This window comes from Lycium barbarum, chromosome 2 (assembly GCF_019175385.1).
Source record: "Lycium barbarum isolate Lr01 chromosome 2, ASM1917538v2, whole genome shotgun sequence".
NCBI lineage: Eukaryota > Viridiplantae > Streptophyta > Magnoliopsida > Solanales > Solanaceae > Lycium > Lycium barbarum.
Genome location: NC_083338.1, coordinates 60,180,193 through 60,252,281, shown reverse-complemented (window position 1 = coordinate 60,252,281; position 72,089 = coordinate 60,180,193).

The window sequence follows — 72,089 nt, the reverse complement described above, 5'->3', positions numbered from 1 at the left end:
CGACAAGGCTATATTCCAAATTTAGATAATTTCCAGAAAAATTTCGACAGAGTTTCCTTTGTTTTACAGACTATCCAAAATAACCCTGCGCACAGAAAATACCAACAAAGGCCACACCGGCCAACAAGGCAACATGTAAACATATGCGGACCGGCCGCCGCGGCGAATGGGATCGCCCAAACACATCATATACACACATCCGAATAGAAAGACCCAACCCACAAACATGTCCACAGACCTCTAGACAGACCGACAGAATCATATGACGGGACAGGGCCCCGCCGTACCCAAATAGTCAGATATACAGAAATATATATACATAACAAAAGATGTATGTACCAAAAGTGGACTCCGGATTAAAAGGGAGTACCCCGAAATAGCAGAAAGTGGAGCCTACAGTGGTGGATCACCTGTGTCTGTACCTGCGGGCATGAAACGCAGCCCCCGAAGAAAGGGGGTCAGTACGAAAGATGTACTGAGTATGTAAAGCATAGAGTACAGAAATATGAGCCACAACTGAAAGTAACAGGATACAAAAGGGGGAATACTGAACAGTATATCAAAATCTATATCAAAATCACATATACATAATGCAAACAAAATCATGCAAATCTCAGGAACGTGGTCACCACTCCGACACTGGTGCCACACACAACATAACACCAGAAGGTTCAAATCTCCGTACATCCCCGAGCACACATATCATCATAACATATCACCAGCCATATCACAGCATAACACCAAACGGAACCCGGCCCTATGGCGAGGTCTCGGGAACCGTAACACAGCATACGACCGAATTTATCATAGTGCGCACGAATCATAACCGGCCCGGGAACCGGTGAACGAAGTCATAATAAGGGCACGAGCGGAGTCGTGAGCAAACAATGCAATTTATAAGTCAAAACATCTTTTGAAACTTGATAATATCATATGCTAATTCATTAATCAACTAGTTCGAATAGTTAGTCAATACGGGGTTCGTTTAACAAAATATTTCCAACATAGTATTTATGGTTCAAAATATAATCTAGAATACTGTGGCAGTCAAAACATTATTCTATGATAGCCAAATTCATAAACAAAAGTGTTTTGCTGACTTTATACAAAAATGAGAATAATAGAGTCAACAAGGAAGTCTCGATGCTAGCGGGCCACCGCGGATCAAGTCGAGGTGACGAACATGAATCACGAACATTTAGGGTCTATGGAATCATACATGGAAGATCCGAAGCGATTTGATTACATTTGCATAAGTTTCGGACATTTAATTACGTTGCAAGCAAAAGAAGGACTTTAAGGTTCAATTCAATTGAATGAATAGTGCTCGATTTCAAATTCGGATTTCAAGGAACAGAATTGCCCCCGGGGCTCCGATATCAACCTAGGATACTTAAGACATGCCAAAAGAAGGAATAGGGTAGCCTTACATACCTTATAAGCGTCTTACGCTTGCCCAAAACTCAAGTCCCGTTTCGCTCAGAATCTGCAAATGGTCAAAGTTACCAATTAGGGATTTTAAGGCTTAAGAGTTTCCTTTACTTTATTTTTGTCTACCGAAATTTCGGCAGCATCTCCCTTATATATATAACACCCCCGAGACTTAGCTCGGCTCAATAAACATCAACCACAACAACCCACAATATCACAACACCATAAATCATAACAAAATCATTCTAACGCCGACATTCTTCCTTCCTACATAAATCGACAACTTTCATTCAAACTCCACAATATCAAACCAATATCAACATTATCATATTCATTTACTCATTGAAGATTATTCAAACACAATCCAATAATATCCCAAGCGATTTATATGAATTCGAGTAGTCCGCCACTTTCCATATTCTATCCAAAACTTCTACGAATGCACAAAACTTTCCAAATCACATTGTTTCCTTCCAAATTCATCAACAACAACATTAGTTCCCATTCTAGCATCTTACTTCATAATTATACCAAACTATATAAAAGTCGCCTAATTTCCCATAACGACACACAACCATTTTCAATACCGATTCAACTCGTTAAACATTCATTTACGTCATAAATGCCACAACGACACAACTAACAAACTAAACAAAATCAAATTCACTACTCCTCCCACACCAATATGGCTCACGGCCAAACACACCCTTCACACACACACACGGCCATGCTCAACACAACACAATTCCATAATCTTCATGCAACTTTAATCACTACCACATATATACCCATTTCATAATATAAAAACATAGAAATCATACCTTATTCTTGAAATTCCGATTTGCCGCAAACGTCGCTCTTTCGCCAAACTAATTGTATCACGTCGGAGAGCGTCTCGAACTTACTACTAATACAAAAAGAACAAGGTTTTTAGGATCAAATCAAGGCTAGGAAAATTATTTTTTGAGGGATAAGGGGTTCGGCCGAAGGGGGTGTTTTTGCTCCCAAAGGTTTGTTTGATTTTTTTCTTGAAGATTCTAAAGGTGAACAATGATATATATCTTGATTAATGGTCACATGTAATTCACATGACCATTTAAAATGGGGCTTGGGCCTTGGCCTTTGGCCGGCCACCCCTAACACTTGGGCCTCAATTTTTATTCAATTTTTCTTGGCCCAATTCGTAAAAATCTCGTTTTGTAATTCCCGAAACTAATTTCTGAAATTCCAAATTTTGCCCTTGGACTTCCTCGACGTCTTTGCACCAACACTTCCATGAATGACATCAACATATTAACTAAAATCAAAATATTGCCTTATAACATACAAGTCTTAATTATTTTCAAGATTTCTAATTATGCGAAAACACGGGACATAACAATCACAAGGAATCATATTGACGACATGTTAACTTCTACGACAGTCCACAACAACTTGAACTCCAATTTTGAACCATGCAATATCCCTACTCCTATTTATAGAAATTGTAACAATCACAATCAATATTCAAGATAAGTTAGTCCCTCCTTTTTACCAAAACAGTCCATGGTTTGGACTGTTTTCCCTTCATCAACACATACCAATTCTTTTTACATCTCAACCTCATGTTTAACTACATCCTAACACAACACAAGGACTTCAAGTAAATCAACATATCAATTCCATTCAACACACCTACACGGTCTCAACGCAACCACACAAAAACTTCTTACAATCTTTGTTCCTTTTCACAGGTTGATACACATTCAACTCATCTACAATATATGCAAAATAAAACCAAGCATGGCTTCACCTAAGCTCACGACTCATCTCAACTTCAACCACAACAACAATCCAACAACAATCGAACACAACTCTACATTCAAATCATCATACAATACATGAAAAATGATCATTCTTACCTTACAATTTACTCTTCAACCTTGGCCGAATTTCAACATTATTGCCATGCCACACCTCCTTGTTTCTTTCCAACAACTACTACACGTTGTTATGCACTTGGTAAGGAGTTGAATTGATGGATAATTTTTTTTTGATCAAACCTTGGTGTTCATTCTCGGCCAGCCATGGCCGAGAGCTTCTCTCTCTATCTCTTGATTTCTCTCAACTTGTGAAGGTGAAATAGTTAGCTAGTTGAACCATGAATCAACATTTTCACTTATATATGCATTCCACAAGTTGGACATGTGTCCCACCCAAGCTTTTAGCCAATAATATTTGGCCAACTCATGGGTGGGGCCCACACGGCCACTTAGGCTTCCTTAATGATGTGATTAGGTTTTTAATCTCACTTAATCATCCAATATTGGTTAATCTAATCCCAATTTTTCATTAATACTTCTATACCAAACGAAATTTTATGGGCAACTTGTGACTTGAAACGAAATCGGAAGTTAAAGTCTCTACTTCGTACCTTAAAATAGTCTTGTCTTTAACTTATCGCGTTTAGCTTAAAATGTCCCAATGTATAAAAATATGGGATATAACATTCTGCCCCCCTTTAGAACATTCGTCCTCGAATGTTAAATTAATCCCGTCGGGTTTTATAAAAGTCTTGGGAAAGGTTTGCTTTATTTACCAACATACAGATTGATCAGACAATTAACACAACCAAGCAAGGGGGTTTAGGTTACCTGTAGGCGTGGGAAACAAGTGAGGATATTTCTCTTTCATCTCCTCTTCAGCATCCCAAGTCATCTCCTCCCTGTTATTGTTCCGCCATAACACTTTAACCGAAGCCACGTCTTTGGTTCGCAACCTCCTGATTTGTCGATCAAGTATGGCTATAGGCTGCTCTTCGTATGATAGCTTCTCTGTTACCTGGATATCATCTGCAGGAAACACCCTGGAAAGATCGCCTATATACTTCCGAAGCATTGACACATGGAAAACCGGATGTACTGCTTCTAAATCAGCTGGTAGGGTCTAACTCGTATGCAACTTGGCCTACCTTACGAATGATCTGATGAGGTCCAATGTATCTCGGGCTCAACTTCCCTTTCCTGCCGAATCTCATAACACCCTTCATGGGTGACACCTTCAAGAACACCCAGTCGCCAACCTGAAATTCCAAGTGTCGATGTCGATTATCTGCATATGACTTCTGCCGACTCTAGGCTGCTAGTAATCTCTCCTGAATAAGCTTCACCTTATCGACAGCTTGCTGAACCATATCTTGGCCTATCAACTTAGTCTCACCAACGTCAAACCAACCTATAGGTGATCTGCACTTTCTGCCATATAAAGCCTCGTACGGTGCCATCTGGATGCTAGAATGGTAGCTGTTATTATAAGCAAACTCGATAAGCGGCAAGTGATCATCCCAGCTACCTCTAAAATCAATAATACAGGCCCGTAACATGTCTTGTAATGTCTGGATGGTTCGCTCGGCCTGTCCGTCAGTCTGAGGATGAAACGCTATGCTGAGACTCACTTGTGTCCCAAGTCCCTCCTGGAAGGATCTCCAGAAGTTAGCTGTAAACTGGGCTCCTCTATCAGAGATGATAGCTGTGGGAACTCCATGAAGTCTCACTATCTCCTTAAGTTAAAACCTGGCATAATCTTCAGCTGAATATGTAGTCCTGACTGGAAGGAAGTGGGCTGATTTCGTCAATCTATCAACGATGACCCACACAGAATCATATTTCCGTGGAGTGCGAGGTAGACCTGTGACGAAGTCCATATTGATTACCTCCCATTTCTAAGTCGGAATCTCCATCTCCTGCAATAGTCCCCCAGGCTTCTGGTGCTCGACCTTAACCTGCTGACAATTCGGACACTGGGCAACAAATTCTGCTATATCTTTCTTCATGCCATCCCATTAATACATGCATCTGAGGTCATGGTACATCTTTGTTGACCCTGGATGAACAGAATAACCAGCATAGTGTGCCTCCCCCATAACCTGTTGTCGTAATCCTGCAACCTCAGGTACACATAATCTGCCTCTGTATCGTAGTAACCCGTCAGATGAAATCTTGAATAGGGTCTCGACCTTCTGTAGTGCTGTATCTTTATAATGTACAAGAATAGGATCCTCATATTGGCGTCTCTTTACCTCTTCCACAATAGATGACTTAGCAACACCTCGCACAAAAATGCTACCATTATCAGAATCAGTCAAACGAACTCCCAGACTAGCTAACTGACAAACCTCATGGACTATGTCTCTCTGCCCTGGTGGTACAGCTGCCAAACTACCCATAGATTTACGGCTGAGTGCGTCTGCTACCACATTGGCCTTTCCTGGGTGATATAGAATATCAACATCATAATCTTTTAGCAACTCTAGCCATCTCCTTTGCCGCAAATTCAGCTCCTTCTGCTTAAAGATATATTGGAGACTCTTATGGTCTGTATAAATATCAACATGTACGCCATATAGATAATGTATCCATATCTTCAAAGCATGAATCACCGCTACCAACTCCAAATCATGGGTAGGATAATTTCTTTCGTGCTTCCTGAGTTGCCGGGAGGCATAGGCTATAACTCTGCCATGCTGCATTAATACACAACCTAGCCCAACACCTGAAGCGTCACAATAAATAACATAGGCATATGGCCCCTTAGGAAGAGTTAGAACTGGAGCTGTAGTTAACGTTTCCTTCAGCAACTGGAAGCTCCGTTCACAAGCATCGGTCCATTGGAATTTGGCTACCTTCTGTGTCAGCCTTGTTAAAGGCGCTGAAATCGAAGCAAACTTTTCTACGAATCTCCTGTAATATCCTGCTAGCCCCAGAAAACTACGTACCTCAGTAGGTGTCGTAGGTCTCGGCCAAGTCTTGACAGCTTCAATCTTCTGTGTGTCTACTCGGATACCATCACCTCCAATAATATGCCCCAAGAACGCTACTGACGTTAACCAGAATTCACATTTAGAAAATTTAGCATATAGCTTCTGGTGCTGGAGTATCCTAAGTACCGTCCTCAAATGATCTGCATGTTCCCCTTCTGATCGCGAATAAACCAGAATATCATCAATAAATACAATCACAAATAGATCAAGAAACGGCTTGAATACTCGGTTCATTAAATCCATGAACACTGCTGGAGCATTGGTCAGCCCAAAAGACATCACCCTAAACTCATAGTGCCCGTATCGGGTCCTGAATGCAGTCTTTGGAATATCCGCCTCTCTTACCCGCACCTGATGATAACCTGACCGCAGGTCTATCTTCGAAAAACACCTAGCGCCCTGCAGCTTGTCAAATAAATCATCGATCCTGGGGAGAGGATACCTGTTCTTTATTGTCTTTAGCTGCCTATAATCAATACACATCCGCAACGACCTATCTTTCTTTCTTACAAATAATACCGGCGCTCCCCACGGTGATGTGCTGGGCCTAATGAAGCCCTTCTCTAATAAATCTCTTAGTTGATCCTTCAATTCTTTCAATTCTGCAGGTGCCATTCTGTAAGGAGGGACAAATATGGGCTGAGTGTCTGGCAATACATCTATAGTGAACTCTATCTCACGCTCAGGAGGAAGACCTGGAAGTTCATCTGGGAATACATCTGGAAATTCATTAACCACTGGGACTGACTGAAGAGTCGGTACTTCTGCTTTCAAGTCATGCACACGAACCAGATGATAAATATAGCCCTTCCTAACCATTTTCCTTGCCTTGAGGTATGAAATAAACTTACCCCTCGGCGATGCTGTATTCCCTTTCCATTCTATAATTGGCTCCCCCGGGAACTGAAACCGAACTACTTTACCTCTGCAATCAACGTTAGCATAACAGGAAGCTAACCAGTCCATCCCCATAATAACATCGAACTCAGTCATATCTAGCTCTATTAAATCTGCCTTGGTGCAACGATCGCATAGGACCACCGAACAGTTTCTATACACTTGTTTTGCTATAACAAAATCCCCTACTGGTGTAGCTACCTCGAATGGTTCTATAAATTCAGATTTTATCCCAATTTTACTAGCAACAAGGGGAGAAATATATGATAACGTGGAGCCTGGGTCTATCAATGCATATACATCTCGGGAGAAAATCGATAGTATACCTGTTACCACATTTGGCGAGGCCTCCTGATCATGTCTGCTAGGTAAAGCATATATGCGGTTCGAAGGACCGCTAGAACTGGAAAATTTACCACGGCCTCTGCCACGGCCTGCTGGTGTCGGAATACCTTGCCCCATAGGGCGCATAGCTACCGAAGAGGATGAACCCGAAACTGATCCAGTAGGCTGAGCTGCGCCACCTGCACTACCCCCAAATCGACACTCCCTTATAGTATGGCCTTGACGGCCACAAGAGAAACAAGCACCAGTAATGCGACGGCATTCCCCCGGATGGCGCCTGCCACATCGAGGACACTGAGGTATAGATGGCCTCGTCTGGCCTGAATCCCTGTGCATCTAGAAACCTGAAGTCATGAAGCTTTTACCAGCTCCTGAATGCCCCGTGCTGTCAAACCTCCTACCAGTGAATCGTGGCGGTGCACTCCGTGCCGGCTGAGAAGGATATCTACTATGCTGCTGCTGAGGCTGCCCGCCTCGAAACTCACCAGAATACCCAGCTGATCTAACTCTCTTGTGCTGACCCCTATCATGCTCTCTATCAGTTCGACGCCCTCTACGTCGGTCCTCAACTCCCTGCGCATATGCCTGCACTCGAACAATGTCCATACCGGGCTGGGAAGCCATTGCCATACAACTATCAATCAAGTAATTGTCCAGCCCCATCACGTAACGATGTACCCTATCAGCCATGTCAGCTACAATAGTGGGCGCGTACCTCTCCAGCGAATCAAATTCGAGACTATAATCTCGAACACTTCTGCCATCCTGTCTCAGGTGTAAAAATCTATCCACTCTGGCCCGCCTCATCTCCGGAGGCAGAAAATGGCCCAGAAAGGCCTCCACGAACTCGTCCCATACTGCTGGAGGGGCATCCTTACCCCTAGACAACTCCCATGACTCATACCAATTAACCGCTACATCACGCAACCGATATGAAGCCAATTCAACCGACTCAGTCTCAGAAGCTTTAATTATTCGCAACGTACGCAACATCTGTCGAATAAAATCCTATGGATCCTCTGCTGGCTTTGACCCCATAGAACTCTGGGGGGTTATAAGTCAAGAAATCACGGACCCTCAAACTATCATGTCTGTCCGCATAATCACCTCCCAATCCGTGTCTGCGGGCCTGCCCCGACACTAACCTGGTCAATAACTGGACTGCGTCTCTCATAGCCCTGTCCTCCGCCCCTGGCTGGGGAGCTGGAGGCTCGGGTGCTGGAACCTCAGAAGCTAGCGGTGGAGCCGTCCCCTGATCTGCAGCTGCTGCTGCCCTAGGCTCCGCTGGTAATGGCGGGGTAGCGGAGCTCGCTGACTGGAGTCTAATCTCAGGCCCAGATTGGGCATAAGCCCTAGTAATCCTCCGGGTCTGGCTGGTCTCTCCAGTTATGGCCTTTCCCTTCTGGGCGGCTGTCGCCCTCTTTGGAGGCATCACTGTAAACATAACAATCCGTTAGGGAGGAATTATCCTGATAATACGGCTCTATCGCACGATCTAGAATAAGAAAGAAAGATGACACCCTAAATGCCCTGTAGCTTCCTGTTTATAAATGTGGTGCACAACACATCGATAAACAAGACTCTACTAGACACGGTCTGTAGACACTCCGAGGATGAACCGCTCTGATACCACTTTTGTAACGACCCAACCCCGTAGGCCGTGACTAGTGCCCGAGTTGGACACTCATATCACCTGTTAACTATAATCATCTACAACTAGCATACCGAGAACTTATTTGTATAAAAAGGCAAGACGTTATTTTAAAGCTGTCACTTATATGCATGTCATAGCCACCTGTCTCCTGAGGAGTAACAATTTCCAACAACAAACATATATATATCTACGCAAGCCGACAAGGCTGCCACTACACGCAACATCCCAAACATATATATATATATATATATGCAAGCCGACAAGGCTGCCACTACGAATGGGTACGCCCCAAACATAAGTCATATCCATACTACGAAACAACAACTATATACAGACCCACACAAATGTCCACAGACCTCTATGAGTAATGACAGAATCATATGACGGGACAGGGCCCCGCCGTACCCCGAACAAACTCATATATATACAACAAAAGGGATCTATACCCCAAGCTAGGCTCCGGAACAAAGGAGCAATCCCAAGTAGCTGAATAGATATCCTAGGCTGGCGGATCTCCGAAACGAGCGTCTGTACCTGCGGGCATGAACGCAGCCCCCCGAAGAAAGGGGGGTCAGTACGGAATATGTACTGAGCATGTAAAGCGTGGAATATAGTAAATAGAATCATACTGAGACAAGGAGTGTAGGATCTAATGCAACAAACAGAAATCCATAAAACTTACCTTTGAACATAATTCATATTTATCAACCTCATACCAATATTAATATAGAGTTTAGTAGTCAAAGCTGAATAATCATTCTGTACATAACATATATAACGTGTCCCGACCCTCTAGTGAGGGGCTCGGTAATTAAAATCATAGCATTATAAACATGTACATATACGTGTCCCGACCCTCTAGTGAGGGACTCGGTGAAATAATGATCATATGCCATCCTGGCCGCCATCCCCATATCATCATGTATATATATAACGTGTCTTGTCCCTCTAGTGAGGGACTCGGTGAGTAATGTAGTAAATATGCGCACGAAAACGTGTCCTGGCCCGGGACTCAGTGAAGGATATAACGGTAAGCACGAGCAGAATAATAAGCAACCACATACATGCAAAACATCTTTGGAGGCTCAATAGATAAGTAACTAATCAACTTTCAAGTGTCAGGATAATCATCATATTCAGTTCTTTCTAAATCTTATTACAAACCATAGCAAGGAACGTTTCAGGATTCATATACATGTATCAATTTAACATGATATAGCTTTTGAAGGTCAAGTATCACTCTAATTATGCAATTCTTTAAGAGTAGGAATTTCCATACATCATTTGTTAGGCAATCATATAGTAGGCTCGTGACAATAACATTAAGGAATGAATAGAATCATAAGTCATGCTTGGAACTTGAGAGTAGAGTTTACCCCAAGGCTCATATCATTTCTTACTTACGTCTAGGACATGCCAAAAGAAGGAAGGATTAGGCTTTACATACCTTTAGCGTTTAGTCGTTACGCAATTTGTACAAGCAGCTCAGTAGTACTCTTATCCTATATTAAGATATAAAACTACGATTAGGTCACGAGGGAATTCCGGACAGCCTATACATTACTCAAAAACAGCCCGACCAATACACTATACAACTCGAAATTTTCCAATTTCACCCAACCAACAACAACACGTCTAGCAACAATGTTCATATAATCACAAGGAATCATATTGACGACATGTTAACTTCTACGACAGTCCACAACAACTTGAACTCCAATTTTGAACCATGAAATATCCCTACTCCTATTTATAGAAATTATAACAATCACAATCAATATTCAAGATAAGTTAGTCCCTCCTTTTTACCAAAACAGTCCATGGTTTGGACTGTTTTCCCTTCATCAACACATACCAATTCTTTTTACATCTCAACCTCATGTTTAACTACATCCTAACACAACACAAGGACTTCAAGTAAATCAACATATCAATTCCATTCAACACACCTACACGGTCTCAACACAACCACACAAAAACTTCTTACAATCTTTGTTCCTTTTCACAGGTTGATACACATTCAACTCATCTACAATATATGCAAAATAAAACCAAGCATGGCTTCACCTAAGCTCACGGCTCATCTCAACTTCAACCACAACAACAATCCAACAACAATCGAACAACAACATGCACAAAATCTACATTCAAATCATCATACAATACATGAAAAATGATCATTCTTACCTTACAATTTACTCTTCAACCTTGGCCGAATTTCAACATTATTGCCATGCCACACCTCCTTGTTTCTTTCCAACAACTACTACACGTTCTTATGCACTTGGTAAGGAGTTGAATTGATGGATAATTTTTTTTTTGATCAAACCTTGGAGTTCATTCTCGGCTAGCCATGGCCGAGAGCTTCTCTCTCTATCTCTTGATTTCTCTCAACTTGTGAAGGTGAAATGGTTAGCTAGTTGAACCATGAATCAGCATTTTCACTTATATATGCAGTCCACAAGTTGGACATGTGTCCCACCCAAGCTTTTAGCCAATAATATTTGGCCAACTCATGGGTGGGGCCCACACGACCACTTAGGCTTCCTTAATGATGTGATTAGGTTTTTAATCTCACTTAATCATCCAATCTTGGTTTATTTAATCCCAATTTTCCATTAATACTTCTATACCAAATGAAATTTTATGGGCAACTTGTGACTTGAAACGAAATCGGAAGTTAAAGTCTCTACTTCGTACCTTAAAATAGTCTTGTCTTTAACTTGTCACGTTTAGCTTAAAATGTCCCAATGTATAAAAATACGGGATATAACAGTCTGTGTCTGTGGAGCTGTGTCTACTGGAGTCGTCCTTGTGCAGCCTGATCACCTGCATGATCGAAAGACTACCAGGACATTGATAGGTGTTTCTCATTCTTCTTGATTCTAGATTGTGTTATAGAGCTTACTTCCTTTAGGGTCATTTTGACGTGTTTGTTACTCGTGCTTGATAGAGATGACTTTAACTCGTGTTGCAAATGTTAACCAAGTGAATAATTGTGTTATGGAGTGCACATTGTTCTGTGTGTAATTTGATGGATGTTTCTGAATCGCTGAAATTGTACTGTAGGTGTTTGGTATACATGGTTGATGTATGGTTTGGTTGTTGATAAATTGAGACATTATAGAAACAAAAGTAGTCCTTGTTACAGGGAGAACTCTGCTGAAATCTTTTTAGGCTGAAAGGAATAACTAAGGCGTGATATGTTTCAAGTACTAGAGGTTAGGGTGAAGGGAACAATTGAGGGTCTATTGTAGTGAATTAAGAATTATCGTACATTGAGGTTACATTTCTTATTGGGTTAAAAGATCTGTACTATTTTGATGTTTAGTGGAAGAACTCTATTTTAGGTTTGAAACTCGAAAACAACCGCTTGTGGAATAATGATTTAAGAAGATGATATAGTTGATTTAGGCTTTAATTTGTTATTTTCAGTTTTGGCATGAGGTAAGTTAACCTTGAACCATGTGTTATTGAATTAGCCTCCTTGCCGGAGTATATTGTCTAGATTGACATATTGTGCGCTTCTTTGTCAAAGCATATATGTGTTGAACCTTTCGATTGTGTATTCCCTGTGAAAGTTTAGATTAGAGGTATGAATGCCTCATGCATGTGTTTAGGCTTGAATGATATATCAATTATGTGGTTAGTCGTATGTCATCTCTGAGAATCATCCTCGTTACTAAAGAACTCTAGAAATTCTGAAATTTGAGGTTTAGTGAAAAATCTTAAGTCATGACTTTCATTCGGAGACGAATAATCTTAAGGGGGGGATAATGTAACATCTCATAAATCCGAGTTTGGTGTGAATTTGTAAAAATATAGTGTTAAGATGATATTCTACGTATTTGAATCCATTCTTGATGAATTCAGGTAGAAGATGGTGGTTTTGAAGTCAAACCAACAATTGAAGTTCTTAAGGGCTCTTAAATTCGCCTAAGTTTTGGTAGGTCTGTATTCTGGGCGATTTTCATGAAAATATGTTGCGAATTTGGAAAATCTTCCTTGATGAAAGTTGTAGATCTTTGAAATAGATTTCCAAAGGTAGGTCGCCCAGCCCAAAAAAATTTATGTACAAAAAGTTATGATCGTTTTACTGAGCGAATGTCAATTATCGGAAAAAATGTACTGGGCCCGCGTGGCTGACCCAGTACGGAAGAATTCAGCTGCAGACCAAAATAAAAACACGATCAGGTGTTGAACCCGCGACACGGACTCAGCACGGATCGGGGAATATTTTCTGGTTCCGAATTTTCTTTAAGTCCTACTTCGTTGTGTTATTTCCCACTTCGTTTCAAATCAATATTTCTGAGGAAAAGAACCCTAGAAAAGTCTCTCTAACCTTAAGGTGAGTTCTCACTCAATATTGATCATTCCCACCACATATCCATCCCCTTTTGATAGCAAATCATCTCTCTAAAACCCTAAGCTCTTGAATTCTCAAGAAGAAGAAGATAGGGGCGTGTGGAATTCATCTAAGAGGTAAAGTTTCTGAATTTTCCTAGTATTAATAAAGTAATGGGTTAGAGTAGAAGTTCTACAAGGTTGTTGTTACACCCCTCGTGTTCGTAGTGGTAGAACCTATTGTTTTCTAGTCGGGTATGCCCTTGGAATAGAGACCCGAGCCTGAGTTTGGTGATAAAAAATGTCTTACCCCGCGTACAAGGGTACCAGCAGATTTTCCTGGAAATATATAGAGTTATAGTTGAGCGAATCAAGTCGACACGATCGGAACTGAACCAGCAAAACCTGTAGGACACCAGTCATCGTCGACGGGTCGTCGACATGTTCGATGGACCGTCGACATGCGGTGTCGATGGGATCCCGCAGCCATGAATCTGCAGGCCCAGGTCGACGGGCCGTCGACCAGCTCGTCGAACCGGACCGCTGTAGCCTTTTTTGCTTCCAAGTATAAATAAGAGGTCCACAACCCTATTTCATATTTTCGTCCTTCCAAAAATCAGACCCTAATATATTCTCTCCCAATATTTTCCATCATATTAGTGAAGATTTGACAAGGCCCGGACCTCGTAAACCCGAGATGGTGAAAAAAAAGGTTGCTTCTAGGGTTTCTTCAAATTGTGGAGTTTAGGGAGTTGAAGTTGAAGTGATTCTTGGGATTCTTGACCCCTCAAGGTATGTAAATGATTTCTACCCTTATATTTAAGTTGGTTATCTGGAGTTTAGTGATGATAAGTGAAGAGAAGGTAATTGTGGAAGTGTTAAGTTGATGAAGGGCAATGTAGTGATATAGGGTTGTTTTAGGAGATGATTGGAAACGGGTTTACGTATATATTATATATGTGTGTGTGTGTGTGTGTGTGTGTGTGTCTGTGTCTGTGTGTTGTCATTGTTGATGTGAGTACTGTCATTGATGTGGGATCGAATGAGAAGTTGGAGAGTTGTAAGTTTACATGGAAATTATTGTTTATAGTTTGTTGAGCTTTATACGCATTTGAGGATGGCTAGTAAGCGAAGTAAATAGCCTAATTAAGCCCTATGTTATTTTAATTTTAGACTTGCAGGTTTGAGAGGTAGAAGTTGGGTGATTGCATAAACTTCAAGGTTTGATAAGACTAACCTTTCCTTCTTTTGGCATGATCCTATGATATGATCCAACAAGCGAGCAAGCGAGATTTCATACTACTCTACTCTTAGAAGTATTAGGAGTACTTCAGTCTTTGATGTTGATGTACCCCATTTATGAGTGATCCTTCTGTTCAAGGGTCCAGTCTTATATAGCCAGTCCTGTTCATATAGTTATCCATGCATTACATTCGTTATATATTTATGTACATTGACCCGTGACTAGAAGGCGTTATATACGCATTACTACTATGATGATGATATTGATTATGGCCACAGATGAGCTAATATGATATGACGAGATGCCATAGAGGCTTACAGGCGTTATATACGCACATACATCAGACGCTATATACGCACACATATCAGGCGTTATATACACACTTATATAGATGCACGGTCATCATTGATAGGTATGAGCATGCATATTAAGTGCCCACAGAGGCATTATCAGTTACGCAGATTTATGTAGATTTAGGCAGATACTAGTTCATACAAGTACATTCAGTCAGTCATTTCAGTTTATGAGTTCAGATCTTATCCATGATTCTCATGTATATTTATGTATATGTTGTTCTTATGCCTTACATACTGGGTACATTATCCGTACTGACTCCCCGTTGCTCGAGAGGCTACGTTCATGCCCGCAGGTACAGGGAGACAGACAGGTGGTCCAGCTCAGTAGGACCTCTCGATCTAGCAGTGGTCTGTACGCTCCATTCGATCCGGACCTACAGTTAGTTTTGGTATGCCCCTTTTGAGATGTGTATGCGTATGTGTATGACGAGGCCCTATCCCGTCCTTTCTACAGCTTTCATTCCAGTAGAAGTCTGTAGACAGTTGTATGTAGTAGTCAGATGATGTAGCCTTGTCGGCTTCTATTCTTTTGTGTACAGTATATGTAGCATCCTAGCTAGCTTGCACTGTTATTCCGCATGATGTGTATATATATGTAGATTGTACAGGGTTCTGATGTTTCCTCTTTATGAGATTAGTTTGTGCCATTTATGGGCCTTGATGTTCAGTATGTCTTAGATAAGTATTTAGCGGTGTTTGGTAGCTAGAGGTCAGACTCCCGTCATGGCTTAGCGGTTTGGGTCGTGACAGAAGTGGTATCAGAGCAGTTTCATCCTAGGGTTGTCCACAGACCGTGTCTAGTAGAGTCTTGTTTATGGGCGTGTTGTGCACCACACTCATAAACAGGAGGCTACATGACATTTGGGATGATGTCATTCTTTCTCTCTTAGATTGTGCGATAGAGCCTTGTGTTAAGCGTTCGCTTCTGATGAATTGTTCTGATTTCAGCGATGCCCCGCAAGAAAGCTACATCCCTCTGGAAGGGCAAGAGAGAGGCCGGTGAGGCTACTAGTCATACTCGACAAGCCACAAGGGCCCAGGATAAGATTCAGAGTGAGGGCCCATCTGAGACGTCACATACCCCGCCTCCAGCACCAGCCCCAGTTCCTCAACCGGATGCAGAGGCCCAGGACGTACGGGATGCTATATGGTTGTTGACCATATTAGTAGCCGCTCAGGCACAGTGGCAGGGAGTTGGTATTGACCCAGCAGACAGGGCTAGTAGTTCGAGGGTTAAGACCTTTCTTGGGTTAGGTCCTCCTGAGGTTTCGGTGGTAAAACAAAATATGGACCCCCAGGATTTCATATAGACTCCGGGATATTTCGATACAGTGGTATCAGGCATGGGAGTTGTCAAGGGGAGAAAATGTCCCTCCAGCTGTGTGGCGAGAGTTCTCAGATGCTTTTCTTCGCCATTACTTACCTCCAAAGGTTCGACGGGCCCGAGCAGATAGGTTCCTACGTATTGAGCAGGGCAGTATTAATGTGCAAGAGTATTGTGTACACTTTGATTCCTTGGCTAGGTATGCCCGATCTATGGTGGCTGAGATGGAGGATAGATTTCATCGCTTTATGGATGGGCTAGGGCCAAACTTGATAGATTGCTGTATTATAGCTAGGCATGGATATCTCCCGTATATAGGCGTATGCACAGAATTTGGAGGATCGTAAACGCCAGCGCCGAATAGAGCGCGAGCTCGACCGGAGCCATGGTAAGAGGGCTAGATCTTTCGATATGGTTCGTGAGTTTGGGGAAGGACAGAGACAGCAGCATCCCAGGTATTCTTATCAGCCGGCAGGGAGTGCACCTCCGCGATTTCCAGGTCCAAGGTTTGACTGGTCTTTTTATTCCGCAGCGGGCCAGAGTTCTAGGGTGTCAGGTTCTCAGTACCGGCCAGAGTCAGGCCAGATGAGGCCCCCTTTGCCACGAAGTACCCAGTGTGGCAAGTTACATGCAGGTCAGTGTCGGTTGGGCTCAGATGGTTGCTATACTTATGGGCAGTCAGGCCATAGGATGAAGGAGTGCCCGATGGGTGTTGGTACAGGTATGGTCCGGCCTATAGGGTCTGTAGCTGGATCTTCTTCTGCCGTGCGCCCTCCAGGGCAGGTTTTTCAGACGCTAGCAGGGCGAGGTAGGGGGAAGAGTGGAGCATCCAGCTCGAGCGATCATCAGCACCGCGTGTATGTATTGGCTGGTAGGCAAGACCGCGGGACGTCTCCTGATGTTGTTACAGGTATATTATCAGTTTCCTCCCACGATGTTTATGCACTGATTGACCTAGGTTCCACTTTATCATATGTTACGCCCTTTGTTGCCAGAAAGTTTGGGGTAGAGCCCGAGTTGATTAGACCTTTTGAGGTGTCTACGCCAGTTGGTGATACGGTTATAGTTAGGCTGGCATACCGAGACTGTGTTGTTATAGTTTGTGATCGCCATACCGTAGCAGATCTAATTGAATTAGATATGATTGATTTTGATATTATTTTGGGCATGGATTGGTTAGCTTCTTGTTATGCTAATGTTGATTGTAGAGCAAAGATGGTTCGATTTCAGTTTCTAGGCGAGCCAGTCTTAGTGTGGAAGGGCAATGTTTCTTCATCTAGAGGTAGGTTTATTTCCTACCATAAGGCAGAGAAGATGATCAGAAAAGGGTATATTTTTCATCTAGTTCGAGTTCAAGATGTGCAAGCAGAGTCGCCGAATCTTCAGTCTGTTCCCGTGGTTAATGAGTTCCCAGAAGTGTTTCTAGATGAGCTTCCAGGCATTCCCCCAGAGAGGGAGATTGATTTTGCTATTGACCTATTGCCAGACACTCAGCCAATATCTATCCCTCCTTATAGGATGGCGCCTGCGGAGTTGAAGGAGTTGAAGGAACAGTTGAAAGATTTGCTCGAGAAGGGCTTTATCAGGCCTAGTACATCACCATGGGGAGCGCCGGTGTTATTTGTGAGAAAGAAGGATGACTCTTTGCGAATGTGTATAAATTATAGGCAATTGAATAAAGTGACTGTAAAGAATAAGTTTCGCTCCCGAGGATCGATGATTTGTTCGATCAGTTGTAAGGCGCTAAATCTTTCTGGAAGATAGATTTGAGGTTAGGATATCACCAGGTCAGGGTCAAGGAAAAGGACATTCCGAAGACGGCATTCCAAACTAGATATGGCCACTATGAGTTTCGTGTTATGTCATTCGGGCTAACTAAGGCCCCGGCTGAATTCATGGATTTGATGAATCGTGTATTCAGGACCTTTCTAGATTTGTTCGTGATTGTGTTCATAGATGATATTTTGGTTTATTCGCCGTCAGAGGCCGATTATGCAGAACATTTGCGGACAGTGCTTGGAATTCTTCGAGGTAAAGAGTGGTATGTCAAGTTTTCTAGGTATGAGTTCTGGTTGAACTCTGTGGCTTTTCTGGGTCACATTATTTTAGTAGAAGGCATTAAAGTGGATGCCCAAAAGATTGAGGCTGTGAAGAATTGGCCAAAGGCCCACGACACCAACGGAGATACGTAGTTTATTGGGCTTGGTAGGTTATTATAAAAGGTTTGTAGAAGGATTTTCCTCTCTTTCAGCCCCATTGACCAAATTGACTCAGAAATCAGCTAAGTTCCAATGGACAGGTTCTTGTGAGCAAAATTTTTAGACGTTGAAGGATAAGGTAACTTCAGCGCCAGTTTTGACTCTTCCAGAGGGAGCAGATGGCTATGTGGTATATTGTGATGCTTCAGGTGTTGGATTGAGCTGTGTGTTGATGCAGCACGGTAAAATTGTTGCTTATACTTCTAGACAGTTGAAGAAGCACGAGAAGAATTATCCAACCCATGACCTTGAGTTAGCGGCAGTGATTCATGCTTTGAAGCTATGGTGGCACTACTTATACGGTGTCCATGTTGATATCTATGCTGATCATAAGAGTCTCCAGTACATCTTTAAGCATAAGGACTTGAACTTGCGTCAGAGGCGATGGTTGGAGAGGTTAAAAGACTATGATATGGATATTCTGTACCATCCCGAGAAGGCTAATGTGGTAGCCGATGTCCTCAGTCAAATATCTATGGGTAGCTTGTCACACGTGTCGCTAGAGAGAATAGAAATGATTCGTCAGGTTCACCGATTGGCTAGCCTCGGAGTTCAAATGATAGATTCAGGTGATGCAGGAGTTACTGTTCAAGGCACAACAGTATCATCCTTGGTAGTAGAGATAAAAGAGCATCAGTATGAGGATCCTGTTTTAGTTCATTACCAAGATACAATACCTCATAAAAAAAAGACACCCTTTGTGATCACAGGTGATGGAGTACTCATGTATCGAGACAAACTATGTGTCCCTAATGTTGCAGGGCTCCGTCAGCAGGTTATGGGAGAGACACATTACTCCCGCTATTCTGTTCATCCAGGCTTAACGAAGATGTACCATGATCTCAAGGAAGTTTATTGGTGGAATGGTATGAAGAGAGATATAACAGAATTTGTTGTTCAGTGTCCAAATTGTCTGTAAGTCAAAATAGAGCACCAGAAGCCTGGAGGTCTATTGCAGGCTATGGAGATTCCGACATGGAAGTGGGAGGTAATTAATATGGACTTTATTATAGGGTTGCGCCATACTCAACGGAAGTGTGATTCGATATGGGTCATAGTTGATAGGCTCACAAAGTCAGCTCACTTTCTGCCTGTCAGAACTACTTATGCAGCCGAGGATTATGCAAAGCTTTATCTTAAGGAGGTTGTACGACTTCATGGTGTTCCTACAACCATTATTTCAGATAGGGGAGCATAGTTCACAGCTAAATTCTGGAAGTCTTTCCAGAAGGGATTGGGGACTCAGGTGAGTCTTAGTACTGCGTTTCACCCCAGACAGATGGACAAGCAGAGCGTACTATGCAGACCCTTGAGGATATTCTTAGAGCTTGTGTACTTGACTTTCAAGGCAGTTGGGATGATCATTTTACTCTTATCGAGTTTGCATAAAATAACAGTTAACCATTCCAATATTCAGATGGCTCCTTATGAGGCCTTATATGGGCGGAGATGTAAATCGCCCATAGGGTGGTTTGATGTCTGGGAGAATCAGTTAGTAGGCCCAGACTTAATTCAGCAAGAAGTTGATAAGGTGAAAGTGATTAGAGAGAGGTTGCTAATAGCTCAGAGTTTACAGAAATCCCATGCTGATAATCGGCGACATAAACTAGAGTTCGAGATAGGCGACCGGGTCTTCCTGAAAGTTTCGCCTATGAAGGGAGTGATGAGTTTTGGAAAGAAGGGTAAGTTGATCCATCGATATATCAGGCCATATAAGATCATTCCTACAGTGTGCACGGTTGCATATGAGCTAGGATTGCCTTCTGAGTTAGAGTCGGTACATCCAGTATTTAATGTATCAATGCTTCGTAAGCGTATCGGAGATCCTTCGAGAGTGGTACCAGTGAATGATATTCAGGTGACCGAGCAGTTATCATACGAAGAAGTTCCAGTGGCTATATTGGATAGACAGGTCCGTCGATTACGGACCAAGGATGTAGCTTCGGTTAAAGTCTTGTGGAGGAGTAAGAATGTTGAGGAAGTGACTTGGGAAACGAAAGAGGCAATTAAGACAGAGTACCCGCATTTGTTCCTAGCAGTACAGAAGGTCCAATCTGAGGCATTATCACCCCCAGGTATTATTTCATTTCAGTTGTTGTGATTGGTCGTGTGAGGCCATGGCATTGTTTGTTATAGTATGTGGCCCTCTGTGGCATTATTTTGGGTTTTTGCGTGCAGGGTGGATTGGTATAAGTACAAGGAAAACTCTGCCGAAATTTTTATAACCTGAGATTGTTCGAACATTCGAGGACGAATGTTCCTAAAGGGGAGAGAATGTTACACCCCTCGTGTTCGTAGTGGTAGAACCTATAGTTTCCTAGTAGGGTATGCCCCTCGAATAGAGACCCGAGCTGGTGTTTGGAGGTAGAAAATATCTTACCCCGCATACAAGGGTACCAGCAGATATTCTTAGCAATCTATAGAGTTAAAAGTTGGAGCGAATCAAGTCGACACGATCGGAACTGAACCAGAAAAACCTGCGGGACACCAGACATCGTCGATGGGTCGTCGACATGTTCAACGGACTGTCGACATGCAGCATCAATGGGATCCCACAGCCGTGCATCTATAGGCACAGGTCGACGGGCCGTCGACCAGCTCGTCGAACCGGACCGCTGTAGCCTTTTTGGCTTCTAAGTATAAATAGGTAGTCCATGACCCTATTTCATATTTTCCTCCTTCCAAAAATCAGAAAACCCTAATATATTCTCTCCTAATATTTTACATCATATTTGTGAAGATTTGACAAGACCCGGACCCCGTAAACCCGAGATGGTGAAGAAGAAGGTTGCTTCTAGGGTTTCTTCAAATTGTGGAGTTTAGGGAGTTGAAGTTGAAGTGATTCTTGACCCCTCAAGGTATGTAAATGATTTATACCCTTATAATTAAGTTGGTTATCTATATTTTAGTGATGATAAGTGAAGAGAAGGTAATTGTGGAAGTGTTAAGTTGATGAAGGGCAATGTAGTGATATAGGGTTGTTTTAGAAGATGATTGGAAATGGTTTTACGTATATTTTGATATATATATATATATATATATATATATATATATATATATATATATATATATATATATATATGTGTGTGTGTGTGTGTGTGTGTGTGTTGTCATTGTTGATGTGAGTATTGTCATTGATGTGGGATCAAATGAGAAGTTGGAGAGTTGTAAGCTTACAAGGAAATTATTGTTTATAGTTCGTTGAGCTTTATACGCATTTTAGGATGGATAGTAAGCGAAGTAAATAGCCTAATTAAGCCATATGTTATTTTAATTGTAGACTTGCAAGTTCGAGAGGTAGAAGTTGGGTGATTGTATATACTTCAAGGTATGATAAGACTAACCTTTCCTTCTTTTGGCATGATCTAATGATATGATCCAACAAGCGAGCATGCGAGATTTCATACTACTCTACTCTTAGAAGTATTAGGAGTACTTCAGTCTTTGATGTTCACGTACCCCATTTATGAGTGATCCTTCTGTTCATAGGTCCAGTCTTATGTAGCCAGTCCTATTCATACAGTTATCCATGCATTACATTCATTATATATTTATGTACATTGACCCGTGACTAGAAGGCATTATATACGCATTACTACTATGATGATGATATTGATTATGGCCATAGAGCATCCAATATGATATGACGAGATGCCATAAAGGCTTACAGGCGTTATATACGCACATACATCAGGTGTTATATACGCACACATATCAGGTATTATATACGCACTCATATAGATGCACGGTCATCATTGATGGGTATGAGCATGCATATTATATGCCCACAGAGGCATTATCAGTTACGCAGATTTATGCAGATTTAGGCAGATACTAGTTCATACAAGTACATACAGTCAGTCATTTCAGTTTATGAGTTCAGATCTTATCCATGATTCTCATGTATATTTATGTATATGTTGTTCTTATGCCTTACATACTCGGTACATTATCCGTACCGACTCCCCGTTGCTTGAGAGGCTGCGTTCATGCCCGCAGGTACAAGGAGACAGATAGGTGGTCCAGCTTAGTAGGACCTCTAGATATAGCCGTGGTCAGTACGCTCCATTCGATCCGGAGCTACCGTTAGTTTTTGTATGCCCCTTTGAGATGTGTATGCATATGGGTATGACGCGGCCCTGTCCCATCCTTTCTACAGCTTTCGTTCCAGTAGAGGTCTGTAGACAGTTGGATGTAGTGGTCAGATGATGTAGCCTTGCCAGCTTCTATTCTTTTGTGTACAGTATATGTAGCAGCCTAGCTGGCTTGCACTGTTCTTCCGCATGCTGTGTATATATATGCAGATTGTACGGGGTTACGATATTTCCTCTTTATGAGAATAGTTTGTGCCATTTATGGGCCTTGATGTTCAGTACCTCTCAGCTAAGTATTTAGGGGTGTTTGGTCGCTAGAGGTCAGACTCCCGTGATGGCTCATCGGTTTGGGTCGTGACAGTTGGAATCCGTTAGTGATTCATGAAAGGGTTCAAGAACCCATTTATAAGGCTTACGAAAAAATCCTAGTTTTCAAAATTCCATGAAAACTTTAAGAAACGATTCAAGTTCTAATCTTTATCATCTAAACCATTGCAATGTGATTATTGATTCTTGGAAAGTGCATTTGAGCGGGATTTGAGGTATGTCTTGATTTCCAAAAATCCTTCTTTGATGTATGTTGTCTAGCTTGAGACGTGTGGATGATTGTTTGTGACTTGAAATCTTCCTTTAAAATATGAACATGATTATAACTCTTATGTGGTGGAAGCTCTTTTGGAATTAAATATGATTTCTTTTAAACAAGGTCATGTGTGTGTAAGGTCAAGCCCGCTCGAACCTAATACGATTTATACTACTTGTGAAACTCATGTTTTTTCCATTATTGAATGATTGAACTCACTTTTCTAAAGGGTGGACCTTAAACTCGTTTTGTTGTTGAATGGATTTCTTGAACTTGAAAATTGAATAAGAGATTTGCATAAGATTCTAAATCGGTAATGACTTGAAATGCCTCTATGTTGAGATGATGACTTGAGAAGTGAGATTCGGCTCTAAGCCATGGTTGATGATTCGGTAATATGCCATGATTTTTATTTTGTTTGTGTTTGGGCCTGTATGGGAAAACTGTGCTAGTCCAGAAAATGATTAGCCGTTATAGATCCTAACGTATCGATACGAGTATTGCTGTGTCAGTCTAGAGGAGGATTGATCTCCGTTGCTTTCTAGCCCTGAGTATCTATTGTTGTGCTAGTCCAGAGGACGATTTGCCTCCGTATCTTCCTAGACCGGAGTATCTATGGCTGTGCTAGTCCAGAGGACGATTAGCCTCCGTTTCTTCCTTGCCCAGAGTATCTATTGTTGTGCTAGTCCAGAGGACGATTAGCCTCCGTGGTTTCCTAACCCGGAGTATCGATTGATTGATTTGCCTGTGAGTGGCTTGTTTCGTACTTTGATTAGCCTGTGAGTGGCTTGTTTCATATCTTGTTGCTTGTGAGTGGCTTGTGGTGATAGTGAATTCGTCAGTGAAATACTTGACCTGGTAAATGGTAAGGAGCTAAGTTAGTGTGTCTGTCATAGTTGGATTCTTTGATGACTTTTTAATGTTGCTGACTCACTTTATTCCTAGGTTTGAACTGTTATTTTCATTGATATCATTTTATTGATTTTATTCATTATATCTTGTTTTGTTAACTGTTGCCCCTTAGACACTCACTGAGTACCCAGTACTTAGGTATACCATTGTTGTTTTTGATGGTATGTCAGATATCATTGAGGAGCAGGTTCGTAATACGCCTACAACTTAAGAGAACTTGTTGCTTTCGAGACTATTCGGTGAGCCCACATGATTGTTCGTGGGGCACCATTCTATCTTTACTTTTCGTATTTTAGTTTCGGGTTGCGTCCCGATTATTTAGACATTGCTCATTATCTTAAAAGCTCCTTAGTACACATTCTTTTGGGTGGTTGTTGAGTTTTCTTAACTCTTGGGCGTTCGTCACGTTTTGATTAAGTTTTATGATATTAAAGACTTCCGCTGATTTAATTCATATATCAGGATTTGATTGTATTTATTTTATAAACTGTGGAGGTGAATATTGAACCTGGCGGGTTCAGGTGTTGTTATTGCATTATTTAGGTTCTTCCTATGTTGTTCATGACGTCGGATGTGTTATGTCCCGTGTTTTCGTATAATTGGAAATCGAGAAATAATTACGATTTGTGTGTTATAAGGAAATAATTTGATTTTAGTGAATGTGACTATGTTGGTTATGGAATCATTAATGTTAAGACATCGGGGAAGGCCGAGGGTAAATTTGGAATTTTGAAAATTAGTTTCGGGAATTACAAAACGGGACTTTTACGAATTGGGCCAAGAAATGGACAACAAAAAAAAAATGAATGAAGCCCAAGTCTATGGGGGTGGCCGGCCACTTTGGCATGGCCCAAACCCATTTTCATGTCATGTGTTAAGCACATGACACTTATAAGTGGATATATATGATCCACACTTAGACTTATCAAGAAACAAAGCTCAAAAAATCAAAGAACACCACAAAAGAGGGTTCGGCCGAAGCAAAAGGGAAGAGAAAGAAAAAATTCTCCAAGCCTTGTTTGTAGTCCAAAGATCCTAATCTCTACATAGTTGTGAAGTGCTCAAGACCCTCTTCAACGGGGTATAATTAGTTTGGCACAAGAACTACGTTTGCGACAAGTCGGGGTTTCAAGAAAAGGTGAGAATTCTTACACTTTTATGTTATAGAATTGATATGAATATGTCAAGGATTGAGAATAGACGAGAATCCCGCAACTTTGATGTATATAGAAAGCCATGGGTGTGTGTGTATATGGTATGTTGGCCGTGAGTTATATGTAGTGCAAAGGTATGGGAATTTTATCTTGTTTAGTTGGTTTGTGGCGTCGTTATAACATTTAGGACGTAAATGATTGGTTAGTGAATTAAATTGGCGTTGGAAAATGATTTCGGACATTATCGGAAAGTGTATACCTTTGGTGTAATTGTGTATATCATTGTATATTTAGGGTGCTAAATACTTTAAATATGAGTTATAGTTGATATTAATGAATTCGGAATGAAACGACGCACGTTAGAATGTTCGTCGTGAATTTTCGATGTTTTGAGGAATTATGGAAAGTAATGGATTTTGGGGCAATTTCGTGTATGGCTTGGATTGTATTTGGGATGTGATTGTATAAGTTTGAATGAGGAAATGAATACAATTATGTAGATATAGAGTTGGAGTTTTGGAAGTTTGAATGAAAGTTGCCAACTTAGGTAACAAAGTAGAACTTTGAAACTAGAGTGGTTTGATTATTACTTGTGTTGTTTGATGATGTGTGGGCTGTTGTATTGATGTATTTTGAGCCGAGCTAAGTCTCGGGGATGTTAGATTTATAGGGGAAATGCTGCCGAAATTTCGGTAGGCAAAAAATGAAGTTAAAGGCATTTTTAAGCCTAAGAATCTCAATTGGTAACTTTGACCATTTGCAGATTTCGGGCGAAACGGGACTTGACTTTTGGGAGAGCGTAAGACCTCCGTAAGGTATGTAAAGCTTCTCACTCCTTCGTTTGGCATATCTTAGTATGATAGGCGAATATGAGAACTTCCGGAGCATTTCTGCTCCTCGTAACCCGATCCACAGAAAAGTTACTATTCCTTCAATTCAATTGAAGCCTAAGGGCTCTATTTTGGCTAGAATGCCACCACTCATCCGAAACTTATCGAAATGTGGTCGGGTAACTTAGAAATGATTATGTATGACCTTTCGGCCTATAAACGTTCGATAAATATGTTCGCCACCTCAATTCGACTCGAGGTGGGCCCGCTACCCCGAAACGCCCTATTTGTCTTATTGGGCTATCTTTGTGAATAAAGTTTGACATGCTACTTTCGATTTTGGAACTTCCTCCTACGGGATATGTTTTGAATATTACGATGCGCTAAGTTACGTTTTGAGCTATACGTACTATTTTGGAAACGTCTTGTGAAATGAAACCTTATATCGACTAAGTATTCGATTGTTTTGTATTATGAAATGACTTATGGGATTACTCTGTTTTGAAGGACTATTTTGAAGTATGATTTGCATTTGTTTGCTCACGACTCCGCTCGTGCCTTATTATGACTTCGTTCACCGGTTCCCGGGCCGGTTTTGATTCGTGCGCCTTGTGATAATTCGGATGTATGCTGTGTTACGGTTCCCGAGGCTCTGCCATAGGGCCGGGTTCCGTTTGGAGTTATGCTGTGATATGGCTCGTGATGCGATACGCTCACCTATGATTATGTTTGTGTTCGGGGATGTACGGAGATTTGAAACCTTCTGGTGTTATGCTGTGTGTGGCGCCAGCGTCGGAGTGGCGACCACGTTCCTAAACGTTTGCATGATTTCGTTTGCATTATGTATACATATATGATTTTGATACGGATTTTGACATACCGATTTGTACCCCACTTTGTCATTCGGTTTGCTTTCGGTTTTGATCCATATTTCTGTACTCCGTGCTTTATATACTCAGTACCTATTTCGTACTGACCCCCTTTCTTCGGGGGCTGCGTTTTATGCCCGCAGGTACATACATTGGTGATCCTCCACAGTAGGCTTCACTCTTTGCCGTTCCGGAGTACTCCTCTTTGATCCGGAGTCCACTTTTGGTACAGACTCCTTTTGCTTTGTATATATTCTGTACATTTGACTATTTGGGTACGGCGGGGCCCTGTCTCGCCATATGTCTTTGTTTTGAATTCGTAGAGGCCTGTAGTCATATATGTGGGGTGAGGGTCCTGTATATGTTGGGTTGATTTCGTTTTTTGGTCTTAAAGCGGTCTGCTTGTTATGATGGCCCCAAATGGCCCTTATGCTTATGTTTGCACTTTTGACCGGCGATGTCTATTACGCCGCTCAGTTTGTATTTGATTTGTGCGACCGCTTAAGACATATTTCGATAAGTTATGTTTGATATGATTTTTATGAAATTCTGCAATAAGTTTGGACCTTATAATGAATGTGTGATTCGGTCTGGGCACCCAGGTAGGGTGCCAGTCGCGGCCCACGGGGCTGGGTCGTGACAGGATGCCAGTCACGTCTAGGGTGGGTTTTGGGGCGTGACATGAAGATGTGTTAGTAAAAGTGGGGTCTCTTATATTTCTATCGGATTTCGTCCTCTTGGACATCGAGCCCCAGATACACCCTATTTATTTTGGGGCATCCATTTTTGGCCATAGGCAGAGCTTTGATTGATTTACCAATGTGGTAGTTGACCATGAGAATACACGACAAAGTTGAGGTATTGATGTTTACAAGGCTCTTAAATAGCCTGCTATAAATGAAGAGTTGTTCGCTATCAGTGTAGTGAACTTCAATACTGAGTGTCCCCTAATTACATCTAACGATCCATTAGAAATAGCACAAGTGGGTGATGATATTTTTGGTGATGCTACGGCAAATGAATGGGTACGGATTCTTGACATGGTTGGTATATACATAACAGAGGGGGAGTTCGAGCCATTTGATAGACCTCTTGGGCCACCAAAGTTGTCTAGTGTAGAAGCCCCGAAGTTAGAGCTACAACCTTTAGCCACACACCTTAGATATGTGTTCTTAGGGGAATGTGAAATGTTTCCAGTCATATTAGCATCTAAACTCACTGACGCAGAGATAACAAAATTACTAAAGGTGCTGCCAAAACTGAAAAAAGGGCAGTGGATGATAGTTAGCAGATATTCAAGGTATTAGTCCAGCATGCTGTATCCATAAAATACTATTAGAGGAAAGTCACAAGCCTAAAATAGAGCACCAGAGAAGCTTAAATCTTGTAATGAAAGAAGTGGTCATGAAAGAGGTGATAAAGTGGTTAGATGCCATTGTCTATCCTATTTCTGACAGTAAGTGGGTGAATTCATGTCACGACCCAAACTGATGAGTCGTGACACGAGTGTCTGACCTCTAGTGACCAAACACCCCTTCACTCATATTTGAACATCAAGGGCCCACAAGTGACTTAGACTGATATCAAACTGCCTCATAAGGGGCGACATAATGAACTCTGTACATTTACATAGATATAAGCTGAAGGGACAGTGCAAGCCGACTAGGCCGCTACATATACTGTACACAAAAGAATAGGAGCCGACAAGGCTATATCATCTTACATACACATACATCTGTCTACAGACCTCTGGTGGAATAAAAAGCTATAAAAAAGACGGGACAGGACCCTGTCATACCCATATGCATATACATATCCAAAAGAATGACATACCAAAATAGACTGCAGCTCCGGATCAAATGGGGCACACCAACTGCTGTTGAGTAAAGGTCCTATGGAGCTGGACTACCTGTCTGTCTACCTGAACCTGTGGGCATGAACGTAGCCCCCCGAGCAATAGGGGAGTCAGTATGGATAATGTACAGAGTATGCAAGGCATAAGAGCAACATAAGTATAAGCATGAGAATCATAAACGAAGTCTGAAACTCAAAGCTAAACTGACTGTCTGCATAGATTTGTATGAACAAGTATCTGTATAACTGACAATGCCTCTGTGGGCGCATAATCTGCATGCTCTCAATGACAATCGTGCTCATGTATATAAATATAGGTCATAGTGCTGAGGAACATTTAGCCCGATCCATATATCATATAATAGTGCTGAGGAACGTATGGCCCGATCCATATATCATCATCGAGACCAGTTGATCAGGTGGTAATGCGTATATAATGGCTATCCCTTTTCCCATACCCCATATACACATAATAAACGCGTATATAACGCCTTCTGGTCACGGGTCAATATGCATATATATGATTAATATAATGCATGAATAAATGTATTCATAAACTGGACCCATGAACAGAAGGAACAATCATAAGCGAGGTACAGGAATGTCAAAGATTGAGGTACTCCTAATGCTTCTAAGAGTAGAGTAATATGGAAGCTCGTTTACTCGCTTATTGGCTCATATCATGAGATTATGCCAAAATGAAGAAGGAATAGCCTTAACATACCTTAACATCTCCTTAATCATTTAACGTTCTCCTTCCACGTTCACAAGATCTACATTAAAAAGGATCATACTAAGGTTAAGTCTTAAAGACACTCTTAAGTCCAATCTAGAATAATTTGTGAGCTAGAGAAAATTGGCCAGCATTTCCTCTGTTTTATTGACTTCGATCATATTTCCAAACAACTCCTAAACAACTATAATAACATCCACAATATTATAACCAAGTAGTCACATTTCATTAAGTTTCACAATTCATTCTCACATTCAACTTATCGACAACTTCACACCAACCCTTTACACAATCATACACAACACTTTCTTGTCATCGTTATTACCCTTCATAACGAGATTATAATCATAACATTCTAACAATGATAACCCAAGGTAAGTTTCTACTCAAAATATCATGAATTCTACATTTGAACTTCATCTTCTACTATCCTCCCTCATCCAAGTTATCCAACAGCCAAACATTCTTAAAAACATGGAATAGTCATGGAAACTAGCCTTTATATCATAGGAATGAGATTTGGATCAAGTTACCAACTTGTATGAAAACCCTAGCTTCAATACCAAGGAATATCTTGAGTTCTACAAACCCTATTGAGCCTTCCAACACTTGGATTCTTTGATTCTTGCTATTTGATCTCTAATGTCCCTCGGGTTTGTAGAGAATAAGCTTGGGAGAAGGTTTTAGGTCTTTTAAGACTTAGGGAAATGTTGGAAATGAAAAAATATAACAAGGGCATCCATTTATACAAAAAGGAAAAAGCTGCCCGTCTTGGTTATACGGACACTTATACGGTCCGTATAACTTTATACGGTCTGTATAAGTAACCGTATAACCCCACCATGAAAACACCCTTCTCTGCCATGGTTATACGGACCATTTATATGGGCCGTATAACTTTATACGGTCTGTATAAGTGGTCGTATAACCCACAGTTTTTTGAAAACTTCTCTCGACGATTCGTTGGAGTTCCAATCCTTGTGGAACCTTCTTAACGCTTACATAAAACTTCATTAACCATCTAAGGGACCTCATAACTCTCTCTCTCTCTCTCTCTCTCTCTCAAGGTGATGCTAGACAACACATAGTTCAAATGATACGAAACTTCGCGAAACATAGCTCGACCATAACTTTCTCCGGCGAACTTAATTTCTTCGATCCTCCTTGGGGTCATATGGACTTTATGCTCACCTTAAGCCTGCGTTATTATATTCACAGCACAACAACAAAAAATTTCCGAGGTGTAACTTTCCCCCCCCCCCCCCCCCCCCCCAGGAACATTCGTACTCGAATGTTAGGTTCTCGGGGATTCTACAAAAATTTTGTCAGAGTTTCCCCTGTAATATGGCACTATCATCCTGTCAAAACAACCCAAAATATATCGCCTCACAGTGCTACGACAACAACATCAACAACCATGGCCACACACGACCAAGAAAGCATAAAAGAAAACATTACATACCTGGAGAACATGGTGTCTCTGTCTGAATCTCTTCTGGAGGTGGAAATAAATGTGGATACTTGAGCTTCATGTCTTCTTCCGCTTCCCACGTCATTTCCTGTCTATTATTATTTCTTCATAAGACTTTAACTGAAGCTACATCTTTGGTTCTGAGTCTCTGTACTTGCCTATCCAGAATGGCAATAGGAACTTCTTCGTAGGATAGTTGCTCGGTGACTTGGACATCCTCTACAGGCACAATTCTGAAGGATCCCTAATGCATTTTTGAAGCATCGACACATGAAAGACCGGATGCACAGACTCCAACGCAGAAGGTAGCTCTAACTCATATGCCATCTTACCTACTATACGAATAATTCTATATGGCCCGATGTACCGAGGGCTCAACTTACCCTTCTTGCCAAATCTCATCGCTCCCTTCATAGGTGAAACTTTCAGGAAGACCCAATCGCCTACTTCAAATTCCAACTTGCGTCGTCGATTATCTGCATAGGATTTCTGTCGACTCTGTGCTGCTAGCAATCTTTCCTGAATTACTTTCACTTTGTTAACTGCTTGCTGTATCAATTCTGGTCCAACTAACTGATTTTCTCCAACATCAAACCATCCTATAGGGGATCTACATCTTCGCCTATGCAAAGCTTCATAATGAGCCATTTGGATACTGGAATGATAGCTGTTATTATAGGCAAACTCAATAATAGGTAAATGATCATCCCAACTACCTTGAAAATTAAGTACACAAGCTCTCAACATATCTTCAAATGTCTGTATAGTACGCTCCGCTTGTCCATCTGTCTACGGGTGAAAAGCAGTACTAAGACTCACCTGAGTCCCCAATCCATCCTGAAAAGATCTCCAGAAATTAGCCGTGAGTTGTTCCCCTCTATCTGAAATAATGGTTGTAGGGACACGGTGAAGTCGTACAATCTCCTTAAGATAAAGGTTCGCGTAATCTTCAACTGAGTAAGTAGTTCTGACGGGTAAGAAATGAGCTGATTTTGTTAGTCTATCGACTATGACCCGTTTAGAATCATACTTCTGCTGAGTACGGGGCAACCCTGTAACGAAATCCATATTAACTATCCCCATTTCCATGTCGGGATCTCTATAGCTTGTAGTAAACCTCCAGGCTTCTGATGCTCTATTTTAACTTGCTGACAATTCGGGCACTGAGCGACAAAATTTGCTACATCTCTTTTCATACCATTCCATCAGTAAACTTCCTTGAGATTATGATACATCTTTGTGGAGCCCGGATAGATAGAATAGTGAGAATAATGGGCTTCCCCCATGACTTGCTGACGAACGCCTACAATATTAGGGACGCATAATCTACCTCGATACTTGAGTACTCCATCTCCTGCAAGCACGAAAGGTGTCTTTTCTTTCTGAGGCGTTGTTTCCCGATAATGGATTAGAACAGGATCCTTGTACTGACGCTCCTTTATCGTTGCCACCAAAGATGACATCGCTGTATCCTGAATTGTAACTCCTGTCTCACCCAAGTCTATCAACCGGACTCCAAGGCTAGCTAATCGGCAAAATTCACGGACTATCTCTCTTTTCTCTGGCTGCACGTCAGTTAGACTACCCATGGATTTGCGACTAAGAGCATCTGCTACTACATTGGCCTTCCTAGGATGGTACAAAATGTCAACATCATTATCCTTTAGCAACTCTTGTCATTGCCTCTGACGTAAATTCAAGTCCTTCTTCATAAAGATATACTGGAGGCTCTTGTGATCAGTATAGATATTAACATGGCACCGTATAAATAATTTATCTATAATTTCAAAGCATGGATCACCGCAGCTAACTCAAAATCATGAGTTGGGTAATTCTTCAACTGCCTAGACGCATAAGCAATAACCTTACCGTGCTGCATCAACACACATCCCAAACTAATACCCGAAGTATCACAATATATCACATAGCCATCTATTCCTTTTGGAAGAGTCAAGACGGGTGCTGAGGTTAACTTGTCCTTCAATATCTGAAAACTCCGCTTACATGCATCTGTCCATTGGAATCTGGCCGATTTCTGAGTCAGCTTGGTCAATGGGGCCGACAGAGAAGAAAATCCTTCTACGAACCTTCTGTAATAACTAGCCAGACCCAAGAAACTACGTATCTTCGTTGGTGTCATGGGCCTTGGCCAGTTCTTTATAGCTTTAATATTTTGAGTATCTACTCTAATGCCTTCATCTGAAATAATGTGGCCAAGAACAACCACAAGTTCAACCACAAGTTCAACCAGAACTCATACTTGGAGAACTTAGCATATAACTTCCTGTCTCGAAGGATTGTAAGCACTGCTCGTAAATGTTCTGCGTGATCCGTCTCTGACGGCGAGTAACATCTATAAACACAATCATGAACAGATCTAGGAAAGGCCTGAATACGTGATTCATCAAGTCCATGAACATAGCTGGAGCATTAGTTAATTCGAATGACATGATACAGAACTCATAGTGCCCATATCTGGTTCTGAATGCCGTCTTCAGAATGTCTTTCTCGTTCACCCTAACCTGATGATACCTTTATCTCAAGTCTATTTTCGAGAAATATTTGGCGCCTCGTAGCTGATCAAACAGGTCATCAATTCTCGGAAGCGGATACTTGTTCTTCACAGTCACTTTATTCAATTGCCTACAGTCAATACACATTCGCAAGGAGCCATTCTTATTTCTTACAAATAATACGGTTCTCCCTACATAAATGTACTAGGCCTGATAAAAACCTTCTCAAGTAAATCCCTCAACTGCTCCTTTAATTCTTTCAACTACGCAGATGCCATTCTATAAGGAGGAATAGATATTGGCTGAGTATCTGGAAATAAATCATTGGTAAAATCAGTCTCTCGGTCTGGTGGAATGCCTGGAAGCTCATCTGGAAACACCTCTGGGAATTCGTTAACCACAGGAACAGACTGAAGGGTCGGTGACTCCTCTTGTACGTCCTGAACCCGAACCAAGTGATAACTGTACCCCTTTCTAATCATCTTCCTTGCCTTAAGGTAGGAAATAAACCTAACCCTCGGTGAAGCAGCCTTGCCCTTCCACTCAAGGACTGGCTCGCCCAGAAACTGGAATCGAACTACCTTCGTTCTGCAATCAACATTAGCGTAACAGGAATCCAACCAATTCATACCCATGATCACATCAAAATCAATCATGTCTAACTCAATCAAATATGCTAAGGTATGGTGATTACAAACTATCACTACATAGCCTTAATTTATTCGTATAGCTATGACTGGATCACCCACATCGCCCACTGGTGTTCGACACCTCAAACGGTTTAATCGATTCAGGCTCTATTCCAAACTTACCGGCGACAAATGGAGTAACTTATGATAAAGTGGAACCTGGGTCAATCAGTGCATACACATCAAAGGAGGAGATTGATCATATACCTGTGACGACATCAGGAGACGACTCACGATCCTGCCTACCAGCTAGTGCATATACGCGGTGCTGAGGACCGCTCGAGCTGGATGCTCTACTCCTCCCTCTAACTCATCCTGCTGGTGTCTAGAAAACATACCTTGAAGGGTGCACTGTAGAAGAAGAACCAGCTATAGACCTTGTAGGATAAACCATACCCCCACTCTCTCTCATAGGACACTGTCGCATCCTATGACCTGGCTGGCCATAAGCATAACAAACATCTGATCCCATTCGACACTAACCTGCGTGTAAGTTTCCACACTGGGCACACCGTGGCAAAGAGGGTCTCATCTTTCCCGACTCTAGCCTGTGCTGAGAGACCAAAGCTCAAGAACTCTAACCCGCTCTGAAAATAAAAGACCAATCAAATCTCAGACCTGAAAACTGTGGAGGCGCACTCCCTGCCGAAAGAAATTGATAGCGGGGATACTGCCGTCGCTGTCCCTCCCTGGACTCACCCTCGGTATCTATGGATCTGGCCCTCTTGCTATGGCCCCGGTCATGGTCACGCTCTGCCCTACGCTGACGCTTGCTGTTACACCTCAATTTTTTTTTCCGTTGATACACAGTGAATAGAATAACGAAGGGAACGAAGTATACAATGTTTCGATAAGTAAGATATAACATTGGATTATCTTAATTAAGATTTCAAAGACATTCGAAGTAAGAGAAGAAAGTTGGCCGAGAAAGGCAAGGTATACGTTATGTATCGAAAGAGATTTATGAGTAACGAGTTAATGGTGACTTAATGATGTCTTAGAGAAGAGTTATACCATCCTTTATATTGTTAATGAGGTGTTAAACAAGTGTTAAGAAGGTTCCATAAGGATTGGAGATCAAACGAGTCGACGAGAACGAGGTTGGAAAAGCTGGGTATTATACGGCCCAACATACTGGCCATATAAAATATATTGTCCGTATGTTAGGCCGTATATCTTGACCAGAATGGAAACCTCAATGGACCAAATGTACGGCCAGACATACGGTCCATATAAATTATACGAACCGTATGTTGGTCCGTAGAACTGAGTCGGGACAGATTTTAAAATTGATATAAGGGACTCAACCTCATTTATTTCATTTCATTTTCTCACTCCACACTTCAAGAACACTATAGAAAGCTCTCCATCCTTCTTTAAGAACTCAAGAGAAATTTATGATCAACTTCATCAAACCAAGAAAATCAAGTGTAAGAAACTCATTGGAGATCATGCAAGGAAAGAAATCCCATTGGAAGTGAACTAGGGTTTTGGCTCAAGTGAAGTATTTCCACTCAAGGATTATTCCACACTATCTAAGGTAAGTTTTATGATCATTCCATGTTGTTTAAGGTATAGAGAGGTTGAAAAACTTGGATTATAGAAGGAGATAGAAAATGGGTCATGAATGTGAGAATAGTGGCATTTTTGAGTAGTAGTTTGAAATGAGTCATGATTCCTGATATGTTGTGCTTATAAGTATGTTATAAATGACATTAAGAGCATGGAATAAGCATTATATGTGAGAAAACGTACTAGTGTACTATGACCATGATTATGGACGAATTGAAGTGAAATTGTAAAATGTGTATAATGTAGATGAATGAAGATTGTTGGTTATAATATTGTGAATATTATTATAGACGTTTGGAAATTGATATATGATATGAGGAAAGTTGTATAAACAAAGGAAATGCTGCCCAATTTTCTCTAGATTTAATTGGGCATGTTCATGTGATCGATTAGCTAATGTTAATACGAACTCTCTTGAAGGTAGAAACGTGAGCATTGAAGGAGAACGATCAAGCGATAGAATAGCTAAATGAAAAGGTATGTAAGGCCAGTGCTTTACTTCCAAGGCATGACTCCATGGCATGAATCTTTCTATCTTTCTACGACTTCTCTAAATACATGTATACAACCAAAATTTTGAGTCTATGTTTATGAAGAGCTTTATATGAGATGAGGTAAGACAATGACGATGATTAGCTTCAGTCTAAAAATTCTAAAGTTCATGATATGATGCTCCTATAAAGCTAATGATCCAAATTATGATTTATTGATGTTGTTTTTTTGTGCCACACTCACCTTATTCCTTCAAGGTGAGGTAGAATGCTTGTGAATGCTCCATAATGGAATTGGAGGTTCACGACCTTATGTCACCCCGGTAAAGTATAGTTGTCCTTGAGCTTTTATACATGCATTGTGATAAGTACATGATGGTGATATTACACCGCGCCAATATGGCCGGGCAGACACCGCTAAAACGGGTAGCGTATACACCATGTATAGATGGCATGGGCAGACACCACTAGTGGGCGGCATGAGATGGTTACCCCGGACGCGGGAGGCCTGGACACAGGCTAATGATGATCACACCATACCTATATGGTCGGGAAACTTATACGTATATATGCATACATGATATGATGATGATGGTTATGAAGTAAGTCAGCATGCATTATTTCTGCTAAAACTGACAGTCAGTCACAGATTGTTCTTCATTTGATATCCCTATATTTTATTAATGTATCGTTATTGTTTATGCCTTACATACTCAGTACAATAATCGTACTAACGTCCTTTTATTTGGACATTGTGTTCTTGCCCACAGGTAGACTGGGAGGTGATCCAGATTCATAGGAGCTATTCGCAGACTTTGAGAGCACACCATTGTTCCGGAGGTGCCATTGCTTATTATTTATGTGTACATATATTTTAGGGACGACGGGGTCCTGTCCCGTCCATATGTCTAGTACTCTAGTAGAGGCTCGTAGATACATATGTGTGGGTAGTATGGTTTCACAATGTCCTTATTGTATGTATATCATTTTGATAGCCGAAGGGCTTATGCATATAAAGGTAAATATGTTTCAAGTGAGAATGGTTCTTTTATGATTATAAGCATGAGATTAATGAATGATCGTAGGATAATTATAAACTACTTGTAGTATGAGCGGTGCTCGGTGGTTAACTCCGGGTACCCGCAATGGCCCCTAGTCGGGTCGTGACAAAAGTGGTATCAGAGCAGTTCAGTCCTAGGAAGTGTCTATAAGCCGTGTCTAGTAGAGTCTTGTTTATGGTGTGTTGCGTGCCACACTAATAAACAGGAGGCTAGAGGGCATTTAGGAAAAATGACCGTTCTTCTTCTTATGGGATCGTGCGATAGAGCCGTGTTATGAAATTTTCTCCCCCCTAATAGTGTGTTATGATTTCAGAGATGCCGGTAAATATAAAAGCTGCAGCCGCCCAAAAGGGTAAGACTACGATAGAAAGATGGGTAGAAAGAGAGCCACCAATGAATGTAGAAGAGGGTGAATCACATAGTGAGGCTCCATCTAACACCTCTCCTACTCCGCTTAATTTAGAATAACAAGAGGGGGCTTTAGCTCCAACTCCTATGCGTCCAATTCCTCCCCGGGTTACTTCGGGTCAATAAATGATCGAGGCTATTCATCTATTGATGCAGTTGGTTACGGCCCGGGCACAACGGCAGGGTATAGGTTCAAGTGACAGGGCAGTTAGTACTAGAGCCCATGATTTCATGAGTTTGAATCCTCCGGAGTTTTTCCGGTCAAAGCCGGATGAAGACCCGCAAAGTTTTATTGATAAAATGTTGAGAACATTGAAAATTATTCATGCCTCCAAAACTACATCTGTGGAGTTGGCATCTTATAGAATCCGGTATGTGGTGGCCTTATGGTATAATAATTGGATATCATCAAGAAAAGAGAATGCACCTCCTCCATTTTGGCAAGAATTCGTAGATGCCTTTATCCGCCACTATTTGCCACCCGAGGTCCGCCGAGCTAGAGCGGATAGATTCTTAAATTTGAAACAAGGAAATATGAGTGCTTGAGAGTATAGCCTTCAGTTTAATTCATTGGTGAGATATGCTCCGACTATGGTGGCCGACATAGGAGATAGAGTGCACAGATTTGTGAGTGGCTTAAGGCCACATTTGTTCAAGGACTGCTTGACGGCTTCATTACAAGATGGGATGAATATTTCCCACATTGAGGCCCATGCCCAGAACTTAGAAGGGCAACAACACCCACAAAGGGGTGAGCGTGATATTGATAAAGGGCAAAGCAAGAGGGCCAGATCTATGGGTGCAGGTAGCGACTATAAAGGGGGATCCAGGCAGTCATATCCTAGACACTTAGGCCAGTCAGTGACTAGTGCACCTCCATGATTTGCAGGTAGGAGATTTGACCGCTCCATTTATTCAGGGCAGGGTCAGAGCTCGACAGCTTTAGGTTCCCAGCTTGGGGGTGATTATAGCCAGAGGAGACCACCAGTACCGCGGTGTAGCCAGTGCGGTAGATTACATTCCAAAAAGTGTCACGGAATTTCAGATTCTTGCTATGCTTGTGGTCAGGATGGGCACATAATGCGAGATTGCCCATCGATGAGTGGTAAAGTTGGGGTTCAGCCCACAAGATCAGTGGATGGTTCTTCTTCTGTGCGCCCGATAGGACATACTCCCCTAATTCCAGCAGGTCGAGGTAGAAGAAGAGGGGGAGCATCTACTTCAGGTGCTACTCAGCCCCGTATCTATGCTTTAGCCGGACGACAGGATCTTAAGTCCTCCCTGGATATGGTTACATATATATTATTCGTATTTTCCCATGACGTATATGCATTGATAGATCCGGGTTCTACTTTATCTTATATTACTCCGTATGTTGCTGGTCGTATTGGGGTGAAATCCGAGCCAATTAAACCTTTCGAGGTATCTACTCCGGTTGGTGATCCCGTGATAGCTAGACAAGTATACAAAAATTGTGTAAGTGCGATATGTGATCGCCAAACTAAAGTTGATTCAGTTGAGCTGGAAATGTTAGATTTCGATGTGATTATGGGTATGGATTGGTTGGCCTCATGTTACGCTAATGTTGATTGCCGAATGAAAGTAGTTCGATTTCAATTTTCGGGAGAGCCCGTGCTTAAATGGAAGGGTAATACAGCATCTCCAAGGGGCAGGCTTATTTCCTACCTTAAGGCAAGAAAGATGATAGCTAAAGGCTACATTTATCACTTAGTCCGAGTTCATGACACCGAAGTAAAGCCACAAACTTTCCAATCTGTTCCGGTAGTGAATGAATTTTTGGATGTATTTCAAGATGAACTCTCAGGTCTTCCTCCGGAAAGAGAGATTGATTTCACTATTAATGTGTTGCCAGACACCAAGCCTATTTCTATTCCTCCTTACCGAATGACCCCTGTAGAATTGAAAGAGCTAAAGCCACAATTGAAGGATTTGCTTGAGAAGGGGTTTATTAGGCCTAGTTCATCACCGTGGGGAGCACCAGTCCTATTTGTGAGAAAGAAAGATGGTTCCTTACGGATGTGCATTGATTATAGGCTATTGAATAAGGTGACGATAAAGAATAAATATCCTCTTCCGAGAATTGATGATTTGTTTGATCAATTACAGGGTGCCAAGTGGTTTTCCAAAATAGATCTAAGGTCAGGTTATTATCAAGTGAGAGTTAAAGAAGAAGATATTCCCAAAACAGCTTTCCGAATGAGATATGACCATTATGAATTTCGGGTGATGTCATTTGGGTTAACTAATGCTCCAGCAGTGTTTATGAATTTGATGAATAATGTATTTAGGCCTCTTTTGGACTTGTTCGTGATAGTGTTCATTGATGATATTCTGGTATACTCTCGGATAGAACCAGAACATGCAGACTATTTACGTATTGTTCTTGGAATTCTTCAAACTCGAGAATTGTATGCAAAATTTTCAAAGTGCGAGTTTTGGCTAAATTCTGTGACATTTTTGGGTCATGTTATTTCAGATGATGGCATTCGAGTGGATACTAAAAAAATTGAAGCTGTGAAAACTTGGCCAAGGCCTACAACGCCCACGGAAGTCCGTAGTTTTCTGGGATTGGTAGGTTACTATAGAAGATTCGTGGAAGGGTTTTCCTCTATTTCAGCCCCATTGACGAAGCTAACCCAGAAGTCAGCTAAATTTCAGTGGAATGATGCTTGTGAACGCAGCTTCCAAGAGTTGAAGGACAGATTAACTTCGGCCTCGGTCTTGACGCTCCTAGAAGGGCCAGATGGTTATGTTGTATATTGTGATGCTTCTAGCGTTGGGTTAGGATGTGTATTGATGTAGCACGGTAAAGTCATTGCTTATGCTTCTAGACAACTGCGAAAATATAAAAAGAACTACCCAACTCATGATCCTGAATTGACTGCAGTTATCCATGCACTAAAGATGTGGAGACATTACTTGTATGGTGTTCATGTTGATATTTACACAGATCACAAGAGTCTTCAATATATTTTCAAACAGAAAGAGTTAAATCTGCGGCAGAGGCGGTGGTTAGAATTATTGAAAGATTATGATGTGAGTATTTTATACCACCCCGGGAAGGCAAATGTAGTAGCTGATACGCTTAGCCGCAGATCAATGGGTAGCCTATGTGAAGCTCCTCCGGAGAAAAAGGAATCAATTCGTGAGCTCCACCAACTAGCTAGCCTTGTGGTTCGTCTAATTGATTCAGGTAGTGCAGGAATTGATATCAATAATCCAACTGTTTCATCCTTGGACATGGAGGTGAAAGAGCGTCAATATAAAGATCCTCAGTTGAACCACTATAGAGACACATTTCATAAAAAAAGAGAAGTCTCCATTTGAAACTTCTATAGATGGAGTTCTTAGATACCGAGCAGGCTATGTGTCCCGAACGTTGCAGAATTACGTCGTCAAATTCTAGAAGAAGCTCATTATTCTCGGTATTCTATTCATCCAGGAGCGACAAAGATGTATCATGATCTCAAGTTAATGTATTGGTGGGATGGAATGAAGAAAAACATAGCAGAATTTGTAGCTCAATGCTCAAGTAAAAATCGAGCATCAAAAGCCGAAGGGTTATTACAAGCAATAGAAATTCCAACTTGGAAATGGGAAGTGATCAACATGAATTTTATTGTGGGGTTACCTCGTTCCCGAAGCAAATATGATTCCATATGGGTGATCATGGACAGACTCACGAAAGCAGCTCATTTTCTTCTAGTCAGAATCACGTACTCAGCAGAAGATTATGCAAGGCTATATCTTAAGGAGATTGTACGACTTCGTGGTGTTCCGGTGTCTTATTACTGACAGAGGATCACAATTTACAGCTAAGTTCTGGAAATCCTTCCAAGAAGGTTTGGGTACTCAAGTAAACCTCAGCATGACATTTCATCCATAGACTGATAGGCAAGCCAAACGCACTATCCAGACATTGGAAGATATGCTAAGAGCATGTGTTCTAGATTTTGGTGGTAGTTGGGATGACCACTTACCCCTTATTGAGTTTGCATACAACAATAGTTACCATTCCAGTATCCAAATGGCTCCGTATGAAGCTATGTATGGAAGGAAGTGTAGATCCCCAATTGGGTGGTTTGAAGTAGGAGAAGTACAGCTAATAGGACCTGAGTTGATTCAACAAGCCGTAGAAAAGGTCAAGGTCATCCGAGATCGATTGTTGTCAGCCCAAAGTCACCAGAAATCTTATGCGGACAACCGTCGACAAGACTTAGAATTTGAAGTTGATGATTGGGTATTCGTAAAGGTGTCGCCAATGAAAGGAGTGATGAGATTTGGTAAAAAAGGGAAGTTGAGTCCTTGATACATTGGACCTTATAAAATTGTCCGCAAGGTGGGACAAGTAGCCTATGAATTGGACATACCCTTAGAACTCAGATCAGTCCATCCGGTTTTTCATGTCTCAATGCTCCGCATGTTTGTTGGAGATCCTACGAGTATTGTTCCAATAGATGATGTTCAAGTGACAGAAAGGTTGTCTTATGATGAAGTACCCGTCGCCATACTAGATAGGCATGTACGGAGACTTAGAAATAAAGAAGTAGCCTCAGTTAAGGTCTTATGGAGAAACAACAACCGAGAAGAAATGACTTGGAAAGTGGAAGAGAATATGAAATCCAAGTATCCGCACTTATTTCAGCCCTCGAAAGAGATCCAAGATGAAATGTCAAGATTTCAAGGTGTGTATGTTTTCTTTCATGCTTTTGGGTCGTGTGTGGCCAAAATTTATTGCTATTATGTTGTAGCCCTGTGAGGCATTGTTATTATGGGATGTTGCGACATGACACTAGTGCCATATTACAGAGGACACTCTGGCAAAATTTTCGTAGGATTCCCGAGTGCTTAACATTTGAGGGGAATGTTCCAAAAGGGAGGAAGAATGTTACACCTCGAAAATTTTTCTGTTGATGCACAGTGAATACAATAACGAAGGGCACGAAGTATACGATGTTTCAATAAGTAAAAGATAGCATTTGATGATCCTAATTGAGATTTCAAAGACATTCGAAGTAAGAGAAAAATGTTGGCCGAGAAAGGCAAGGTATACGTTATGTACCTAAAGAGATTTACGAGTAAAAAGTTAATGGTGACTTAATGATGTCTTGGAGAAGAGTTATACCATCCGTTAGATTGTTAATGAGGCGTTAAAACAAGTGTTAAGAAGGCTCCGTAAGGATTGGAGATCAAACGAGTCGACGAGAACGAGTTCAGAAAAGCTGGGCATTATATGGCCCAATATACTGGCCGTATAAAATATACTGGCCGTATGCTAGGCCGTATATCTTGCCTAGAATGGCAACCTCACTGGATCAAATGTGCGGCTGGACATACGGTCCATATAAATTATACAGACCGTATGTTGGTCCGTAGAACTGAGTCGGGACAGATTTTAAAATTGATATAAGGGACTCAACCACATTTATTTCATTTCATTTTCTCACTCCACACTTCAAGAACAATATAAAAATCTCTCCATCCTTCTTCCACAATAACTCAAGAGAAATTTATGATCAACTTCATCAAACCAAGAAAATCAAGTGTAAGAAACTCATTGGAGATCATCCAAGGCAAGAAATCCCATTGGAAATGAACTAGGGTTTTGGCTCAAGTGAAGTATTTCCACTCAAGGCTTATTTCCACACTATCTAAGGTAATTTTTATGATCATTCCATGTTGTTTAAGGTATTGAGAGGTTGAAAGACTTGGATTGTAGAAGGAGATAGAAAATGGGTCATGAATATGAGAATAGTGGCATTTTTGAGTGGTAGTTTGAAATGAGTCATGATTCCTGATATGTTGTGATTATAAGTATGTTATAAATGACATTAAGAACATGGGATAAGCATTATATGTGAGAAAACGTACTAGTGTACTATGACCAGGATTATGGATGTATTGAAGTGAAATTGTGAAATGTGGATAATGTGGATGAATGAAGATTGTTGGCTATAATATTGTGAATGTTATTATAGACGTTTGGGAGTTGATATATGATATGAGGAAAGTTGTATAAACAAAGAAAATGCTGCCCAATTTTCTCTAGCTTTAGTTGGGCATGTTCATGTGATCGATTAGCTAATGTTAATATGAACTCTTTTGAAGGTAGAAACGTGAGCATTGAAGGAGAATGATCAAGCGATAGAATAGCTAAACGAAAAGGTATGTAAGGCTAGTCCTTTCCTTCCAAGGCATGACTCCATGGCATGAATCTTCCTATCTTTCTATGACTTCTCTAAATACATGTATACAACGGAGATTTTGAGTCTATGTTCATGAAGAGCCTTATATGAGATGAAATAAGATAATAACGATGATGAGCTTCGGTCTAAAGATTTTAAAGTTCATGATATGATGCTCCTATAAAGCTAATGATCCAAATTATTATTTATTGATGTTGTTTTTTTGTGCCACACTCACCTTATACGCTAATTCCTTCAAGGTGATGCATAATGCTTGTGAATGCTCTATAATGGAATCGGGGGTTCACGACCTTATGTCACCCCGGTAAAGTATAGTTGTCCTTGAGCTTTTATGCATGCATTGTGATAAGTACATGATGGTGATATTACACCGCGCCAATATGGCCAGGAAGACACCGCTAAAGCGAGCAGCGTATACACCATGTGTAAATGGCATGGGCAGAAACCACTAGTGGGCGGCATAAGATGGTTACCCCGGACGCGGGATGTTATATCCCGCATTTTGTACATTTGGATAATTCAATACAATTGCAAGAAGTTAAGGACAAGGCTATATTTTGATCATGTTTAATACACGAGTTGTTTATGAAAATTTTTGAAGTGGAAATATTAAGAAAGGCTAGGGGTAAAAAGGGAAATTCACAAGGTGGCTCATGAAAATATTAAGGAAAGTTTGGGGTTAAGAGTGATTTATGGAAACTTGAAATTCTTGAAATAATAGGCCAAGTGGGCCGTGTAAATGGAGTGGGCTTAGGCCCACATGGAAGCTTAATAAATAAGACAAAAGATGACTAATTCATCATTTTTTTTATCATCTTCACTTAGAAATTTCAAGAAGCTTGAAGAAAACAAAAGGGAGGCTATTCGGCCAAGGGCCTAGCCGAGCAAGACCTTGGGAAAAAAAATGGATCAAAAATTATTTTCTTCTAGCTAAACAACCAATTGGAAGGTCCCTAGCAAAGTGAAGTAGTCATTGGAGCAAGTAAAACATCTATTCTCGCAAGCTACAAATCCTAGCCAAGTGAGAAGTTAAGGGAAAAAGGTAAGGTTTAATCCTCTTTTCATGTGTTATGGATGGTTTGTACATGTTGTAGTATGTAGAAATGGATGCAATTTATGAAAATATGGATGTTGTGTTGTGGCCGTGCATGTCTAGGTGTTGTGTAGAAGTGACGAATTAATTTTACTTAGTATTTTGGTTGTTGTTGTCATGAATTCTATGATAAAAATGAGAGTCTAATGGTTCAAGTTGAAGTTGAAATTGTTGTGGGCTGTTTTAGAAGCCACTGAGATTTGAATGTAGCTTCTTGTATTTATGGAAAATAATGTTGTTAGTGTGTGAATTGTTGGTGTAGTTCATGAATTTAAAAGGAGGAAATGTGTTGTTATTGTCCTTGTTGCATTTGGAAGGTTTCGGGTGGAGTGGCATATTGGTTAGATTCTTTTGAATATTGTGCGGAGTGTTTGAAGTATTTTTAAGTCTTGTTTGAATGGTTTTGGATTAGTACTTAAATTAGTGAGCATTGGTGTTGGCTTGATCGTATGTGGTTGGTTTGAATAGAAAAGGGAATGTTGTCGAACTGTGTAGAAAAGACTTCTAGTATTAGAATGCATTTTGAATTAATTATTGAAGTTGGAAATATGATTGTTGGTATTGTTGTTGATAATTTGGCCGAGTTGAATTCTCGGATTGTTGATTGATAATTTGGCCGAGTTAGATTCTCGGGGATGGTTGTATTTACAGGGGAAATGCTGCCGAAATTTCTGTAGACAAAGTGTTAGTTTAGGATGAGATTTTTGGACATCTATAGCTAATGTTTGTTATTCACTAACATTGTTGTAGATTTTGGAAAGGCCAAGACTTAAGTTTGGATTAGCTAAGGAAGCAGATAAGGTATGTAAGGCTTACCCTTTCCTTCTTTTGGCATGATCCTTATGAAACTAACAGACGACGTATATATATGATTCCAAAGAAACTCCTATTCTTAGAGCCACTAGGATGGCTAATATTCTTGATTCCCATGAGCTATTTCATATGGTTTTGATACATATCTATGATTCTGAAGCTCTATTTGATATTTTTTCGAATTTGTCTATGATTCTTATTCACTTCTTGACATGAGTACGCTCGGTATGGTTGAGCTTATTGTACGGTTGAATAACGAGTAAAGCATAAAAAGTTCATGTCCCTAAAAGGGGTTCTATAAGTATTAATGTCTCTAACTTTTATATACAGTCTTGGATTGCTTTGGAAACGCTCGCAGAGGTTCTGTGGTAAAAGTGTCCATAACTTTCTCATACTAAACCGCTTATTGAGTTCGCATATAATAACATTTATCATTCCAGTATCTAGATGGCCCTGTATGAAGCCTTTTATAGGCAGAAGTGCAGGTCACCAATTGGATTGTTTGCAGTTAGGGAGACTAAGTTAGTAGGGCCAGATTTGATTCAATAAGTAGTAGAAAAGGTCAAACTTATTCAAGATCGACTATTGGCAGCTCAGAGTCATCATAAGTCGTATGCAGACAATCGCCGCCGAGACTTAGAGTTCTAAGTTGATGACTGGGTATTCTTGAAGGTATCACCTATGAAAGGCGTTATGAGATTCGGTAAGAAAGACAAACTTAGTCCTCGATATATTGGGCCTTACAGGATTGTACGTCGAGTGGGCCAGGTGGCCTATTAATTCGATCTTCGCTCAGACTTGGAGTCCATTTATTCGATCTTTTATGTGTCGATGCTTCGAAAGTGTATTGGAGATCCTTCAAGAGTTGTGCCCATTGATGATGTTCAGGTTACTGAGAAACTATCATATGAAGAGTTCCCATTTCCATTCTAGATAGAGGTTCGGAGATTGAGAACTAAGGACGTAGCTTCAGTTAAAGTACTGTAGAGAAACAAGAATATGGAGGAGATGACTTGGGAAGCTAAAGAAGATATGAAGTCTAGATATCCTCATATGTTTTCAGCTCTAGAACTGATCAAGACTACATCAGGATCGTCTTCAGTTATGTATTATTTGTCAGTTACTCTTATTGGTTGTGTGGGACCATTTTTGTTATTGCTTGTTGTGCCCTGTGTGGCATTGTATGTTTGGTTTGCTGTGTGGCAGGTTGGTAGTGGTATAGTTACAGGGGAGACTCTACCGAAATTTATGTAAAATTCCTGGAAGTTAACATTCGAGGACGAATGTTTTTAAGGGGGAGGAATGTTACACCTTGTAGATTTGTGCATTGAGATTCGTATTACGTTGGTGTCTTAGTTTTGGACACTGGGATTTGTTTCAAGGATATATGAGGTTGTACATGCTTAACTTGTGTTTATAAGTGTTTAAATTCATGTTTGGTGAGTTACGGAAGGATTGGAGAATAAGTAAATCGAAGTGGGAAGGTTCATCAAAAGTTGTTTTTGGAAATTATGGAATATGGCTTGTATAAGTGAGATATGGATCGTATTTAAGGATTTTAAAAATTTCCAGGGAAGGCAGTTTTGGATTGGAATTATATGACCAACTATACAGACCTTATAATTTTATACGGCTAGGATGTTGGTCGTATAATGCTATACGGCCAAAGATATGGACCGTATATATATATATATATATATATATATATAGGATGTTACACCTCGCAGACTTTCGCGTTGGTTGTGAGGTAAACTAGCATAAGCCAGAGAGGCCAAAAAACCTTTATAAGGTTAATGAAGACTTTTAACAAGTGTTAAGCAAGTATCTAAAGGTTCCAGAATTAAGTGAATCGAAGAAAACAAGTTTGTCGAAACTTTGGGAAAACTTGGCAGAATTTGGACAGGATTTTTGGTCCAACTTGAGGGAGGTATATCTCTTAGCATATGAGGAGTTACGGAATGCATAACCTATGTAAATTCAAGTTCAGAGAGTCTTCTTTCCAATTCAACTAGTAGATTGCAAATCTTAGATACGAGGCCAAAGTTACGAGCCGTATAATATTATATCACAAGTGATACAAACCGTATAATGTTATACGACCAAGTTATACGAACCATATAATACAAACTCGGTGGAAATTTCCAGTATTTAAGTATGATGACCCCTCTTCATTTTGATCATGTTACACCTCGGAAATTCCGTATGTGTTGCCTTGTGGATAGGCTAATGTTAGGTTAAGGTGATTATGAAATCCTTATGAGATTACGGGAAGTATTAGATAGCTTAAGGTTCATACCACAAGATTTCGAAGTTATACGAATATGCGAAGTTTAGTATGTTGAAGGAAGTGAAATGTAACTCGTGTTCGGAAAGGTTTCCGCTACAATTGAGTTAATGTTTATTTAGTAATATCTTGAAAGGCTGCTATAGGGCCAATTGTATGGTTAATGAAGTGTTATATAAGTGTCAAGAAGGTTCCATGAGGATTGGAAGTCAAATGAGTCGACGAGAACAAAAATCGGAATTTTCCAGTTATGCAGCCATATGTACGGACCGTATAAAATATACGGCCCGTATAATGGTCCGTAGGTGTGGTCCAGAAATAGGTGCAGCCTGGTGGAAATATACGGTCTGATATACTGACCGTATAAATTATACGGTCCGTATAGTAGGCCGTATAAACCGGGTCGGGTCACATTTTCATTTTATAAGAACGAATGACCCTCACTTCATTTCATTTCCTACATTTCTTCTACAATCTCTAATGCTCCAAAACCCTTCTCCCAACATATTTTATCCAAACCCAAGAAATTATATAGATTAAATAGCAAGAATCAAGTGTTCATATGTTAGAAGGTTCCCTAGGGTTGGTCGATTTCAAGAAAGCTAGTGCATTGTAGCTAGGGTTTTTGGCGCAAGTTGATAGCTGCTCCAAAGCTTGCTTCTATGGGGTGAAAAGGTTAGTTTCCATGCTTATTTCATGTTAATGAGAATGTTGGTTGTAGCAAAACTTTGGTAGAAGAAGAAAGTAGAAAATGAAGTCTAAATGTTAGCTTTTATGATGTTTATGAGTAGTAAACCAAAATGAGTCATGATTTTTAGTATGATATGGATATAATCATGTTATGGAAGGTAATAATGGTGATGAAGAAGTACTTTATGAAAATGTGCTAAATGGGTGTGAAGTTGTTGGCATATGTTGAACATAAGGATGAATTCTGAAGGCTAATGTAGTGTGATTACTTGATTATGATATAATGAGTGTATTGTGGATGTTATTGTGGTTGTTGGGAGTTGTTTTGTAAAATGGTGGAAGTTGACGAAATAGGGGAAATGCTGCCCAATTTTCGTTAGATTATGAATGATTCTAGTTTGAATTTAATAGTATCATTAACGTTTAACCATGGAATGAATTCTTCCAAATGTAGATTATTCAAGCTTCAACGGTGAACGATAAATAGCTAAGAAGTCGAAGAGGTATGTAAGGCTAACCTTTTTTTCATTAAGGCATGGTTCCTTTGCTATACGTATCCTCTCATGAATTCCATAATGTCCTTCAAATGACTCTATCTCTAAGATTTCCAAAGCATATGACTTTTGATACGTTCACGATTGTATTGTACCCCTTATACGATAGTTGATCTTCCAAGGATAGGCGTAACGAAAACAACGATGGTAATGATGTTGATGATACTTACGAGCTCTTATGTATATGTGTCTCTGTATGACTATTATGTAACACCGAGCTTATATGGTCGGGTATGATATCTATGGCGCGCACACCACTGCAGTTGGGTACGGATAACACTGAGCCTTGGTAGGGCTAGGTATGTATGACACCGAGCCTTGTCATGGCCGGGTATGCGAAACCATCGAACCTTTAGGGTCGGGTATGCTATGGATATGAATATGGACATGAGCATGTATATAGATACGGATACGGATATGGATATATGTATATGTATAGATATGTATGTACACGAACACGCATTAGAAATGGAAGATCCCTATGAAAGACAAGTAAGTAATTACGATGATGGCTATTATCCCCCGATTCTCCCATCTTATGCAATCTCTTATGCTGTCTCTTATGCTTCTACTACGATGTTGATTATGCTTTACATACTCAGTACATTATTCGTACTGACGTCCTTTTGTTTGTGGACGCTGTGTCATGCCCGTAGGTGGACAGGGAGATAGGCTTGATCCATAGACTTCTCATTCAGGGACTACATAGAAGAGCTCCATTTCATCCAGAGCTACAACTTTTGGTATAATTCTTTTGTGTACAGAACTATGGGCAAGGCGGGGTCCTGTCCCGCCTATATGACGTGGCATACTCTTCTTAGAGGCTCGTAGACAGTTGTAAATGGTTAGATGTCTTTAGCCTTGTCGGCTTATATTTTTGTATATTACTTTGATAGCCTCGTCGGCTAGTGTACATTGACATGGGCATAGTTGTTAATGATGATATAGATGTACTGTTGCCCAATGAGATTAACATGAATGATGGGTGGAAATTATTATTACGCAATGTGGCTCACCTAGATGTAAATATGAATGCACGATAAGAGGTGCCCGGGTGGGTTAGCACCGGGTTCCCGTCATGGCCCTCCGGTTGGGTCGTGACTGATCATTTTAGACATAACCCCAAGTCCTTGAAACCTCTAGAAACCTCTCCAAACACATTCAAACATATTTCTAAGCATAAATCAAAGATCAAGGTGAAGATGAAAGTGTTTAGGGTTTCCAAGTGAGCTTTATACTTGTCTCCTCTTCTTGAAGGTGCTTGGGTGAGTGTTTGTAAGGTGGAGTAACCTTGGAATTGAAGTGTTCTTGAATTTTGAGGTATGATTTCATCTTAGTTTCATGCTTATGAGTTTATTTGGTAATTATGTCAAGATTTAAAGAAAAGAAATTGGAGGAAAAGTTCAAATATGAAATTGATGATATTTTGAGTTGCAAATTAGCTTGAGATATAATTATTAGCATATTTTGAGCATAATCTTGTTATGGGGGATAATAATGATGTTAAAGAAGTGTCGTATACAAGTGTATAAGGGGTTGTGTTGAAGTTGTTATTTTGGATTGATTATGAAAAGAAGTTTTGGGATTGGATTGTGTATAATTTGAATGTAATCTTGTGATTATGGAATTGTTGATGTATTATTGTGGTTTTGGGAGTTGTTTTGAAGATTGGAGGAAATAGAAGATATAAGGGGAAATGCTGCCCAATTTTTGTTAGCTCATTTATAAATCTAGTTTGACCTTGTAAGCGTTTAAATGACTTACCCTTAGTGCGAATCATCTTGAATGTAGATTTGCAAACTCGGGAAGTTAGACGTTAAAAAGTTAGGAGACGACGAGGTATCTAAGGCTATTCCTTTCTTTCTTTTCGGCAAGATCCTTGTAGGCTAAACGTATATGAAACGTAAATCCATAATAGCTGTACTCTTAGAATTAGGGATGATTTTTTTTTTCATGTTCCATAATGTAATCCTCAAATAGTCTCTCTTAGATCCAGTGTGGTCTCTAGAGTAACATATTCACATCTACTCCTATCATGTTTATATATATATATATATATATATATATATATATATATATATATATATATATATATATATATATATATATTGTTATATCCCGTGTTTTGTGCATTCGGAAAATTAGAAATGAGTTTGACTTGAATGAAATAAGGCTATGTTTTTTATCTATCATATGTGTGTGATATTTATGAGAAATATTGTTGCGGAAATACGGAGGAAGGCCAAGGGCTCTATCATATGTGTGTGATATTTATGAGAAATATTGTTGCGAAAATACGGAGGAAGGCCAAGGGCAAAATTTGGAATTTTGGAAATTAGTTCCGTGAATTACCAAATAAGATCCATCAATTAATTGGGCTCAAACTAATAAGAGAAAAATGAGGCCCAAAGTAAGGGTGGTGGCCGGCCATGGGGATTTAAATGGGCCAAGCCCATGAAAAAAACATTATCCATGTGATAAGAGATTATAAAAAGGGGGCTTATCTTCAAGAAGTTTCAAGAGAAAAAAAAAAGAGGGATTAGAGCAAGAAAAGGAAGGGGGTTCGGCCCCAAAAAGAAAAAGAAAAAAAAAAGAAAAATTTCTTGAGCCTAAATTCTTGGTCCAGAAATTCATCTCCCTTTGAATTTCTACTAATCTCAAGGTGCTCTTCAACTTGGTGTAATTATTTTGGCAAGAAAGTGACTTTGGTGGCAAGGAGAACTTATTGGAAAAAGGTAAGGATTTTATGTTTCTTTTATGTTATGGAAGATTTATAGATGTTAGAGTGAGTAGAATTGAATGGAAATCATGGAATTGTGGTGTGGTGTGTGTGAGCCGTGTGTATGTGTGTGGGAGTTGTAGCCGTGGGTGTGTGTGTGATGTGTAGGAAGAATGTATAAATTCTATGTAGCATGTTGGTTGTTGTTGTAATGTATAGAAATGGATGGAAAAATCCATGAAAATATCTATGTTGTTGTTGTTGTGGTCGTATAGAGGTTGGTTTGGGAAGTTATGGTAAATTGATTCTATGTGATGTTCTAGTTGTGGAGTTGTGGATTCTATGATGTAAATGAAGGTAAAATGGATTAAGTTGGCATGGAAATTGGTTGTAGGAAATTATGTCATTTTAATGTGATTTTATGACATTATGGAAAGGAAGTTAATAAAGTGTGGATTATTGTTGTTGGATATGAATTTGTAAGTAGAAAATGTGTTGTGATGGTTTTGTTGCATATGTAGGAATTTTGGGTGGAATATGGAATTGATGGAATTGTTTAAATCCTTGGGTATTGATTGGAGTGTTATTGAATTATGTTTGAATAACCTTGAGTTAGTGAATGACTATGAGAATGGTGATATTAGCCTGATATTGTGAAGTTGGAATGGAAATTGTCGCCTTATGTAGAAAAGAGGACTATTTATGTTATAGTGCGTTTTGTGATGATTGTTGATGCTCTTGGTATTGTGGTGTTGTTGTTGTTGATATTTTGGGCCGAGATGATTCTCGGGGACGTTGAATTTATAGGGGGAATGCTGCCGAAATTTCGGTAGACAATATGAATTTAAGACTTGAAATTCTAAAAGCGTGGAGCTTATATTTGGCAACTATGACCAATTGTAGATTTTGGACGAAACGGGGATTGAGTTTGGACGAGCGTAAGGCGCAAGTGAGGTATGTAAAGCTATCCCTTTTCTTCTCTTGGCATGTCCTAGATGTACTAGGTTTGAGTTTGAACCTCGGGGATCATTCTATTCATAGAAATCCGAGCTTACTTTTAGCACTATTCCATTCAGTGAAATTGAATTAGAAACTTATGCTTTGTTGAAAAGAAACGTTCAAACATTCGTAACTTTCGTAAACATGATCGAATCACCCCTAAGCTTTCATGGTTGATTCCATAAGGTCAAATGTCTGTAAAATTTGCTCGCCGCCTCGACTTGGACCGAGGTGGGCCCTCTGGCCCCGAGTCTCATTCGTTGCCCTAATTGACTTAACTTTGTTCGATATCGGAAAGATACTTTTGCTTATGACTTTAGCTATTAAAGAATAATGTTTTGATTACTCCATGATATTCTGATTTACATTTTGAACTATGAATACGATTTCAGAAGTACTTTTGTGAGGTAAACTCCGTATTGATCAGTTGTCCGGACTAGTTTGCCTAACGGGTTGTCATATGATTATGTCCAGTTTCATAAATGTTTTGATATGTAAATTGCATTAGTTTTCGCACTACTCTGCTCGTGCCCATTATTATGATATCGTTCGCCGGTTCCCGGGCCGGTTTTGTGATCGTGCGCACTATGATATATTCGGCAGTATGCTGTGTTATGGTTCCCGAGACCTCGCCATAGGGCCTGGTTCCGTTTATGGAGTTATGCTGTGATATGGCTTATGATATGTTGTGATGATGTGTGACGGGGATACGGAGATTTGAAACCTTCTGGTGTTATGCTGTGTTATGGCGCCATCGACGGGCGGGCGACCATATTCTCTGTGCCCTATGCATGACTTATATTTTGAGAGTAAACATTTTGATATTTTGGGTTTGCACTTATGTTCTGTACTTCTATTTCGTTTATGCCTCAGGTTTGTTTTCTGTATCTTCTGCTTTGCATACTCAGTACATATTTCGTACTGACCCCCTTTCTTCGGGGGGCTGCGTTTCATGCCCGCAGGTACAGACGCACAGTTTGGTGATCCACCTGTTTAGGACACCCTCTTTTGCTATTTGGAGTGCTCCTCTTATTCCGGAGCCTGCATTTTGGTATATATCTTCGTTCGCTACATATGTATGTATTGGTTCAGGGGTACGGCGGGGCCCTGCCCCGCCATATGATTCGGTTGGTCTGTTTAGAGGTCTGTAGACGTATATGTGGGTGGTGCCTACTTCTGTACAGGTGTGTTTGTATGATCCCACTCGCCATGGCCGCCTTGTCGGCGTGCATTTGTATATGTTTTGGGCCGTTGCGCCATTTGATAGCCTTGTCGGCTTCTGATATATATGTATATATATGGCTGTGTTTGAAATGTGTCTGAGACAGTTTGATATAATTTGAGGCAGCGTGTGATATTTGTGTCTGGCGATGTACATTCCGCCAATCTATCAGATTTTGATGCGGCCTAAATGGCCTGTATGTTTGTATATGTGTGTATATGATCGGCGATGTGTATTCCGCCGCCCCTTTTTGTTCTGATATAATATCTCTTTACACGTGTGATCGCTTAAGAAAATGATTTTCAGATCCGTTTAAAATTATGAATTTGAAAATTGACCTAGCTATAATATGACGATTTGGTATGTTTGTCCGTTTGGGTGCCCAAGTAGGGCACCAGTCGCGGCCCACGGGGCTGGGTCGTGACATATATATATATATATATATATATATATATATATATATATATATATATATATGCACACATGTGCACACATATGCACATACAGACCCGAGACCCCTCAGGCGCTATATGTGCGTATATTATATATATATATATATATTGTATTATGTATATATATTGTATTATGTATATATGTATAGGGTATGGGGAAGGTGATGGCGTTATATACGTACTACTACCTAATCAGCTTGTCATATGATGATACGACGATGATGATACGCTGATGATGATGCTGCTGCTGATACGATGTGATGGGATGCCCACAGAGGCTTGACATGTATTATATACGCATATATGTATATGTATGACCTCATGCGTGCATGCACAATATCTATGCATATTATCAACCTTCAGGGACAGTTCAAAGATACAGGTTGCTTTCGTTCACATTATTGTTTTTTTATGTCTCTTTTATGTTACTCTTATGCTTTACGTACTCAGTACTTTGTCCGTACTGACGTCCTTTTATTTGTGGAAGCTGCGTTCATGCCCGCAGGTAGACAGAGAGATGGCACAGATCCTTAGGCTGCCCTTTCAGCGTTGGTCCAGGAGCATTCCATTGTTCCGGAGTTGCAGCTCAGAGTGTTATGATTCTTTTGTGTATATATGGGCACAACGGGGTCCTGTCACGTCCTTACTACGTTATGTATTCTATGTAGAGGCTCGTAGAGAGATACGTACAACTAGATGTTTTATGACCTTCCCAGTCTATAGTGTTGATATATCTTTTGTCAACCATTTTGGCTCGTATATATGGGCATAGTTGGTAATGTACATTTCTATATTTATCCTTTTGGCATGTGCCCTATTTCAGATATGATATTTATGAGTTAGCTGTAACACCTCATAAAATCCGTACTAAACCATATTCATGACTCAGAAGGTTAGAAACCCAACAAGGAGAGTATTGGAATCGAAAATATGTTTCAGTTCAAAAATCCCTTGTAATACCGTAACGGGTGTGGCTTGAAAAATCACCGTCTCGTAACTTGGACCAAAGGACGGTTTATCGTTACGGATCGTAACACGTGTTACGGCCCGTAACAGGTCGCCGTAACCCAACCTAAAAAATTAGACCCTCACTGGAAATTTTACACGCGTTACGGTCCAGTGTTACGGACCCTGCATCGCGGCAGAGACAATTAAAAGACAGGAGATACAGTTTTATTTCATAAGTCTCATTCCTCTCAAGCCCTAACACAAAAGTTCTCTCCTCTCAACTTCTCCAAGCATCAAGGTAAGCTCCTGAAGACCATCCTAAGTGAATTCCATCAATTTTCCATGAATTTTTAGTAGGAATTTCATGTTCTTAACATAGGGTTTTCAAGAAAACCCACCTAAGTGAATCCAAGGCCAAGGATTAGAATTCTCCTTCGAAGAACAGATTTTTAATACAAGTTTGGAGCGTTACCAGGTATGTAGAGTTTCTATCTACATGTGGGAACATCATTGTTCTTCCCCACTCCCTTCTTCCATAAATTATGAAGTTATACGAAAACTAGGGTTTCTACCATGATCATGATAACCCTAGGCCCATGCCCCATGATTATAATATGTATGACATTGTTAGTAATTCTTCATTGAAGTTCTTGATAATTCCTCATGGTTATTATGAATCTGTCCTAATCGATGAAAAACCCATGCTTTGCATCCTATGGGTTCTTACATGAAAGTTATGACTATTATGATATTTTCAAGAAATATAGCACATGTTTTACAAGTTTTCATGCAATGATATTATATAATTACTGTCATGCCATGATACAAGATACATACATGCTAAATACAAGCCATGCTTTCATAAAACCATATTTACAAGTTATGTCACGAAAATCAAGGGTTTCTTAGCCAACTATATCATGTTCATATTTTTGAGAGTTGCACAAATTACCGTGAAGGCTCAGATAGCCTGATACTACGTAGCTGTCACGCCCCAATTCCGAAGTGACGTGACCGACACTCGAAGCCAAACTAGGCCCGAGCGAACCACTTTAAATCCGAAACTCTGAGGAGTGAACCCCAACTTAAACTGATAAGGTCTAATCTGGAGATACATAAAAACACTGACCATCTCGTCTGAACTGGGCGCACACCAAAAATTTATACATATATAACTGAGCAAGCCGAGGAGGCTGCTTTAATCGTACAAAACCAACAACATCCAATAGATATATACAAGCCGATAAGGCTTTCACACTAACATACTATTTGCGGGACTCGTCTACAAGCCTCTAGGGAGATATGTGACTGTACCATACAATCTAGAATCAAAAGGGAAGACTCCAAAGAACCTGGAAACTCCAAACAGAAAGGGAGCTCACCGATCAACTGATATATATGATTACGCCTACTCGGAAGGTCAATCCTCCTGTCGATCAGCACCTGCAGGCATGAATGTAGCGCCCCCAGACAAAGGGACGTCAGTACGAATAATGTACCGAATATGTAAGACAAGATAATAGTTGAAATAAAGTAACAAGTTATACTCTGGATATTTCGAGAAAACATCTGGAAGTACTCCACCTAGGTTACCATTCTTTTGAGGTAAGATAACACAACTCTATAGATATAACTCCGTGACCCGAGGGTCAGGCACAGATAACTCCATGACTCATAGGCGAGGTATAATCAACTCCATGACCCCGTAGGTCAAGTAATAACTCCGTGGCTCATAGGTCAGGTAATAAAATGTAAATATAAGTATATCGTGCATGTGATGAAAAGTACCGACTCTGTAACATGTCTCTTCCGTCTCTCGATGAACTCCAGGACATAGGAAGGGGATGTGGCCCCTCAGAAAGAACAACATAACACTTGAAAACTAGACAACAATATGACAAGCTCTACTTTGACAAATCTCGAGTCATAAGGTTTATCACGCTCTTACCATATATGGAAACATGCTAAGAAAAGAAGGAACAGTCTTAACATACCTGATTGATCTCCTACGAATTAACGCTTATTCCCCCGAACTTGCAAATCTACATTCAAGAGAAATTATACTACCATTAGACTTATCGTCATATGCCTATCTCATGTCCTTATACCAAACTCCTTTAGAATCTACCAAAATTCGGACAGCATCTCCCCTGTTTATATCCCTAGCCCGAAATATTCAACAACAAACACAACAACAACAACATCAACACCAATAACATCATCCTCAATACCAAAATATTCCGTAAAACATCCCACACGATGTTTATCCAATTTTTCAACCAACAAATTCGCTATACAACTATATAATAACTTTATCTCCGTAATTAAACCTAAATCAATACCAACAAAGGAAGATTCATATGTTACTCCCGCTAAAACTGCAATATCTTCAATATTCACTTTGAATTCCAGCCGAAATTCACCGCAATACGATATTATAATCGTAACTATATGCCGTCGGAACCTGAATTCGGAGTTTAAACTTGATTTGGGCTAAAATTTGGGGTTTGGAACTTCTGGGGAATTTTCAGAATATTTGGGGATTTTTCTGTGGTGTTTCGATGAAGAAAGAGGGTAAGGCCCCCCTTTTATAGAGTTCCTGAAAATACCCAAACCGATTTAAAATTTGCTCAGCGCGTTCGTGTGTGCTTTGGGTGCGTTCGCACAGACTCATTTTACTGCCTGCACGTTCGTTCAGTAAAAATGTCATAACTCTTGATCTCGATGTTGTATGAGGGAGAATGACCTATGGTTGGAACGCTATTTCAATTATTTACAACTTTAATTTTGGTGCGTTTCCAAATTCCAAATTTATAATGGAGTTTTGGCCTCTTTAAGTCAGATCATCTGAAAACGTATCCTTAAATCATCCTTTTGGAGGGCTTATGCCCATATTTTGCTTAAGGATCCTTCTTAAGACTTGCTCAACTTCCCATGTACTACTCATATAAATTTTCATATGTCCTTTATAAAACCCCGGCATTTGGGTCCCACCTTGACTTACGGTTACGAAGGCTATTCATATCATGTAACGTATTAACTGATTTACACCATACGGTCTCCAAATGTCATATATATGTTATTCTTATACTCATCTAATATGATCTTCATCTCTAATCCTTGTATAACTTTACTCTACTTTTAGCTCATACTAAGCTGTCTACAGTCTTGGTAACGCGAAATTTTCTGGGGTGTAACATCCTTACCCTTGTAAGAACATTTATCCTCGAATGTTAAACTCTTAGGAATTCTATTAAAATTTCGCCAGAGTTTCCCCTGTAACTGTACCACTACCATCCTATCACAACAGCCCAAATATACAGTGCCTCACAGGGCTATAATAACAACGACAACAATGGTCCCACACGACCAATGAACTATAAGAAGGAAAGTGTTACGCACCTGAAGACAATGACGTCTCTATCTTAACTTCTTCTGGGGGTGGAGACTAATGAGGGTACCTGGATTTCATATCTTCCTCATCCTCCCAAGTCATCTCTTCCTTATTATCGTTTCTCCAAAGAACTTTCACTGAGGCTATATCTTTACTCCTTAGCCTCCGAAATTGCCTTTCTAGGATTGCAATGGGAACCTCTTTATATGATAGTTGTTTGGTAACTTGGACATCATTGATGGGCACAACTCTCGACGAATCTCTGACACACTTGTGGAGCATGGATACGTGGAAGACTTGGTGTACAGACTCTAAGTTGGAAGGTAGATACAACTCATAAGCTACCTTGCCTACTTTACAAATAATCCTATAAGGCCCAATATATCGAGGGCTAAGCTTACCCTTTTTACCAAATCTCATAACACCTTTCATCGGCGACACCTTTAGGAATACCCAATCATTAGCTTGGAACTCCAAGTCTCATCGGCGATTATCCGCATAAGACTTCTGTCGGCTTTGGGCTGTTAATAATCGATCTCGAATAAGCTTAACTTTGTTCACTGCTTGCTGGATTAAGTCTGGCCCGACTAATTTCGTCTCTCCCATTTCAAACCATCTAATTGGTGATCTGCACTTCCGCCCATACAAAGCTTCATACGGGGCCATCTGAATACTGGAGTGGTAACTATTGTTGTACGCAAACTCAATAAGAGGCAAGTGATCATCCCAATTTGCCCCAAAATCTAGCATACATGCCCTTAACATATGTTCAAGGGTTTGAATGGTACGCTCAGCCTATCCGTCTGTCTGGGGGTGAAATGTTGTGCTAAGATTCACCTGAGTCCCCAAAGCCTCCCGGAAAGATCTCTAAAAATTAGCCACAAACTGTGTACCCCTATCAGAGATAATGGATACAGGAACACCATAAAGTCGTACTATCTCCTCAATATAAAGCTTTGCATAATCCTCGGCGGTGTAAGTAGTCCTGATCGGTAGAAAATGCACTAATTTTGTCAATCTATCAACAATTACCCATATAGAATTAAACTTACGCTGAGACCGGGGTAAGCCTGAAATGAAATCCATATTAACCACCTCCCACTTCCAAGTCGGGATTTCCATAGCCTGCAATAATCCGCCGGGCTTCTGATGTTCACTCTTCACCTGTTGATAATTAGGACACTGGGCTATGAACTCCGCTATATCCTTCTTCATTCCATCCCACCAATAAACCTCTTTAATGTCGCGATACATCTTTGCTGACCCAGGATGGATGGAATAGCGGGGGAATGAGCTTCCGCCATAATTTCGTAATATAGCCCCGCAACATCGGGAACGCACAACCTTTCTCGATACCTGAGGACTCCCTCTTTGGTAACCCCAAATGGCGATTTCTTTTTTTGCGGAGCTGTATCTTTATAATGGGTCAATGAAGGGTCTTCATACTGGCGCCTCTTCACCTCGACTACTAAGGATAATGTTGCTGTAGTCTAGCTAGTAACTTCGGCATCTTCTTGATCTATAACTCTGACCCCCAAATTGGCTAGCTGATGAAGCTCACGAGCTAGCTCCCTTTTTCCAGCCCGTAGGTATGCCAAAATACCCATAGATTTGCGACTGAGGGCATCAGCTACCACATTCGCCTTCCCTGGGTGGTACAAAATATCAACATCGTAGTCCTTCAGCAGCTCTAGCCACCGCCTCTGCTGCAAGTTTAGCTCCTCCTGCTTGAAGATGTACTGAAGACCCTTATGGTTTGTATAGATATCCACATCAACGCCATATAGGTAATGTATCTAGATTTTAAGTGCATAAATAATGGCTGCTAACTCTAGGTCGTGAGTTGGGTAGTTCTTCTCGTGCTTCCTGAGCTGTCTTGAAGCATAAGTAATCACCTTGTCGTGCTGCATCAATACACAACCCAATCCGACCCTCGAAGCGTCACAATAGACAGCATAGCCCTCAGATCCCTCTGGAAGTGCTAGAACTGGTGTTGAAGTCAGCCTATCCTTTAATTCCTGAAAACTTCTCTCACAAGCATCTGTCCATTGAAACTTGGCTGCCTTCTGAGTCAACTTTGTCAATAGGGTAGAAAGAGAAGAGAAGCCCTCTAAAAATCTTCTTTAATATCCTGCTAAACCCAGGAAACTACGAACCTCCGTCGGCATCATAGGTTGAGGCCAAGTCTTCACAGCCTCTATCTTTGAGTATCCATTTTGATGCCCTTGTCGGAAACAATATGGCCTAGAACGGCGACAGAGTTTAGCCAAAATTCACATTTGGAGAATTTTGCATATAACTTCTGTCCCTGAAGGAGTCCGAGTACCGCACACAGATGATCTGCATGCTCAGTCTCCGATCTAGAATAAACCAGAATGTCATCTATAAATACAATTACAAACAGGGTCAGGAAGGGTCTGAATATACGATTCATTAGGTCCATGATTACAGCTGGAGCATTAGTCAATCCGAAAGACATAACAAGGAACTCAAAATGGCCATATCTAGTCCTAAATGTTGTCTTCAGAATATCCTTCCCTTTGATCCTGACCTGGTGATAACCCGACCTCAAGTCTATCTTGGAGAAATATTTTAGCACCCTACAGCTGATCCAATAAATCATCTATCCTCGGAAGTGGGTACTTATTCTTAATCATCACCTTATTCAACTACCTATAGTCGATACACATCTGTAGCGAGCCGTCCTTCTTTTTTACGAACAATACTGGAGCTCCCCACGGTGACATACTAGGTCGGGTAAAGCTTTTTCCAATAGATCCTTTAACTGTCCCTTCAACTCAGTAGGGGACATCCTATAAGGAAGGATGGATATCGACTGAGTATCGGTAGTACATCTATAGCGAAGTCAATTTCTCGCTCTGGTGGAAGATGTGGAAGCTTATATGGGAACACATTTGGGAACTCATTAACTACGGGAATGGACTGAAGGGTTGGCGTTTTTGCTTCTGTATCCTGGACTCGAACTATATGGTAGATATATCCCTTTGAAATCATCTTCTTCGCCTTGAGATAGTAAATGAATCTACCTTTCGACGAAGCCGTATTGCCCTTCCATTCCAAAGCTGTTTCACTCGGAAAGTGGAACATAACAGTCTTCATCCAACACCCTACGCTAGCATAAACGGAAGCTAACCAATCCATTCCCATAATGACGTCAAACTCGACCATCCGTAACTCTATAAGATCTGCTATGGTCTGACGATCACAAAAAACTACAGAACAACCACGACAAATCTTCCTAGCAATAACAGGCTCACCAATAGGTGTAGACACAGAAAATGGTTCATTCAACAATTTTGGCACCATACCGAATTTTCCCGCAATAAATGGAGTAATATAGGATAAATTGGACCCCGGATCTATCAATGCATAAACGTTATATGAAGAGACTGTTAATGTACATGTCACAACATCTGATAAGGATTCCAAGTCTTGATGACCTACCAACGCATAGATGCAGTTTTGGGCACCGCTTGCAATAGAAGCTCCGCCACTACCAATGCCTCTACCTGCTGAAGACTGAGACTCGTGCCCAGAAGGACGCACTGATGCTGATGATCCTGCTATAGACCCTGTCGGCTGCGCCATACCACCTGGTCCCTTCTGTGGTCAGTCTCGCATGAAGTGATATGGGTTACCACAACCAAAGTAAGCATTCGACCCAAACTGACAACGTCCGTGATGCGCTCTGCCACAATTACCACATACCTGTGGCACTGGTCTGCTCCATCCTAAACTCCTCTGTTACTGCGACCTTGATATACAGGCGCTTTCACCTGGTCTAGATGGAATATAATACCCTGATTTGTATCCCTGAGTCTGAGCTGCTGGTGGCCTAAATGGCCTGCCCTGGTGCTGGTAAGTAGTCCTATCCCTCTTATCATACTCCTTGTCCATTCTCTCAGCCGCCTGCTACTGAAGTCGACGATCCTCGCAGTTCTGTGTGAACGCCTGGATACGAGCAAGGTCCATATTATCATTCACCGCCGCAGAAGTACAAGCCTCCACATAGTCATGGTGTAAACCCGATATGAACCTGTGAATCCTGGCCCTTGAAGAATCAAAGAAGGATGAACCATATCTGGCCAAGGAATCAAACCGGAGGCAATAATCTCAGACGCTAGAACTACCTTGTTGCACTATCAAGAACTGATCTAACCTTGCCTCTCGTACCTCCAATGGTAAATAATGATCAAGAAAGACCACTGAAAACTCCGACCAACGCGCTGGAGGTACCTCGGGACCCCTTTCATGCTCTCACCTCTCATACCATAAGACCGCTATATCGCGAAGCCTGAAAGCCGCTAATTCCGCTGCCTCGGTCTCGGTAGCATGCATAACCCTGATAATACATTGAAGCTTCTCGACAAAGTTCTGTGAATCCTCATCCTGCTTAATCGTTCATGCACTGGAGGATCAAGTGCTAAAAACTTACGAACCCTCGAACTTTGGGACCCATCAGCGGTCATCGGTCCAACAGGTGCTCTCGACTGCCTTTGTGTCATCACAATCTGGGTCAACAAGTGCACTGCCCTCCTAAGATCCTGGTCTGTCGGTGCAGGAGGGGACACTGGAGGTACTGTCTCCCTCGGGGGCTCCTCAAGCGGTGGGGTCATCGATGACGGTGGGGATAGGGTCTCACCCTGGCCCTCAGGCCGGGACTCAACCATCGAGTGTGCCCTACTGCTCCCCTCACCAGTGCCGTATCACCTCCCCGGTTAGCCACCGTCATCCTAGTAACCGGTATAGCCGTGTACAAATGTAGCATCCCGTAAATCCGAGTTAGGTGTGAATGTATGAAAAACAGTATTAAGTTGATATTTTAGCCATATGAATCCATTCGGGATGAATTCAGGTGATAAACAGTCGTTTTGAAGTCAAACCAAAAAGTGAAGTTCTTAAGATCTTCTAAATTCGTCAAGTCTGAGACAATCTGCACATATGGCCAGTTTTAGGATATTTTGGTTAGGAATTTGAGAAAACTCAAAACATGAAAGTTGTAGGTATTTTAAATACCTTTCCAACGATCGGTTGCCCAGATCCAACAGAGCTCTGTGGTAGGTTGTATGCCCATTTTACTGAGCTTCATTTGTGTAGTGCGAAAATTAGGCGCGCGCGGTGCCCCAGGCCAAATTTTTAGGAAACTCAAAATTTTGATAGCGTCAAAATGGACACACTGTGTGCCCCACCCTGGGTGATGGCCCAGGCAACGCACCAGGCCATTTTATGCCTGAAGCGATTTTTCCCGAATTTTATAAAGCCTAACTTCGTTATATTCATTCCTACTTCGTTTTGGCCGACTTTTTGAGAGGAAACAACCCTAGGGTTTTCTATAAAACATATTAGGTAAGTTTTTGATCAATTCCCATCATTACTTCATCAATCTAACATCGAAATTAACACTAGTTCATCTTCCAAAAACCCTAGATTCTTGAAACCCAAGAAAAAGAAGAAGAAAGGAACGTTGGAAACTTTGAGATTCCTTCAATAATTTATGATCCTTGATTTTTGTGATGTTATTGAAAGTGTTTAGACTAGTGTAGGTTGTCCTATGAGAATAGAATCGATGATTGATTCATAAAGTGTTCAAGAATACGTTCTAGTCATGAAAACCCTAGCTTTCGTTGGTAAGAAGGGTTTATGGGTGGAAATAGGTTAGAGTTCTAATCTCTCCTATCTAAAACTGTTGTAGAATAATCATTGGATTGTGGAAAGTACTTTTGAGCGGGATTTAAGGTGTGTCTCTTTTGAACATACTCTTTCGATCGGTTTTTAAGAACTCTTTGGTTGTGATTTGTATATCTCTTTTAAGGCTCTTCATTGAATAAAAAGGTGAAATTTTCACGAATTGAAACTCTATTTCTTGATTTAATTATGGTTAATGTATGTGAGGGGAAAAGCCCATATTAAACCTAGTTTGTATCATGCTCTACGTACATATATAAGTTATAAATGTTTTTCCTCTGTAAGAGATGATCAATAATGATGGCTAAGGGTTGGTAATGATGTTTTCATATTGAACTATGGCATTGAAATATTGGTTAAAGAAGTGTAAACGTTTTCAAGACATTCTTTGAAATAGTTTATCTTTACGATATGGAATAATAAACTTTAATGCTAATTGATGGTGTGACTACTTTGAGACAAATTGTGAATCGGCTTCTATGCTATGAACTTTATTGTTGTGTTTGGCCTAGCTACTCGGGAGGAAGGATAGCCACTATGGATCTTAGTGTGGGAATTGCCTAGCAATTCGAGAGGAAGAGTGGCCACAACCGGGTTCGCTACCCGGAGTGCGATTTATGCCTATCCATTCGGGAGGAAGAGTGGCCACTATCGGGTTCGCTACCCGGAGTGCGGTTTATGCCTAGCTATTTGGGAGGAAGGATAGCCACTGAGAATTACTTATTCCGGTGTGGTGCGCTGTGATTAGGGAACCTATATGGTCATCCTTTCGATGTGCTTGATTCTTGGGCCTGTATTGGCATGTGTGATATCCTTATTCTTTCATGGAACTATTGTTGATAATCATGATCAATTGAAAGGCATATTTGAAAGTTGTAACTTGACAAGAGGCTTTATAATTAGTTTGATAATTATTATTGAGATACACAAGTTGAATAACTATTTTTACATTGATTTCATATGATTTTCGGAACTGATTTCTTTACGTATTATTGTACACTATTTTCGTATTACTTATTGTCCCCGAGGCACCCATTGAGTACGAAGTACTCTGGCATACCATTGTTGTTTTTGATGGTATGTTTGGTAAAGAAGAAGAGTAGGTTCTTGATACTTCAGGCCCTTCGGAAGGACTTGCTGTTGCTACTGATTTGGTGAGCCCACACCATCATTCGTGGGACACCCTATTTATTTGTTTTTCGGGCTGCGTCCTGACGAGTTAAACTATTATTCCTTTATCTTAGAAGCTCTATAGTATACATTCTTGTGGGTAGTTGTTGGGTTATTGATTAACTCTCGGGCACGTTATTACATTTGACTAAGTATTTAATGAATAAAGACTTCCGCTGATTTAATTCATATATTCATGATTTATTAAATTTATTTTATAAACTGTTGGAGGCAAATATTGTACCTGGCGGGTTAAAATATTGTTATTGCATCTTTTAGGTTCTTCCGATGTTGTTCATCACGTCAGATGCCGGTCACATCTAGGGTTGGTTTTAGGGCGTGACAACAAATATAGAAGAGTAAGTTTAACTCAAATCTCCTATGACTTGGCTCTGCAGCACGATTTAGATCTGGAAGAAGGGTAACTAATTCCTAAATGCCCTGTAGCTTCCTGTTTATATGATATGGTGCATAACACACCTATAAACAAGACTCCACTAGACACAACTTATAGACTCCCTAGGACAGGCCTTCTCTGATACCAAGTTTGTCATGCCCCAATTCGGGAGTGACGTGACCGGCACCCGAAGCCAAACTAAGCCCGAGCGAGCCACTCTAAATCTGAAATTCTAGGGAGGGAACCCCAACTTAAACTGATAAGGTCTAATTCGGAGATACATAAAAACACTGACCATCTCGGCTGAACTGGGAGCACACCCAGAATGTATACATATATAACTGAGCAAGCCGAGGAGGCTGCTTTAATCGTACAAAACCAACAACATCCAACAGACATATACAAGCCGACAAGGCTTTCACACTAACATACTATTTACGGGACTCGTCTACAAGCCTCTAGGGAGATGTGTGACTGTACCATACAATATGGAATCAAAAGGAAAGACTACAAAGGACATGGCAACTCCGAACAAAAAGGGAGCTCACCGATCAGCTGATATATGATTATGCCTACTTGGAAGTTCTATCCGCCTGTCGGTTAGCACCTGCAGGCATGAATACAGCACCCTCAGAAAAAGGGACGTCAGTACGAATAATGTACTGAATATGTAAGACAAGATAATAGTTGAAATAAAGTAACAAGTTATACTCTGGATATTTACAAAAAACATTTGGAAGTACTCCACCTAGGTTACCGTTCTTCTAATGCAAGATAACACAACTCTATAGATATAACTCCGTGACCCGAGGGTCAGACACAGATAACTCCATGACTCATAGGCCAGGTATAATCAACTCCATGACCCCGTAGGTCAGGTAATAACTCCGTGGCTCATAGGCCAGGTAATAAAATGTAAATATAAGTATATCGTGCATGTGCTAAAAAGTACCGACTCTGTAACTGTCTCTTCTGTCTCTCGATAAACTCCAAGACATACGAAGGGGATGTGGCCCCTCAGAAAGAATAACATAGCACTCGAAAACTAGACAACAATATGACAAGCTCTACTTTGAGAAATCTCGAGTCATAAGGTTTATCACGCTCTTACCATATATGGAAACATGCCAAGAAAAGAAGGAACAATCTTAACATACCTGATTGATCTCCTACGAATTAACGCTTATTCTCCTGAACTTGCAAATCTACATTCAAGAGAAATTATACTACCGTTAGACTTATCGTCAGATTCCTATCTCGAGTCCTTAAACCAAACTCCTTTAGAATTTGCCAAAATTCGGGCAGCATCTCCCCGGTTTATATCCCTAGCCCGAAATCATAATTTCAACAACCAACACAACAACAACAACATCAACACCAATAACATCATCCTCAATAACAAAATATTCCGTAAACTATCCCACACGATGTTTATCCAATTTTTCAACCAACAAATTCGCTATACAACTATATAATAACTTTATCTCCATAATTAAACCTAAATCAATACCAACAAAGGAAGATTCATACCTTACTCCCGCTAAAACCGCGATATCTTCAATATTCACCTTAAATTCCAGCCGAAATTCACCGCAATACGATATTATAATCACAACAATATGCGTTCGCACAGGCTTATTTTTGCTGCCTGCGTGTTCATTCAGTAAAAAGGTCATAACTCTTGATCCTGATATAGTATGAGGGACCACAACCTATGGTTGGAAAGCTATTTCGATTATCTACAACTTTCATGTTTGGTATGTTTCAAATTTCCAAACATATAATGTCGTTTTTGCCTCTTTAATTCAGATCATCTGAAAACGTATCCTTAAATCATCCTTTTGGAGGGCTTATGCCCATATTTGCCTTAAGGGTCATTCTTAAGACTTGATCAACTTCCCATGTACTACTCATATAACTTTTCATATGTCCTTTATAAAATCCCTGCATCTGGGCCTCACCTTAACTTACGGTTACGAGGGCTATTCATTAAGTAATGTATTAACTGATTTACACTATATGTTCTCCAAATGTCATATATATGTTATTCTTATACTCATATAATATAATCTTCATCCCTAATCCTTGTATAACTTTACTCTCCCTTGAGCTCATACTAAGTCGTCTACAGTCTTGGTAACGCGAAATTTTTCGGGGTTTAACTGTAGCCACCGTAGGATAAGGATCGCTCCGCCTAGTTAGGACGATTCCTTAATTTTCTACTGAATGGATCCATCAGGCACGTTACTGTCATGACCCGACTAGGGAGTTATAACGGGTACCCGGAGTTGACTACCGAGCACCACTCATCATGTCAATCATCATACTCATCCTGTACACATATAATCTCTAAGAAAACACATGTATATATATATATAGGCCCTCACGACTGGAAAAACGATATACAAATGTACAATGTAGTCATCATGGGACATCTACCACCTACACATACGCATCTACGAGCCTCTAATAGAGTACTGTGATGTCCCCGTCGTGCCCAAACGTATATACAAAAATAATATCTCAAAAATGGCACCTCCAGAATAGTGGAGTGCTCTTGTAAATATGATGAGTAGCTCCTAGGAATCTGGGCCACCTCCCTGTCTACCTGTGGGCATGAACACAGCGTCAAAAAAGAAAGGACGTCAGTACAAACATTATACTGAGTATGTAAGGTATGAACAATAATGACATATCGAATAAATAAGGGAACATCAAATAAGGAAATAACTTGTACTGAGGATCACTTAAAACAGAACAATGCATGCTAACTTACATCATAACATCATTATATCAAGTATGCATATATAAGATGCCCGACCATATAGGTACGGTGTAATCATCATTAGCCCGCATCCAGGCCTCCCGCGTCTAGGGTAAACATCTCATGTCGCCCACTAGTGGTGTCTGCCCATGCCCTCTAGACATGGTGTATATGCCGCCCGCCTTAGCGGTGTCTGCCCGGTCATCTAGGCACAGTGTAATCTCATCATCATGTACTTATCATAATGCATGCAAAAGAACTCAAGGATAAGCTATAACTCTATTGGGGTGAAGTAAGGTCGAGAACCTTCGATTCCATTATGGAGTAGTCATAATCATCCCGCCTCACCTCGAAGGAACTAGCATCATAAGGTGAGTGTAACAACAATGAATATCATCAAAGAATCATTGAATTCATAAGAATATCATATTATAGGCTTCGAAATCTTTAGACATAGACTCATCATCATCATTATTGTATTTATAACATGTCTCTCATCTTTATCTCGTGAAAAGCTCTTTATAAACATAGACTCATAGTTTCTGAAATGTAAGAAGGTCATGGAAAGATAAAGGGAATCATGTCATAGGGATCATGCTTTAGAAAATAAGGGACTAGCCTCACATACCTTTTCGTCCTTCTAACTTCCCAACTAAATGCTTCCTTCCAAGTTCGTAATTCTACATTCAAAGTAATTTGTTCTAAGATTAGATAATCGAAAACGTACTTAAGCTTAAGTTAAAGCTAACGAAAATCGGGTAGTATATCCTTTGTTTCTATAACTTTCTCCATATAATATAATAACTTCTAAGCCTCAACAACACACTCACAATATCATAATCAATAACTTCTATTATGTTAGCCATCATTCAATTCTCACAATTTCCTCTCAAAGCCATCCATAACCATGGTGGCCACCCAACATCATATTCATTCACATATCCTGCTTCTCTAACATTCTTAATATTATTTATAACAAGATTGTACTCATAATATCTCAAAAGTTATGATTCAAGTCAACTATTATTCAAGAACACCATTACTTCACATATGAGCTCCATATTCTACTTTCTTCCATAATCCAAGTCTTTCAACCCCTCAATGTTCCAAATAATGTGCAATGATCATAAAACTTACCCTTGATTGTGTAGAAATAAGTTTTGGATGAAAATGCTTCACTTGAAGAAAAACCCTAGCTCCAATCCAAAGAGATTTCTTTACTCCAACCAACCCTAGAGACTCTCTTACACATGATTTCCTTGGATTAGTGAAGTTGATCTTTGATTTCCCTTGGATATGTGTTGGTATGGTGTGGAGAGAGTTCTAGAGGTTTCTTGAGGTGTGGAGAGAAAATGGAAAATGAAAGAATTGAACTTGGGGCCTCCATATATAAAATTAAAAATCTGCCCGTCGGGAGTTATACGGACCATTATACGGTCCGTATAATTGACCGTATAACTCCATCAGTGATGGACCTTCACTGTAATGGTTATACGGACCAATATATGGATCGTATAATATTACGGACTGTATAAATGGTCGTATAATCCACTTTTCTCCGAACTTGTTCTTTTCGTTTCGTTTGATCTCCAATCCTTATGGAACCTTCTTGGCACTTGTTTAGCATTTCATTAACACCCTAAGGAGCATTATAACTTTTCCTCAAAACATTATTCAATCAACATTAGCTCGGTACTTGGGAAATCCTTTTTCAAAACACGACTTATACCTAACATCCTTCAATGAACTTTCTTTTCTTGCCTCAAACGTCTTGGGAATATTAATGGGAACTGTTAAGTAACCTTTATTACTTTTAGGAACATTGAATACTTCTCACCCTGCGTTTGTCTATCTACCATGCGACAACATGAATTTTTCGAGGTGTAACCGTTACACCTTATACCCTGGCAAGGTATGGGGGCTCTGCTAGTCCGGCGAGGTACCAGACTCCACGTACCCATGTAGTGATATCATGTTGTCGATTTATGAAATGCTCTCCCTACTTATCATGTTTTACTCATGTTATATATATATATATATATATATATATATATATATATGTGTGTGTGTGTGTGTGTGTGTGTGTGTGTGTGTGTGTGTGTGTGTTCATGCTCATGTTCATGTCTAGGTTTTCAGTTTCACTCTTATCATGTTATTCCATATCCCATGTTATTTCTTTTAGTTGCTTTACATACCAGTACATTCAATGTGATGACGTCCCCTTCCATTGCCCGGGAGCTTGCATTTCACGATGCAGGTACTAATTTTCAGGATGACGCACCTGCCTAGTAGGACTTCGCACTTATCAGCTTGTTGGTGAACCCCATCTCGTTCGGGGCTTAGACGTTTATTATTTATTATTTTCATGATAAGATATGCATTTAAAGGTATGTTGGGGGCCTTGTCCCAGCGAGTATGTTTTCATGTTCAGACTTATGTAGAGGTTTCATAGACTAGACTAGTCAGACATGTCATGTCAGATGTTTAGAGTCGGATAACCATTTTGGCTCATTTATGATATTTCAGCATTCATGTTTGAAATCAGTATTTTATTAATGTTATGATTCTCATGTTTTATAAAAGGTCATCACATTCATGTTGTATTTCCGCTCATGTATGCCTCATGATTATTTAGCAAGTCATGTAGTTCACTCGGTCACATGCAGTGTGGCACCAAGTGTTGTGTGTCACCCAGGCCATGGTTCGGGGCGTGACATTAGTCTTATGACCCACTCAGATATGACTATGAGACATACTTTCAGAGGTACTCGGC